Source organism: Heloderma suspectum, chromosome 4, assembly GCF_057233095.1.
Source record: "Heloderma suspectum isolate Gila_16-S chromosome 4, 16-S_ref, whole genome shotgun sequence".
Taxonomy (NCBI): domain Eukaryota; kingdom Metazoa; phylum Chordata; class Lepidosauria; order Squamata; family Helodermatidae; genus Heloderma; species Heloderma suspectum.
Window position 1 is genome coordinate 231,646,698 of NC_139461.1, and position 62,092 is coordinate 231,708,789.

General features: G+C 44.8%; 1 protein-coding gene across 2 annotated transcripts; it reads left to right on the top strand.

Moving 5' to 3' along the window:
- Nucleotides 1-523: 523 nt before the first annotated feature.
- On the top strand, nt 524-36,435 carry LOC146348202 (cytochrome P450 4A6-like). Of its 2 annotated transcripts, none has more exons than XM_084852576.1 (13): nt 524-825; nt 6,486-6,627; nt 9,657-9,701; nt 11,454-11,581; nt 12,128-12,258; nt 12,356-12,510; nt 14,533-14,639; nt 16,675-16,865; nt 23,925-24,058; nt 30,039-30,103; nt 30,355-30,437; nt 32,573-32,760; nt 35,303-36,435. In XM_084852576.1, the coding sequence occupies exons 1-12, from the start codon at nt 637-639 to the stop codon at nt 32,739-32,741; spliced, it is 1,539 nt and encodes a 512-aa protein (XP_084708702.1). In that variant the 5' UTR covers nt 524-636; the 3' UTR covers nt 32,742-32,760; nt 35,303-36,435. The 2 variants fall into 2 exon arrangements, with proteins under 2 accessions (XP_084708702.1, XP_084708701.1); XM_084852575.1 differs by having other exon boundaries at nt 35,299-36,432.
- Nucleotides 36,436-62,092: the final 25,657 nt, after the last annotated feature.

Genomic DNA, 62,092 nt, shown 5'->3' on the forward strand with positions numbered 1-62,092 from the left:
TATTGGTTGAGTAGCCCCTACCACTCAGACGATGTTCACTCCAACCTACCCACCCCACCCAGAAGTAAGTTATGTGAAGCCACCTAGAATAGTGTGATGTAGACCCTCGTGGAGCCCTGCCCAGACCAAAAGCAGGTCCTACAAAAATGTGGGTGAGCCACTCCTCCCTTCTCCTTCCATTGTCATGGAAACGGGGCCCTGGATGAATGTCTCTCTGCAATCCTATGCACGCTGTGATTAATTCCTATTGGATTCAGTGGGACTTACTTCTGAGTAAATATGCTCAGGAATGGTATCATCTTACCCATATAGGCTGCAAGGCTTAAATATTTGAATGACCCGAACGCTTAAAAGTTGGGGCGGGGGAGTTGTTTTGCACATTGCTTTTCACTCTGGTTTAATTAGTTAGGACATTAGTGAATAACCTTTGTCCCTCTGCAATGCATGCAGGGTAGATTTTTTTTTCTCCATTGTAATAGCAAATCCTTCTAGGTGAAAAGGCAAAACAGCACAGAACTGTTGCCTAAGAAGGAGGCGTGAGAGGCATGCTGAAGCAGGTATTGATTGCCAAAACTCTGTGCACAGAAATTGTAAACACACAAACACTGCTGGAAAGGGATCGGAGCCTGCAGCATCATGCCTTCCATGCTGGAGAGAATAGTAATCCTCTTTCTGCAACTTCTATACCTATTCATTGGGTTCATCTTCACGTGTGGGCTGCTGAAAGCCATTCAGTTGTACTGGAAGAGAAAGAAGCTCCTCAAGATTTTCAAGAGTTTCCCAGGCCCTCCAGGTCACTGGCTTTATGGCCACAGCAGCAGGCAGGTAAGGAGGGTGGCTTGGGGAATGGGGATCACTGAATTCCAGCCATTAGGAGCAAGAATCAAGCAGATAAGATGCAAAAGATGGCAGGACTTCAGCCTGGTAGGGTTTCCTCCCGTCCCCCCAGATGACAAGCTTCACCTGTCAAAATCCCCTCTTCTACACAGGTATTGGGGGGGGGGAATACAGGGGCCCTGCCCTCTTCTCCTCATGTGGAATATTCTGGAGTTATTTTAGGGGGCCCTTGTCCCAGCTGGGTTAAAAAGCAAGAGAATCGTGATTCTCAATGCAAGAGACAAGTGTGTCAAAATGATAATGGAGTGAGTAAGAGGTGAGTTCTGTGGTTGTCCACCAACCTCATTGTGTGGGAACATCACCCAGGCTAGATTTCATCAGATTTAATGAAAGCATATTTTCTTTGTCATCTTTTCCTCTGTGCTTCTGTTTCTGAAGTGTGTTTGTTTTCCACGTATATTTTGGGCTGAACTTCAGGAGCCATGGCCAGGTTGGTTTGTCATTTTTTAAAAAGCTTTTTCACAAATACATTGTGTAATATGGTAACAGCAGAATTAAGCAAATGCAAGCAAGGAAGAAGCAGAATGCTAGCTGAGCCTGGGAAAAAAGAAGGAGGCCATAATCAGCACCCCCCCCCAATAGGTGACCATTGCAATGTCCATTTCACCTGAGGCAAGGCAGTGCGCTTGATTAAACTAATGGATTGGGGGGGCCACTGCATACTAAGTGGTTTGCTTGCACCATGCTTTCTGCCATTGCGGAGGATGTGGAACAGACAAAGCAGCCTCAGCTGAGGACACAGTTAGGACACTGCTTCACCCTCACTGCACCTTCCTCCATCCAGGAAGAAGAAGCACCCTTGATACAAAGCACCAGCTGGGACTCCAGCCAGTGCTTCATGTTGGGGAATGATGACATCAGGGCATGGCCACACCCCCTTACATCATCTGACCCACAGAAGGCTGCGTGGGGGGCATCTGGTTCCCCCACCCCAACTCAGTTCCCTCCCCTGCCATGTGACAAGTTTTCCCAATCCTTGTTGTTTATTGACCTGTGTTCTTTGCTAACTCTGTATGTTATTTGCCAATGTTTCCCTCAGCACCTGGCGTCTTCTGTTGTTGTTTTTCATGCCCCTGCTTATACTCCTTCCAATTTTATAGCCTTTTTATTTGTATTTGTATTCATTAAAAATACAATAATAATTTTAAGCACAAGCAACTTTTCTTCTCTTTCAGAATCAATCAAACCTTGATTTTCAAAATGTTCATTCTTTCCTGACTTCTTTTATTTGAACATATCCAGTTAATTTTGGTGTAGCTGCCATTTTTTAAGCCCTACGTGACCATTATTTGATATTGGGAGCTGTAGTTTTACTTCAGTGGGGAGCTTATGTTAGTAAATTCCATATTAGATTGTAATCTCTCTCTCTCTCTCTCTCTCTCTCTCTCTCTCTCGCTCTCTGTACAGAATGGTATAATATGCAAACCGCTGCACTTCTAAGCCCCCTCCTCCATTCTTAGTTCTTGCCTGTCTCTTAATTCCTCTACCAGGGTCCTTACAAGCTCAACAGAAACATGCTTTTGTTTTATATCATTTTCGCAACAGTCAAAACTCCAAAACAGTGAAGACTTGGACTTTAAATAGGCAATTTCTGCTGTTCTTCATTCTTCACTGTGTAGTGCAGGGGTCCCCCAGTGTGGCGCCCATGGGCACCTCCAACAGCACCCACGAAGCTCTCCCTTCCCTGCCCCCTTCAAAAAAATAGGTTTAAGAAAACCCTTGGAAAATGTTAGGGCAGCTGCCTTTCTCTCCCTTTCTAGCCTCTAGCCTTGCTCTTTATCTACCCCTTTGCCTTGCTATTTCCCCCTCCCTCCCAGCATCTAGCCCTCGCTATTTTCCCCCACCTGTTTAGCTCACTTTCTCCCCACTCCGAGCTTCTAGTCTTGCTCTTTCTCTCTGCTCTACCCATTTGATAAAATCTTCGGTGTGCTTTCTGGGAATATCTATCAGTCACAAGCAACCCAATTTGTCAATGGGTTGGATTCAGAGTAGCACTTAGCAGAGTTTTGCTTGCAGAGGATGAAAGGGGTGGAGAGGCAAGCTTCAAGAATTCTGCCTGCCTCCTGAAGCCCCCTATGCCTCCTGGGAGGCAGTATGAGAGGGAATACAGGGGTGGGGGGAGAGAAAATCACTGCAGATTGCTTTCCCACCCCCTTCCTCCTCTGGGGACCCTCTGCTGGATCCTGATGCCCCCAATGAATGAAAGGAGCCCTTCCATTTGTGGAATGGCCAATCTGGATCCAAACCATTGTCACACTGACGTTTCAAAAATTTAACACCAGATAGCTTCTCCTCCAAGACAATAAACAAAACCTTTCCTGTTGAAGAAAATTAGTACATTTCTTTTGTATTTATTACATTTATATCCTGCCTTTTCCTCCAAGGAGCTAACGGCAGTGTACATGGACCTCCTCCTCTCCATTTTATCTTCACAACAACACTGTGAATGTCCAGGGCCTAGCTTCCTCACCTTAGGACAGGCTGACAGAGATGTAGATCCAGTGGCTTAGCTTTATTTAAATGCAAATCAGGTGACACAGATCACACTTCAGAAGTCACAGCAGTCAAGCTTAGACATAACAAATCAGTTAACTCAAGAGCTAATGGCCCATGTCTTAGATTAAGGAACAGTACAGAAGCAGGTCCATAGTCATAGTCAGAGACTTAACTCTGAGAACAACATTAGGGATTCAAAGCACTTAGAGATCCAGGTTCACGTTACAAGATTCAAAACAGGATATGGTTCACAATTCAAGAGGAGTCATGGCTAGAGCCTCAGGCAATATAGAGACATTCCCAAATGCAGGATCCCCATGCTCAGGAGGCCCAAGCTGACTTGGGTTTAAGGTACAAGAATAGTTTGTGGCATGGCAGAGTCCCCACTCATTGGAGTAGTTCCTTTTACATGATTGGCACATGGCAGTGATCCAATATGAACTATGTCAAGGATTCACAGAATAACCAGGCTAGTGAACCCCTGGCCAAATAGGGACATTCCCAGATTCAGGGTCCCTACACACAGGGGTCTCAAATAGGGCTGTGCACAGCCCCCCCAACCCAATTTGGAGGCTGATTTGGAGCATTGGATTGGGCCCTGATATGCCTTGGACCAATTCAGACCCAATCCAACCCGATTTGGACCCCGGATCTGAATCAAGATTCAGCAATGCAAATTAGTCCAATTTTACATTTTCCTATTGACTTGCATTGGAAAACAGAAATGGCTATAACTTTTTTTAGTTTTTATGATAAATGTAATTTGGAGATCTGGCAGACCCTATTGCGCTGATTGAACCTGCCAATTTTCAGACAGATAGGTCCAGTTGTTTTTGTGGTAGCCACAGGTAAAATTTGCTTTTTTCCCAGAAAATCTGTCAAAGCAAAGAACTATAATTTTATCATGCTTCCATATAAGTGCACAGAATTTGGGGACATGGTAGCCACTATGGAGGTGAAAGAACCTGCCAAACTTCAGACAGTTAGGTCCAGTGGCTTTTTTTGAGCCATGCATAAAATTTCCTTTTCTCAAAAACTAAACAAAGGCTAAAAAAAAACTTGTCAAGCCACAGAGGGGATTAGGGATCCTAATCAGAAGGTGTTCAGAAGATCCTAATCAAAAGATGGAGGTAGTTGGTTCATGGCAAACAATAATCCAGAGTCTATGAAAAGTCCAGCATTATATTTCATGGCAGGTTTTAATGATACAAAGTTCAAACAGACAAGGGTTCAAATTGGATAGAGAGTCCAAGGAAGGAAGTGTTTCAGCAGCTCATATGATAGGAAATCCAACCAGAATGGGTTTCAAACAGTAGAAACAGAGTGGCTGTTCCCTGACAGATAACATCACAAAGTCTTTGTTTACCAACAATTTCTAGTTTAGAGTTTCCATGTTACAAGATTCTCTGGAAGCATGAACAGTCAGACCAGGCAGAAAGTGTTTGGCAAGAAAGACCAGGTGAGGAAGGGTTCTAGGCAATAAAAGGAATTGATACAAGCAAAGCTCTCATGTGTGCATAAGCATATAAATAGTGGTGTGGCTTGTAGCCCATTATCAATTAGTCTTTCCTGACAAAGGATTTTAGCCCATCAGCTAGCATTGCAGTAAGACAGGGCATTTTTGCTCTGCCCTCTTGAGCTGACACTGAGAGCTGAGGCACCCCCCTAAATTGCTCTCCTTCGTTTATGCACAGTTCCCATAGATTTCCCAGGTAATAAATCAGAACCCAGCTCAAGGCCAGAGTTTCATCCCTTCTTTCTCCTGTAAGTAGCTGAGACGTTGGGCAGACCCGGCAGAGAAGGCTCCCATGGCTGCTAACTTCCCACAGCTGTACTGGACTTACATTATGCTTACTAAATCCGAAGGAAACTTTGGTTCGGAGGCTGCAAGGCCTACTGGGCTGGGGCAAATCCCAACAGTGAATTAAGTTAGGATGAGAGTTAGTAACTGGCCCAAAGTCACCCACTGAGCTTCATGGCTGAGTGAGGACTTAAACCTAGGGATGTACGAAAGTCACTTACCTGTAACGAAATTTGATTTGCGGTGGGGAGGAGGCGCTCCGTCCCTCCCCCCCAAATTCTGGCTGGGGGGGGAGGTGCTCCGTCCCTCCACCCCCGAATCCTGGCTGGCTGGACCGCAAATGGCGGGGGCCGTAGCTGCCGCCGTTTGTGTCCCTGCAGTCAGCCGTGATAGGCTACGTAAATGTTTACGTAGCCTATCACGGCTGAGTAAAAAAAAACAAAAAAACCCGTGCATACGCAAATGGCACGCCATTTGCGTTCCTTATTTTGGCACGTCTAGTCTACGTAAACATTTACGTAGACCATGGCGAAAATAAGGGGAACGCAAATAGCGTGCCATTTACGTATGCACGGTTTTTTTGGGTTTTTTTACTCAGCCGTGATAGGCTACATAAACATTTATGTAGCCTATCATGGCATTTTTTTAAAATCTAGCCGTGATAGGCTACGTAAATCTTTATGTAGCCTATGCCTATCACGTTTTGTTGTTGTTGTGTTTTTTTTACTGGAAATGGCGGTGGCGGCAGCCGGTCGAAGACTGGCCGCCACCGCCGCCACCAGGAGGATTCACCCAAGGTAAGTCCCATTCCGGGGGGGGGGGGGGAGACCGTTTCGCCACCAATTTCGGGGGTGCATTCGGCCTCCCTGAGATTCATGGCGAAATTCTCTGACATCCCTACTTAAACCTGGGTTTCCCCAGTCCTAGTCCAACACTCTAGCCACCCCACCACACTGGCTCTTATTACTTTTAGTAATGGTGCCTCTACTTTTCTTTAACAAGACACCACTTGGGAAAGGACAGAAATGAAAAAACTGGGAAGAATTATGATGTTGTATGATTACATCAAATAAGGCCTACCATACAAAAATAGGTCTTTAAAGACTACATCCAATTTTGAACACTATTCTTGTCTTTCATGTGGGCATCTTCTTGCAAAGCCATATTCACAAAAAAAGGTCAGTGATCCAAATGTTTATGGGGAGGGGGGAAAAACCTGTCCCACACGTTATTTACACACTCAGGAAGTGATTTCATAAATGTTTTCTCCTTCCACTCTCTATCACTGTAGGCACATCGAGGACAAGAATTAGGCAAGTCCTTGGAATGGGCAGAAAAATACCGCTATGCCTACCCTAGATGGTTTGGTGGCTTTATGGTTTCCTTACTCATTAGCCATCCAGATTATGCCAAAGCTGTGTTTGGTCATGGCGGTAAGCTTATTACATATCTGTGAGATTTTCCTTATTGATACTCTCATAGCACAAGCATCGACTCCTCTTCCAAGTTCCAGCAGGAGGCAGAGGGGGTTATGGTTCTAACTATCTCTTTTTTATCTGAGAGTAGGGTTGGCGGAGAATTTCTCCATGAATCTTCGGGAGGCCGAGTGCCAACACATTCAGCCCCCCGAAAGTGTTGGGAAAATTCTCCGCCGGCCCCCTGCCCCCCCCGGGATGGGACTTACCTTCGGCGAATGTCCCTCTCGGTGGCGGGTCCTGGCGGCGGTTCAGTGGGGGCGGGGGCTGGACTCCCGACCGGCTGCCGCCGCCATTGCAAAAAAAAAAAGTAAGGTAAAAAAAAAACCACACACCCGTGATAGGCTACGTAACGATTTACGTAGCCTATCACGGCTAGATTTCCAAAGTCAGCCGTGATAGGCTATGTAAATCGTCACGTAGCCATTCACGGGTGACTTTGAAAAAAAAAAAAAAGCGTGTACGCAAATGGCGGCAGCCCACGGGCGCCACCATTTGCGTTCCTTATTTGGACAGGGGTAGTCTATGTAAAGATTTACGTAGACTACGGCGAAAATAAGGGAACACTATTTGCGTTGCCCTTATTTTCGCCGTAGTCTACGTAAATCTTTACGTAGACTAGATGTGCCAAACTAAGAAACGCAAATGGCGGTCCCCATGGGAGCCGCCATTTGCGTACGCGCTTTTTTTTTTCAAAGTCACCCGTGATAGGCTATGTGATGATTTACATAGCCTATCACGGCTGACTTTGGAAATCTAGCCGTGATAGGCTACGTAAATCGTTGTGTAGCCTATCACGGGTGTGTGTGTGTGTGTTTTTACTTTTTTATTCGTGGCCGGGTAGACGAGACGCTCCTACCCGGCCTGAATTTCGCTGGTGAGGGATGGGGCGCCTCCCCCCCCGGCCTGAATTTTGGCCGGGCGAGGTAGGGCGCCTCCCCTCCCTCGCCTGAACTTCGGGGGGAGAACCGAAGCGCCTCCCCCCCACCGCGAAGCAAGCTGCGGGACGATGTAAGTCCCTTTCGTCCATCCCTATCTGAGAGCCAGTGATGAGCCTGGCTCATCAGTGAGACAACTTAAACTTGCATTTCTTCTAGATTGTTCTGTGATGCTTTTTCAACACTTAGCTACTGTAGTGCTGTGCTAAAAAATTCTTCCACATATTTTGACCGTTCTCATTCAATTTGATAGAAAAGAAATTCAAATAAATTCTCATGGATTGGGTCTGGGGTTCTTGTGCTTGTTGTGCTGATGAGGTGGCTGAGGCAATGGAGGCTGGTAGCTCTGATTTCGGTGGGGCTGTGAATCCATTCAGGGCTACAGTCAGAACCAGCCAGAACTCTAAAGGAGCTATCCAAGGTGCTGATCTGGAAAATAGCTTCAGCACCTTGGATAGCTTCTTTAGAGTTCTCGCTGGTTCTGACTGAAACCTTAAATGCATTCATGACCCCACCAAAATTTGAGCCACCAGCCTCCACTGGGCTGAGGAATGTGTATGTATGCCCTGCCCGTCATTGTACAATCATCTCTCCAGCAGTCTGTAGCCTCCTCAGCTTCCTGCATTTCAGCTAAAGTCCAGGGGAAGACAATTCCTCCCACATGGCTTTTCAGATCAAGAAGGGCAGGCAGCCTGGGAGGCTGTAGAGCCATGGAGAGATGCATAATAGAAAGAAAACACACACACACACAGCACACATGGCCACATCACAGTGATTAGGTAAGCTCAGAAACATGACCGAAATAAACTATAAAATGCTCTGAATATGAGGTGGAAAAATGGAAGCCTGTTTCATGGGGGAACAAAACATTCAGGAAATCGGAGGGCAGATTTTGGCACAGCACTAATTCCACCTCTTCCCTGGAGCTGGACACAACACTGTCCCACTCACACCTGCTATAAGGCTTGCAGGGAAGAAGCAGTATTATCAGCACCTGTGTTGGAGGCAAGATGTATCCACGGTCACCCCTCAGAAATCTAACAGCTGGAAGACCCTGGGGAAGCTACTGATTTTTTTCTTGTCTTACCCCCTCGCAAATAAAAGGCCACCTTCCAAATTTTTCTCCAACTGTTCTCCACCTTTTTTTTGTGTGTGGTGGTGGCCACCTTCCCTCTCCCCCTTTCCCGATGCCCAGGAATGAAACGAGATATGTGGCATTGCGGAGCATGCAAAATTGGGGGGCCATGCTGCCAACGCAGTTGCTGCCATTGCCATTTGCCATGGCAGTGCAAAAACAAATGCACACAAACTCTTAGGACAATGAAGAAAAAAGCTGAACACAGGAGGCCTGGAAAAATGTTAGTATGAACTGACTACTGACACAAGGAAAGATAGCTCACCGCATCCATTTCTGTGATTGCTGTGGCAGGGAAGTTTAGTGAAATTTTAGACAAGACTTACATCAAACTCTTGATGGGAAGTGGTAGAGCTCATCCTTTGCAAGCAGAAAGTTCAATCCCTGATATCTCCAGGCAGGGCTGGGAAAGTTGCCTATATGAAATTTTGGAAAGCTGCTACCAGACACCATACATAGACTGGCATGGACCAATGATGATGTGGAATATAGCTTCCTATATTCTTAGACTTTTCACTATTTGACAGGTAGAGGAATTCTAATTAAAAAAAGTAGCAGGTATAAGCTCTCTACAGCAGGCTATTCCTGATATAACAGTATATGGCAAGTTTACATTGACCCCACTCCTTTGCTATGAGACAGGATGTATAGACTGAAGTAAGAGCCACAACGTAATTAATGAACATATAGACCTGCAGTGGAACATAGCCAGAAGCTAAACACCTTCCAACTTAGTGAACTCAGTGAGGGGTTGATGAGGCCATCAGTGTCCAAGAGTAAGCCCCAATCACTAGCTATGACTGGTGATTATGGGATACCATTCTTCACCACTACAATACCACAGGGTGTGGCTTATCTTTGACTGGATCACTGAGCTTCTTTGTCTTAAGAATGTTTTCAATTTTATTTTTCAGACCCCAAGTCTATGTTCAACTATAGGTTCTTGGTCCCTTGGATTGGTAAGTAGAAAGATAAATTATCAACTCTGGTATATGCATTACAACCAGACTTTTGTAATATGTCAGGGGGCTCCTAGTGCTAACAGTTAAAAGGCATTGTGCAGCTGTTCCATCTTTTCCATCTTAATGGATTATTTTTTCTGGTAAGAAAAAAGACAAGAAGCAGTGGGAAAACATGGGAGGGCTACAAATGGAAGATGGTTTTTGTCTGGACCTTCTGTAAAAATTCTATGAATGGGGCAGTGCAATTGCACAATCAAAGCCTTGTCTGGAAATTCTGATGATCTTGGTTCAATCTCTGTCTCCTGACATTGTCCCCCATCAGTGTAGAGCTAAGACAAAGAACACTATCCATTCATCCCACTTTTTTGATCCACATGTTGGGGAGGTGGGGTTCCTCACAGTGTAGTGCCATTTTTAAAATATAAAGAACCTATACTGAAACTTGCCTTATTGATTCAAGGTCAATGATTCACAGTGCTGTTCACATTGTACAGTTCCAAATGGAATTCCATTCAGAAACTTTCTTTTATCTTGAGGGTGTTCTTAGGGCTCTTTGAGTTGAATGGTAGTCTAGAAATTTTAAATCAATATAACAAATCAGATGTGAAATTTGGAGGATCTTAAGTTTAAACCCAACAAACCCAACAAATGACAAACAATGTATTCCAGCCAAAAGTAAGTATTTTAAAGCCCCACTGGTTTCAACAGAAGTGCTGAGCACAAGATTTACTCTCTCCTGTTAAGTGAAGGGGACTTAAAAATGTTTGGCAAGATTGTGCCCCAGGCTTTTAGTTCTCATTTAGTCCTTTCATAGATGTATAAAAATCTGCAGACAGAGTCTGCAAAAGGCTGTAGGAGTGGTTCTTTGGCTCCCCCCCCCATACCTGCCTTTCTCTTGTGTCACTATTCCCACATCATAAAGTTCAATGGCTTCTCCTGGAATCTCTGCACATCTCCACAAGCCCTGATTCTGTACACATTTCAAAATCAGAAGTATCATAAATGTAATCATGGAAACCCTTCATGTTGCATAAACATTACACATGTGTATAAGTGTGATGTATGTATCAAACACAGATATACAAATCTGGATTTTCAGAAACAGACATTGATCTGATGCACACATAATGACAGCCCATGGGTTAAACAACCCATAGGCTGTTGGGGATGAGCAGGAAAGAATGCGTGTGCTGCCTCCCATGCACCTGCCATTTCCGCTTTTACTCAACATCCTATGATTGGCCCAGTTGTTGGTTGTTGAGCATGACATGTGAACCCTGAGTGCTAGGTTGTTTAGGCCCTAAACAACCCAGCACTCAGTGTTCACACATCACTCTCAACAACTTATGAATGGGCTGATCATAGGTTGTTGACTAAAAGCAGAAGTGGCAGGTGCATTGCAGGCCATAGCATGAGCATGTGAACCATCTCATTATGTGGCACACAGTATGAATAGCACTGATTTCTCATTCTGCTTCTAGAATAGTTCATTTGGGTTATAAAATTATGAACAACAGTAGATCCTCCGTTCAGGTCTTTGTCTATCGATTTATTTATCCGGCCCCTTGTCCCTGGACCATCCTTTCCCAGCGGCCTCCTCTCACCACTCATGGCAGTGTAATCTATCATGGACATGTATATATCTATAAATAAATGCTCATATAAGGAGGAGCCCCACCACCCAAATCCAGTGCCCCTTTGGGTGGGATATGAACTAAATAATCCATGGAATGGTTTTTGTGCCCACAGGAGAAGGGCTTCTGGTCCTAAGTGGGCCAAAGTGGTTTCAGCACCGCCGACTCTTAACCCCAGGGTTCCACTATGACATCTTGAAACCTTATGTAGCACTGATTGCAGATTCAACCAAAGTGATGCTGGTAAGTAGTACTGAGGGTGAGGCTGATGCTGAGGTTGCAATTGTTATTTCTCTCAGTTTTGGGGGAAAATAGTTAGGTGTAAGGTTGAATAAGGGACTGGTAAATGTTACAGTCTCCTAGTACTTAAATGCACCCGAACTTGCATGTCAGAGTCAACCTTCCCCAACCTGGTGCCCTCCAGAAATGTTGGACTACAACATCCATCATCCCCAGATATTAGTCAAACACATCTGGAGGGCACTAGGTTGGGGAAGACTAGTCAAAGTAATGAAATAACTTGCCATTTCTATCTGGACTAAGAGGAAAATGTTTAGCAAGAAACCACTGTTCTTCCCATCCAGCCTCTCTCTCCACACACACAGAGCAAATTGACATGATCTGCTAATGTTGTTCCTAAGCATAACAGTTGTTATTTATCACTCAATCAGCTTGTCTCTGACTGAAGTGTTCACGCGATAAGAAAGCTCTGATATCTGACTTGTGATAGCTATTCAATCATGCTAGTTTGGCTCTAGAATGTGAATTCACCTTTGTTTTCTGCGCCAGGATAAATGGGAGAAACTGATTGCTGAGGATGCCACCAAGTCTCTGGAGATGTTTGAACATGTCAGCTTGATGACTCTGGACAGCATCATGAAATGTGCATTCAGTTCCAAGAGCAGTGCCCAGACTAACAGGTTTATGTTGTTCAAAGTGTTTCTTTTAGCTATGCCCATTCTCATTTAAATGAAAGAGGGGATGATGATGAATATCTTGCTTGCCTTTTTTTTCCAGAGAGTTAGATCATTACATCAAAGCTGTTTATGACCTGACCTATCTGATATCTCAGAGAGTGCGTAACCCCTTCTATTGGAATGATCTCATTTATCGATGGAGTTCAGCCGGGCGTCGTTTCCTGGAAGCCTGCAGACTGGCACACCAACATACAGGCAACATCCCATATTCACTTTCGCCCCAACCCCCACTTCATTGACAGGACAACTAATAAATAGAAATGTTTGAAATATTCCTTTCTCTAGCCCTTTGAGAAGAAATTCGGAGAGTCATCATGTTAGTCTATAGTGAAAAAGAGAGAGAGGGGGAAAATACTGTAATGACCTGGGAAGTGAAAATATTGGGTTGGATCCAGATTGGCTGTTCTGTGAACAGAAGGGCTTCTTCCATTCACAGAACAGACTGAGACCTGGTAGAGGCTTCCCACTGGAGGATGGGGGCGGGGCACACAATGTTTGGCTGTTCTCCCTTCCCGCTGCAGTCCCCCATGCTGCCTCTCATACTACTCTGAGGAGATACACAGCCTTCTGGATGAGTTTTTCAGTGACTACAAGGGACTGCAGGAGGAAGGAGAGATTGGCAAAAATTGCATTCCCTATTTGCTTCAACATTAGCATATCTTCATCAATCTTAAGTCTAGATTCAACCCATTATATTAATGGGATGGGGATGAGGTATCCAAAGGGGCTTAAGCACATACCTATAACTCCCTCTGATTCAATAAGCTAAGGTGAAAATTATGTGTGTGTATGTATGTATGTACACACACACACACGTGTGCACACACACGCACGTGCACGCACATATCTCCAATGGAGGCTGGTGGCTCTGATGTCAGTGGGGCAGTAAATCTGCTCCAGGTTTCAGTCAGAACCAGTCAGAACTCTAAAGGAGCTACCCAAGGTGCTGAACCCTTTCCTTAAAACAGGTTCAGCACCTTGGATAGTTCCTTTAGAGTTCTGGCTGGTTCTGACTGAAACCCAGAGAGGACTCACCACCCATTGACATTGCAGCCACCAGCCTCCACTGTATATATCTCAAAACTGATAACCTTAGCGGCACAATTATCCGGGGTCATTTCTTGGAAGCTTGCAGATTGGCACATAAGCCAGAGCACTATGTTAATCACTGAAATGAGTTTTAGGCACTTGATTAGTGGACATACAAGAGGAGGCTGAGTACAAAAGGTTTAGTATCCATCGCAACAGCCCAGATTTTCCATTCCCAAATGACCATATGACTTGAGCTTGAAAGTATAACCATTTGACCAAGGTTAATAAACAAAATTTGTTTTGTTGAAATTGGAGCTGCAAAAAAGTTGTAACTACTTGTTCTGTTCATGATTTAATTCAGTGGTCACAATCTAAAAAACTCTTTAATAGTGGGCAATGGACTATCTTTCTTTTTTTCTAATAGCAACTTTTCACATTGTGTCAGAAACTGATTTTAAAGCTCCCCTGAGTTTTCAAACTGGTGTATTAAATAGTCTAGGTTCTTGATCCTGGTCACCACCATCCTATCAGAAATCCCAGAAGTTACAAACTTTTAGGTTAACATGGTGGATGGGTCACTCAGTGCCAGTGCCAGGTTCTGGGGGGCCCCATTCCCTGAGTGTGCCCAACTTGTCCTTCTTGGTGCATCTGTTGCTGCTGCCCATGTACTTACCTCTCTCCTTGGACCTAATTGGCACCAGCTACCAGAGAGAGAAGCCAAGACAATGGAGGTTACTGCTCCTTCTCCTTACTCCTCTCACTTCGCACTTGCTCACTTAGAGAGGCAACTGAGCAGACAGCAACAACAAAGAAGAGGAGGAGCAAGGCCAGGAGATTCCAATGTAATGGGTCCTCTAGTGGATCATGGGCTTTGGCAAACGTCTGAAGATGCCAACCAAGACCATTGCCACAGGCCCAGGGTCACTCCATATTTCTTGAGTGGCTTCTGACTTATTTGGAGCCCATCACTATTGGATGCAGGAAACTGTGCTACAAGAATCAGTGTTCTAACTTTTCCTCTGCCTTGTTGCTGCTCAGCTATAAAACAGCCCTAGCACTTTGCCAAACACCATATTCCTGATTTATGGTGGACAATGCAGCTGGTTCTTCTGATTGTTGGGGCAGGGAACATCGTCACTGTAGATTACTAAAGCCTCAATGACTTAACCCTAACATTCATTACAGGTAAAGTCATAGAAGAAAGAAAGAAAGCATTCCAGGAGGAAGCAGAACTTGAAAAAATTAAAAAGAAACGGTACTTGGACTTTTTGGATATACTTCTTTGTGCCAAGGTAGGAAACTTCAACCCTAATGCAACTGACACTTTTTGCTTTGTGCCATCATAAGACACATGTACAATACTAACATTAGCTATCCTACAATGTCATCATTTTTACTTTGTATGAAGTACAGCATGTATCAATGTGAAATTATTAACAGGGATGCTTCTGAATTTCTCCTCTTACCAAATTTCTTCCTGGGTTTTGGAGTTTCAAATAACCTGGTCTTGTTTCCAAAGTGGAACCAATTCATTAGGAATTCTCCATGGTACAATTTTTTTATTTCCAGTTTTGTATACAGAGGAGCTGTGCAATGCATGCACCATTTCCCACAGGTTTAAATTCCTTCATTTTCTCTATTTCTTTCTGCCCAATCTATATTACTGATATGCACATGGGCACTGATAAAACAGAAGAAAAAAACCACCTTGATGTGATTGTATGTACAACTGTATCAAAATATTATTTTTGTGCAATGTACAGGAGTGCATGTGTGCATCTGTAAAACACTGCACAAAAATAATCTTGATTCTGTCATATCTGTGATAACAGCAAGATTGCTTGGGGGGCAGTGTTTTATCAATGCACATCTGTGCATTAGTAAAGTACAGAAGAGGGAAGATGCAAATGAACTGAAGCAAATTAAGCATGCCCCAATTCTAGAATTGATTTTAGACATTCCCTTAGCTAAACCTGAATGCATGCCAGAGTGAGCCCAGGAATGGAACAGGGGCAATGTACTCATGCCTAATGATTAACTCTGACACTCTTAAAGAATTTTTTTAAATTAATTTTATCAACACTAAGTTCTTTACATTTTGAGGATTCTATATGGCCAGGGCACAATTTCTGTTCCCAGTCAATGATGACTAAGAACATAGGAGTATCTTTCACCCATTAAACAAGCCATGTGGAACCCGCTTCTCCACATGAAAAAGCAGGTTCTTTTGTCACACAATGCCTGCAGGGTAGATTTATGTAAATACTGCAAGCACTTAGGCTGTTGCATGTGTCTTTTCTATTCTACCTAACTGGCATTCCACTGGAAAGGAAGGTTCCAATTAGGTGGCAAAGATCCATGCCATTGGCTCTGCCAACATGCTTGTGATACTTACACACAACAGTTGCTTGGGATATCACCCAAGTAGAAGAGGCTCCCACAAGCTCAATGTGCATGGGAAGAACTGCATAGTCTCCCTGTCATCTGAAACTTTCTTGGTCTCAGAACACATACTCAGGTAGGAGCTGGGTTCTCAAAATGATAAGGAATAATTTAGGCTCCGATCTTCAATGAAATGTGCTTTCAGAGAAATGTGCCTTTCCACCACTTAGCACAGGCAGGCCTCCATCACTTTACTTTCTTCTCCCTCATAAGCTTCCTTTTTTTAATCCACCTTCTCAGATTAGTTTGTTCCCAGTTGCCATGCTGCCTTGGCACCTGTGGTCCCATTCTTCCAAAAATGTAGGGAAAGTTGGAACTAGTGGTATGTTAAATGGCTTGAATAGCAGGAGGATGAGTTCATATGCACAATAGCACCTGAACATGGAAGGTAACACTCCACAGAGTTCTCACTTTTTCATATTATGTCAAGATGACCAGTGTTTATTGTTGTCTCTCTCCTATTTCTTGAAAAACAAAGAAATCTACAATAAGAAATATCTCATCCCAAGCTCTAAAGCAAATGAGCAAATTTTAATCCCTGATAGACACTGCTTGTTGTTGTTTTTTTAGGATCAAACTAGAAGTGACAGCAGTAGTTCCAGGTTTTAAATTATGGAACAGGCCCAATGACATAGGAAGAGTTTATAGAAACATAGAAAGAGTGTCTGAGCTTAATAGCAAAGGAGTTTTGTGGCTGAAGAGTGCTGAACTTTTGCCGCCCCCGATCAGTGGCTATTCTTCTCAGGCATTTTCTTTTCAACTTGTGCCTTTGGTCCACCTGGATTAAGAAATGATAAGTAAATAGGGCTTTTTACAAATCTTTCTCATGTTTAGAGATGAACATCTTTTAATCTCTTAACAGCATGAATCTCCTTGTTTCATCAGGATGAAAATGGAGTTGGATTATCTGATGAAGAACTGCGTGCTGAGGTGGACACTTTCATGTTTGAAGGCCATGACACCACAGCCAGTGGGATCTCCTGGATCCTACATGCCATGGCTCAGAATCCAGAACACCAGCAACGGTGCAGGGAGGAAATAATGCACACTTTGGGGGAACGAGACACAGTTCAGTGGTGAGAGTTTTAACGTAGTGTCTTTGTAACTGGTTTTTCTTTAATTTTATGGAATACTTGAAGGGAAAAGATGCCTGTCAAGATGGAGAACAGCCATTCCAGCACTGGCCCCACAGGATAGCTCACTGCCAATACACCATCTGCCTCCTTTTACTCTCTTTCTGCCATCACTCACCCCTAGTTAACCAAAACTGAGGTGGGGGCAGTGAGTTTCCTCCTGTCTCTCATGGTGTTTTCTTTGGAGCAAGAAGACAACCAGCAAAGCTCCTCATGTCCACCGGCCAAGCAATTAACCCATCTTCCCTTCCATCTATCCATAATGTAATTGATAAAGGATAGTCCAAATGGTCCAGCAGATAGAAGGGACAAACTGACCCTTGAAGGTGGGTTTCTACTAGAGTTCAGCCCAAAAGTTCAGTTGAGTCATGTTTTTTTAGAATAAAAGAGGATAATGACAGATAGCAGAGAGTATGCACAATAACATAAGAAAATTCCTATACTAGGAAACAGGTCTACTTATAGCCATAACTGAATAATCTATCAGACCGAACAGACAGAGTCCTGGCTTTAGGCAATCATTCTCACATTGGTCAAAGATGGATAAAAAGGACAACCCAAACTGGGTACTTTGCCATATTTTATGCTGTTTAATTGTGTGGCCATGATGATGATGATGATGATTTATTACATTTCGATACTGCCCCATAGCAGAAGCTCTCTGGGTAGTTTACAAAAGTTAAAGCTAATTGACAGCTATGAAGAAATTGACCAGGCAGCCTCTGCTCATGTATACAGAGGATGCTCAAGGAAAAGTTTAAAATCTGTGCAGGAGTTTAACTTAGGAAGGTGAGAATTGGCAAGGATGTGGCTAATCCTCTCCTGTCAAACCACCTTGTGTAGCTAAAGGAGATACCGAATGGGATGTGACTGGAAGAAGTACCCCAGATGGATGCTGCTATTCGAGCCGTTATATGAAAGGTTTGAAATGCCAGGCTTGGCAAGTCCAAGGTTTGTCACAATACTTACTTTCTAATTCTAGGATTAGAAGATCAGTAATAGGGCAATCCCCCTTCATGGATCACTGCCTTGTTGTGGCGAAGGGGCTTGCGTAACTCAGTGAAGCCATAAGCTATGCCGTGCAGGGCCACCCAAGACGGACAGGTCATGGCAGAGAGTTCTGACAAAATGTGGTCCACTGGAGAAGGAAATGGCAACCCGCTCCAGGATTCTTGCCAAGAAAACCCCATGGAACGTATCACAAGGCTAAAAGAGATGACGCCGGAAGATGAGCCCCTCAGGTCGGAAGGTGTCCAATATCCTACTGGGGAAGAGCAGAGGGTATTTCCAAGTAGCGCCAGAAAGAGTGAAGCGGCTGGGCCAAACCCGAAAGGACACTCAGCTGTGGATGTGTCTGGTGGTGAAAAGAAAATCCGATGCTGTAAAGAACAATATTGTTTAGGAACCTGGAATGTCAGATCAATGAATCAAGGTAAGCTGGAGGTGGTCAAACATGAGATGGCAAGATTGAACATCGACATCTTGGGAATCAGCGAACTAAAATGGACAGGCATGGGCGAATTTAATTCAGGTGACCATCATATCAACTATTGTGGGAAAGAATCCCTTAGAAGAAATGGAGTAGCGCTCATAGTCAACAAAAGGGTGGGAAAAGCAGTACTGGGGTACAATCTTAAAAATGATAGAATGATCTCAGTACGAATCCAAGGCAAACCATTCAACATCACAGTAATTCAAGTCTATGCCCCAACCACTGAGGCCGAAGAAGCTGAGGTTGATCGGTTCTATGAAGACCTACAACACCTTCTAGAACTAACACCAAAAAAAGATGTCCTCTTCATCATAGGGGATTGGAATGCTAAAGTAGGAAGTCAAGAAATCACTGGGATAACAGGCAGGCATGGCCTTGGTGTACAAAATGAAGCAGGACAAAAGCTAATAGAGTTTTGCCAAGAGAACACGCTGATCATAGCAAACACTTTTTTCCAACAGCACAAGAGGCGACTCTACACATGGACGTCACCAGATGGTCAATATCGAAATCAGATTGATTATGTCCTTTGCAGCCAAAGATGGAGAAGCTCCATACAGTCAGTAAAAACAAGACCTGGAGCTGACTGTGGCTCAGATCATGAGCTGCTTCTTGCAAAATTTCGGCTTAAATTGAAGAACGTCGGGAAAACCACTAAACCGTTCAGGTATGACCTCAATCATATCCCTGATGAATATACAGTGGAGGTGAGGAATAGATTTCAGGGATTAGACCTGATAGACAGAGTGCCTGAGGAACTATGGACGGAGGTCCGTAACATTGTTCAGGAGGCAGCAACGAAATCCGTCCCAAAGAAAAAGAAATGCAAGAAAGCCAAGTGGCTGTCTGATGAGGCTTTACAAGTAGCTGAGGAAAGAAGGGAAGCGAAAAGCAAGGGAGAAAGGGGAAGATATACCCAACTGAATGCAGAGTTCCAGAGAATAGCAAGGAGAGACAAGAAGGCCTTCTTAAATGAACAATGCAAAGAAATCGAGGAAAACAACAGAATGGGAAAGACTAGAGATCTCTTCAAGAAAATTGGAGATCTCAAGGGAACGTTTTGTGCAAAGACGGGCATGATAAAGGACAAAGAAGGCAGGGACCTAACAGAAGCAGATGAGATTAAGAAGAGGTGGCAAGAATACACAGAAGAACTATACAGGAAAGATCTGAATGTCCCTGATAGCCATGATAGTGCGGTCACTGAACTTGAGCCGGACATCCTCGAGAGTGAAGTCAAGTGGGCCTTAGGAAGCATTAGTAACAACAAAGCTAGCGGAGATGACAGTATTCCAGCTGAGCTATTTAAAATCCTAAAAGATGATGCTGTTAAAGTGCTGCATTCAATATGCCAACAAATCTGGAACACTCAACAGTGGCCACAAGACTGGAAAAGGTCAGTTTACATTCTAATTCCAAAGAAGGGCAATGCCAAAGAGTGTTCAAACTACCGCACAATTGCGCTCATTTCACATGCCAGCAAGGTGATGCTCAAAATCCTACAAGCTAGGCTTCAGCAGTATGCGAACCGAGAACTACCGGAAGTACAAGCTGGGTTTAGAAGAGGCAGAGGAACTAGAGATCAAATCGCCAACATTCGCTGCATCATGGAGAAAGCAAGAGAATTCCAGAAAAAGGTCTATTTCTGCTTCATTGACTACGCTAAAGCCTTTGATTGTGTGGATCACAACCAACTGTGGCAAATTCTTCAAGTGATGGGAGTACCAGACCACCTTACCTGTCTGCTGAGAAACCTGTACGAGGGTCAAGAAGCAACAGTAAGAACCAGACATGGAACAACCGATTGGTTCAAAATTGGGAAAGGAGTACGACAAGGCTGCATATTGTCACCCTGCTTATTTAACTTATATGCAGAGTACATCATGAGAAATGCCGGGTTGGATGAATCACAGGTCGGAATTAAGATTGCCGGGAGAATTATCAACAACCTCCGATATGCAGACGATACCACCCTAATGGCAGAAAGCGAAGAGGATCTCAAGAGCCTCTTGTTGAGGGTGAAAGAGGAGAGTGCAAAAGCTGGTTTGAAACTCAACATTAAAAAAACTAAGATCATGTCATCTGGCCCTATCACTTCCTGGCATATAGAAGGGGAAGAAATGGAAGCAGTGACAGATTTTACTTTCTTGGGCTCCAAGATCACCGCAGACGGTGACTGTAGCCATGAAATTAAAAGACGCTTGCTCCTTGGGAGGAAAGCTATGGCAAACCTAGACAGCATAGTAAGAAGCAGAGACATCACCTTGCCGACAAAGGTCCGTCTAATCAAAGCTATGGTTTTCCCAGTAGTAATGTATGGCTGTGAGAGCTGGACTATAAGGAAGGCTGAGCGCCGAAGAATTGATGCTTTCGAACTGTGGTGCTGGAGAAGACTCTTACGAGTCCCCTGGACTGCAAGGAGGTCAAATCAGTCCATCCTAAAGGAAATCAACCCTGACTGCTCATTGGAAGGACAGATAATGAAGCTGAAGCTCCAATATTTTGGCCACCTAATGCGAAGAGAAAACTCCCTGGAAAAGACCCTGATGCTGGGAAAGACTGAAGGCAAAAGGAGAAGGGGACGGCAGAGGATGAGATGGCTAGATAGCATCACGGATGCAATGAATATGAACTTGAGCATGCTCCGGGAGAGAGCGGAGGACAGGAAGGCCTGGCGTGCTATGGTCCATGGGGTCACGAAGAGTCGGACACGACTGAACGACTGAACAATAGGGCAATCACAGATGCCACTTTGTCATTTCCCTTTCTCTCCTTTCCCCAATACAAATACTAGCAGTGAACCCTGACAGACTTCCTCTAATAGGATATAAAATCCTAAGTACTTCCAAGTCGAAACTGAAATGATGTGGGGAGTATTAATTTTTCCTCTGTTTCCATCAATCCAGTTTTTACAAGATGAATCAGCTGTACAACTCTGGGATCCTGCTGGTGTTTTCCCTACTGTCAAACCCTACTCAACATTTAGGAGAAAGTCTTCACATGCTTCCATGTGCGACTAAAAGTGTTCATGTTGGAAATGAATTGCACTATATACTTTTATCATATAAAATCAAAAGGTTATGTGCTCAAAATATAGGGTTGGATCTAGAGAAAGTCATTCACACTTTGAGATCAATGGGCACAAGTTAGTCATGACTAATGTAGGCCCCGTTGATTAAAAAAGGACTAAATTTGATTAAATTCCTCTGGATCCAACCCACAGCTTCCAAAACATCTAGAGACCTATTCAAGCATTTCATACCTATGGGTACAGAATGCGTGAAAGAGGTAGTGAGAATGTGTGGGCTGGCCCCATCCCTGGACGCCAATACACATACCAGCCACACACCCCTGCCACCACATGTTCAGTGTCAGTCTGAAGGGGCCCCTATGCAAGTACAGATGCATACACATAGGGCTCTTTCCACAGGGATGGGAGATCTATGTGTTTGCATCTGTACTTGCATAGGTCCCTGTTAAAAAACTGAGGTAAAACTGAGGTAAAAGTTTAACTTATCTTTTATTTCAACCACTGAAGGTCTGAAGGGGTTAACGGCAGGGGGAAAAAAGTATGCATTTTACTCAAGGCTTGTGCCTGAGGGGAGTTACATTGTAAATATGGTGTGCTGGCAAATTGGCAGTTACTGTTACCACTAAGAGGTGAAAATGAAACCAGGTTCTCTTGATTTATAAGGGAAGGTAGGAATGAAATTCGTACCACCTGACTGGGGAATAATTGGACGTTCTAAAGATGCCCATTGGTCAAAAGTTTACACAGAGATGGGGTGACAGAATGTTGGCCACCCCAAAGCTGATTGGCTGGAGGTTCCTGACTAGAATGAATATAAGGAGCTGTGGAGTGTCCGATAGGAGAGTCTGTCGGGAGGATTCTGACCAGAGAGTTGCTGGATGAGGTGTCTTTGTGAGAGGCTGGGGAGCCTGAAGAAGACATCAGCCAGGAGGAAGAGCAGCTACAAGACCAGGGGGCTAGGCTGAGAGCACATGAGGCAGAAACTCTGCAAGTCGTTTGCAAATGGGGAGAGGAAGACTCCTGGAGCAGCCTCTGGAGGAAAGAGCTGAAGGCTGAGTGACAGCTGCTGGTGGTGTTCTAGAGACTGAGCTGGACCACAGGGAGGACTTCAGGAGAAGTCTGGGGAACAGCATTGAAGGTTTCAGGTGGAAGTCAAACCCAACCAGGAAGAAGACCGCCTTAGTTCCAAGCCCTCATTGGTAGGAATGTGTGAATCCACTCCCATCCAGGTTCACTGGATGCCCGCCCAGCCCCTGCCCCTACTCGCTGGTCCCTGGACCATGCTCCCACCTGTCTTCAGTGAGCAGCCCACAGTCACCCCAGCAGCCTTTTGAAAAATAAAATGGCGATTGCAAAATGCACATATTTGTGTAGGTGTGAAAATGCGCATTTTGCAAATGTGTATATTTGCATATGCATGAAAATGCACACTTTTGCAAAAATGTGCATTTTCACACATGCAAAATGTGCATTTGCAAAAGGCGTATTTCCACATATGTGCATTCACAAAATGTGCATTTCTGCACATATGCAAATATGCACATTTTTGCGACTGTCATTTTATTTTTCAAAAAATGGTGGCTGCGGAGCTCAGTGAGGCCACCAGGTTGAGTGTGGGCTGCTCAATGAGTGCAGGCAGGAGGTGAGTGGGGGCAGGGGCATGGCAAGTGGGGCTTGAGGGTGCAGGCGGGGGGGAGGCGTTCTGCCAGATTCCCAGATGGAATCAGGCACCCATGCCATCCCTACTCATTGGTAGGCCTGTGAGTTAACTGGGGTAGAGCTTGATAGGGGAACTGGTTTAAGTTTGGTTAGGGATAGGAACTGGGGCTTCTAACACCCGATTGGTGGTAAAAGTAACAATATAGGAACCATATTTAAAATAGTAACAACATTCTTAAAATGATAAAATCCTCGCTTTCTTTTTAATCAAATACTATATATCTTTGTTTACTTTTCTGCAACCTCTTCTCTGTTTTGTCTCACACCTAATGACCAGCTACTTTAGGGGAAAAGCCATATGTTAAATAAAAGGGCTGTAGTTTAATGGTGGCAGTGGAAGTGAAGGGAGGGATTACCCAGTGGTGAGGGGTGATCCTCCACATTTGGGGATAGGAGTGGGTTTGCCATAGTGGACAAGTCTCTCCCACCCCAAGTCTCAGGTTCTCCACAGTACTGTTCAGATTGCAACTGAACATGCAGTGGCAGAGGCTAGTGCATGCATTATTGCTACTCCCTTGCATGTCCAGTACCTATGGGTACCAAATGCCTGAATAGGGCTTAGATCTTTTGGACATCAGCTCCATCACAGCAGTGATATCATAGGATATCTGTGATTGAGACCAAAAGAGCCAAAGTGTACCACATCTATTGACATATTTCACACTCCAATAGAACTTATTTTATGCCTACGTGCTGGTAGGTGCTATCATCACTGTGGAGAAAGGAGTTGCTTAAACATGGTTTAATTCAATTCTTTCAGGGATGACCTGGGAAAGATTCCTTACACCACCATGTGTATTAAGGAGAGCCTACGTCTTTACCCTCCAGTCCCTGCAGTGTCCCGACAGCTAAGCAAATCTATAACCTTTTGTGATGGACGCAGCTTGCCTGAAGGTTAGTTCAGACTGGTGCTTTTCTGTGGACCATGGTCTATCTTTTGTTAAAAGTAGTTATCCCTCCCCTTCATGGATCACTGCCTTGTTGTGGCGAAGGGGCTTGCGTAACTCAGTGAAGCCATAAGCTATGCCGTGCAGGGCCACCCAAGACGGACAGGTCACGGCACAGTTCTGACAAAATGTGGTCCACTGGAGAAGGAAATGGCAACCCGCTCCAGGATTCTTGCCAAGAAAACCCCATGGAACGTATCACAAGGCTAAAAGATATGATGCCAGAAGATGAGCCCCTCAGGTCGGAAGGTGTCCAATATACTACTGGGGAAGAGCAGAGGGTATTTCCAAGTAGCGCCAGAAAGAGTGAAGCGGCTGGGCCAAAGCCGAAAGGACACTCAGCTGTGGATGTGTCTGGTGGTGAAAAGAAAATCCGATGCTGTAAAGAACAATATTTTTTAGGAACCTGGAATGTAAGATCAATGAATCAAGGTAAGCTGGAGGTGGTCAAACATGAGTTGGCAAGATTGAACATCGACATCTTGGGAATCAGCGAACTAAAATGGACAGGCATGGGTGAATTTAATTCAGGTGACCATCATATCTACTACTGTGGGCAAGAATCCCTTAGAAGAAATGGAGTAGCACTCATAATCAACAAAAGAGTGGGAAAAGCAGTACTGGGGTACAATCTCAAAAATGATAGAATGATCTCAGTACGAATCCAAGGCAAACCATTCGACATCACAGTAATTCAAGTCTATGCCCCAACCACTGATGCCGAAGAAGCTGAGGTTGATCGGTTCTATGAAGACCTACAACACCTTCTAGAACTAACACCAAAAAAAGATGTCCTCTTCATCATAGGGGATTGGAATGCTAAAGTAGGAAGTCAAGAAATCACTGGGATAACAGGCTGGCATGACCTTGGTGTACAAAATGAAGCAGGACAAAAGCTAATAGAGTTTTGCCAAGAGAACGCGCGGATCATAGCAAACACTCTTTTCCAACAGCACAAGAGACGACTCTACACATGGACTAGGGATGGCGGAGAATTTCTCCCCGAAACTTCGGGGGGCTGAGCGCCAACGTGTTCGGCCCCCTGAACAAGTTTCGGGGAGAAATTCTCCGCACCCCCCCGCCCCCTGCACACCCCCCGGGACGGGACTTACCTTTGCCGAATGTCCCTCCTGGCGGCGGGTCCGGCCGGCGGTTCGGCGGGTGTTCGTGCGGGGCGGGAGCGGCACCTGGTCTTTCGACCAGCTGCCGCTGCCGCCATTCCAATAAAAGAAAAAAGAAAAAAAAACACCCCCGTGATAGGCTACGTGACGATTAACGTAGCCTATCATGGCTAGATTTGCAAAGTCAGCCATGATAGGCTACGTAAATCGTCACGTAGCCTATCATGGTTTTTTTTTTTTTTAAACTTTGGAGTTCGCAGCCGGGCGAGGCGGGAAGCCTCCTCCCCGGCCTGAATTTCGGCCAGGCGAGGCGGGAAGCCTCCCTCCCGGCCTGAATTTCGGCCGGGGCGAGGCGGGAATCCTCCCCCCCCAGCCTGAACTTCGCAGGGGGAGCAGCAAAGCACCTCCCCCCCACCGCGAACAAACTTCGATGACAGGTAAGTGACTTTCGTCCACCCCTAACATGGACATCACCAGATGGTCAATATCGAAATCAGATTGATTATGTCCTTTGCAGCCAAAGATGGAGAAGCTCTATACAGTCAGTCAAAACAAGACCTGGAGCTGACTGTGGCTCAGATCATGAGGTTCTTGTTGCAAAATTTCAGCTTAAATTGAAGAATGTAGGGGAAACCACTAAACCATTCACGTATGACCTCAATCATATCCCTGATGAATATACAGTGGAGGTGAGGAATAGATTTCAGGGATTAGACCTGATAGACAGAGTGCCTGAGGAACTATGGACGGAGGTCCGTAACATCGTTCAGGAGGCAGCAACTCAATCCATCCCAAAGAAAAAGCAATGCAAGAAAGCAAAGTGGCTGTCTGAGGAGGCTTTACAAGTAGCTGAGGAAAGAAGGGAAGCGAAAAGCAAGGGAGAAAGGGGAAGATATATCCAACTGAATGCAGAGTTCCAGAGAATAGCAAGGAGAGACAAGAAGGCCTTCTTAAATGAACAATGCAAACAAATCGAGGAAAACAACAGAATGGGAAAGACTAGAGTTCTCTTCAAGAAAATCGGAGATCTCAAGGGAACGTTTTGTGCAAAGACGGGCATGATAAAGGACAAAGAAGGCAGGGACCTAACAGAAGCAGATGAGATTAAAAAGAGGTGGAAAGAATACACAGAAGAACTATACAGGAAAGATCTGAATGTCCCTGATAGCCACGATAGTGCGGTCACTGAACTTGAGCTGGACATCCTCGAGAGTGAAGTCAAGTGGGCCTTAGGAAGCATTAGTAACAACAGAGCTAGTGGAGATGACAGTCTTCCAGCTGAGCTATTTAAAATCCTAAAAGATGATGCTGTTAAAGTGCATATTCAATATGCCAACAAATTTGGAACACTCAACAATGGCCGCAAGCCTGGAAAAGGTCAGTTTACATTCCAATTCCAAAGAAGGGCAATGCCAAAGAGTGTTCAAACTACCGCACAATTGCACTCATTTCACATGCCAGCAAGGTGATGCTCAAAATCCTACAAGCTAGGCTTCAGCAGTATGCGAACCGAGAACTACCGGAAGTACAAGCTGGGTTTCGAAGAGGCAGAGGAACTAGAGATCAAATCGCCAACATTCGCTGCATCATGGAGAAAGCACGAGAATTCCAGAAAAACGTCTATTTCTGCTTCATTGACTACGCTAAAGCCTTTGATTGTGTGGATCACAACCAACTGTGGCAAACTCTTAAAGTGATGGGAGTACCAGACCACCTTACCTGTCTCCTGAGAAACCTGTACGAGGGTCAAGAAGCAACAGTAAGAACCGGACATGGAACAACTGAGTGGTTCAAAATTGGGAAAGGAGTACGACAAGGCTGCATATTGTCACCCTGCTTATTTAACTTATATGCAGAGTACATCATGAGAAACGCCGGGTTGGATGAATCACAGGTCGGAATTAAGATTGCTGGGAGAATTATCAACAACCCCCGATATGCAGACGATACCACCCTAATGGCAGAAAGCGAAGAGGATCTAAAGACCCTCTTGTTGAGGGTGAAAGTGGAGAGTGCAAAAGCTGGTTTGAAACTCAACATTAAAAAAACTAAGATCATGTCATCTGTCCCCATCACTTCCTGGCATATGGAAGGGGAAGAAATGGAAGCAGTGACAGATTTTACTTTCTTGGGCTCCAAGATCACCGCAGACGGTGACTGTAGCCATGAAATCAAAAGACGCTTGCTCTTTGGGAGGAAAGCTACGGCCAACCTAGACAGCATAGTAAGAAGCAGAGACATCACCTTGCCGACAAAGGTCCGTCTAATCAAAGCTATGGTTTTCCCAGTAGTAATGTATGGCTGTGAGAGCTGGACTATAAGGAAGGCTGAGCGCCGAAGAATTGACGCTTTCGAACTGTGGTGCTGGAGAAGACTCTTACGAGTCCCCTGGACTGCAAGGAGGTCAAATCAGTCCATCCTAAAGGAAATCAACCCTGAGTGCTCATTGGAAGGACAGATACTGAAGCTGAAGCTGAAATATTTTGGCCACCAAATGCAAAGAGAAAACTCTCTGGAAAAGACCCTGATGCTGGGAAAGACTGAAGGCAAAAGGAGAAGGGGACGGCAGAGGATGAGATGGCTAGATAGCATCACCGATGCAATGAATATGAACTTGAGCACATTCCGGGGGATAGCGCAGGACAGGAAGGCCTGGCGTGCTATGGTCCATGGGGTCATGAAGAGTTGGACATGACTGAACAACAACAACAGTTATCCCTGCTCCACTTCTGTGATCCAGGAGGACTGGTAATGTAGTACAGGCATCCAGATCTTTATGAAAGATCAAAGAATTAGCTTCTGATGTTTTGATTGGATGCTATCAGCACCTTTTCTTTCTAAATGATTGTGTACACACTTCATTTAACACTGGGCGGTGGATATGCTGTGACAAGTCTGAACAAACTCTTAGGATGCAATCCTATGCATGTTTAGTTGTAGGATACTCTTCTGACAATTCCCAGCATTCCCCAACCAGCTTTTGTAGGACTTTTTCTGTCTAAACATGAATAGGATAGGCGTCCACCTCCAAATTCAGAGTCGACTGCCTATCCAATGCAGGGCAGGTGGAACGTGGAGGGGGTCATCTCCTCCGTGCTCCAGCTGCCCTGCATTTGGGGCTAGATGGCCAGTCTCAGCTGTCTAGCCGTGGGACTTTGGAGCAAGGTGGAGGGGAGGCTGGAGGACGCATAGGAAGCGTCATGCCGGTACTTCCACACTCCTCACACCCAGGAACGCCCCCCTTTTACCCTGCTCTGCACTGCTCTTCCAAGCATGGAGCCCGAGGATGATCTGCGCTGCCACCAAGGTGGCGGGGGAGGGGGCAAAGAGGTGGTTTTCTGGGAACCAACCATGGAGTGTGGGCCAAGGTCAGTTCCCGAAAACTGAACAATCCTATGGCCATCTAGCTGCTGTTTAGCAGCCATAGGACTGCGCCCTTAGACATTTAACTCTTACACTCCCTTCTTAAATACTTGGGAGGGTAGTGCAATAGTAACATTAGCACAATGCATAATCCCATCACTTGCAAAAGTGCCTTGGTACAACCTTTAGTACAGGACATCATTATCTTACATGAGCTGGGACAGAATGGGCCACTGGGTTTCCTTAATCTTTGAAATCATCTAAGTAACCATTATGACTTCAAATAGAGTCAGGCTTTTTTTTCTCCAGTCCCACTCTCACCCTCCACCAATCTGCTTTTTGTAACCTCTTGTCTGATGAAGACATCTATAGATCTTCAAAGCCTGCACATTTTTTGTGACCATTGAGTTGGCCAAATAAAGGTATTGTATTAATATGGATTTGGGAATTTATTAATGTGGTTGTTAAACTTCTACTTAGCACAATTTATTTAGCCCTATTGTTTTTCGTATCAGCCCTAAGGAAACAGAGAGAGAGAGAGAGAGAGAGAGAGAGAGAATGTGTGTGACATCAAGAGAGATAATCGAGTATTGCATCACACATGTAGAAGCAAAATACATCTTTAAAATTCGCTTTCAGCTTTTTTTCCCTTTAGTATGCTTTTGTCTGAGATTAGTGGAAATGGCATGTTCCTGAATCTTTACATTTTCTAAATTTGCAATATTCATCTTGTAAATACCCTGTTTAAAAAACATGTTTTTTGTTGTTGTTGTTGTTGTTTTAATCACCTAGCCCTGAGACTGGAGCTGCAGTCCTCATACAAACATGACTGGGAGTAAGCCAATGGCACTTAGGGCTAAAGTAGATGGTGTACACAAATGAAGGGAACAACTCCCCCCCCCCCCAAAGCAGCTTCAGGAGGTGGACATGTGAAGTGGAGATGTTGGAGTGGGAGGGGGTACTTAACACTTTTCCTGCCACACCTTCTCTACCCTAAGTTGCCTTCCAAACTTTCCATCTTCAGTTTTCAAATACATGTTTGTGAGGGTAAGAAGCATGCATTTGTACCCCAACAGGTAGGAAAGCAGCTGGGCAGAGTGCAATTTAGAGCATAGAAGCAGCAAGCAGGTTAAGTGTTAAGCACACATGTTGCTGCTTCTCTGCTTTATGTCGCCTTTCCCTAAGTGGCTTTACAGGGGGAGAGAGCTACTGCTGGGGTGGTGTACTATCTATTTGTGTATAGCATTAAATTTGGTCCTTGAATAGTTGAGACTAACATGTCCCATTGATTTCAATAGACTGTAAGTGCAACTCTTTAATTTGATCAGAGAGTTCCCCACCATTGTAACTCAGGGAAGGAAGACTGTTGCTATTTTAACTATGGGATAGATAATTACAGTCCTTGGATGTTGAGATTAATCTTGTTATCATTTTATTTTGAAGGTATCATGGTGACAATTCACATTTATTGTCTCCACCGAAACCCAAGTGTGTGGCAAGATCCAGAGGTAATTTGTAAGTAAAGGCAAAGTTACAGCTAGATTGAAAACATACCCTAGCCAGTGAATTGCAGCTAATCTGCATACTGTAATTAAAGTTGAAGTACATTCCACAGTGTAATAATTATAATAGCTCAGCTACTGGGTATGTTGTCCTTAAGGTCATACTTTAAAACAAAACAAAACATACCTATTGCTGCTGAAACAGCAATTTGGCAGCTAGAGATGCTAACAAAGACCTTTGTTTTCTCTAACTCTAGGTATTTGATCCCACAAGGTTCTCATCAGAGAAGTCCTCTCAGAGGCATTCTCATGCCTTTGTGCCTTTTGCAGCTGGACCAAGGTGGGTATGCAACTGATTAATTCTGATCAAAATCTGATTTCTCAGCATGAAGAAGGTAAGGTGAACTGGCTCTACGCATAGCTTACTGGAAGCAGGTGAGAGGTGGCTGATAAGCAAGAGGGAGGGGAGGGAGGGTTGCTTCAGCCTGGCTTATGGCTATGGCCAAGACTGTCATATGTAGATTTAATGCAGGGTGGGCAACTTGTGGTCCTCCAGATGTTTTGGCCTATAACTGCCATCATCCCTCACCACTGGAAATGTTGCCTAGCTGATGGGAAGTGTAGGCCAAAGCACATGGAAAGCCACAAGTTGCCTACCCTTGATTTAATGGATTCAGTAGGAAAAGGTTGCTTGAATCAATCTCTAGAAGAAGACTAAGTCCACAACTGCATTATCAGTAGCAACTATAGGGCAAAAGAGAGGGTGCTAGAAGTCAAGAAGCTGGTGGCACCTAGAAGCCCCTGAAAGCACTTATATTTAGGTCTGATCTACTTCATGATCACTTAAATGTCATCTACCACCACATAGTCCCCTATTTGTCCCCTATTTGTATTCAAGACACATCAACCCTGCAAGACCTCAGTTTGCATAGTAAACAGAGATAATAGCAGAACTAGAATAGGATATACTACCTGTATGAGCCAGTGTTGTGAAGTTGGCATGGGTTTTCCAGTGTCATGTTGTACAAACTTGGCCAGAGAGAAGTACCTTAACCAATGCACCAAAACAGCCCCCCCCCCACAAAACCTTAAACAGGTTTCTCCTAATTTGCCTCTTTCATGACTTATTTTAATATTGAGATCAATTCATATTTTGAACATTAAAAAGAGGTGAATTTGAAACTTATGCCATGCACAATTTGCAGTTTGAGTGTTTTCAGCTCTGGGAGATACACAGACAGCCCTTATTCACAATTGAGTTTGCTGCTATGTGGTGACAACCTAGTGGATCCAGGCCAGGAACTAGTAAGACTCAAAAGAGGAGGCTGTATACCTCATATCTTGCTCATAGGCCTTATTATGGGCACCTCCTTACTTAAAAGAAAACTGGACTTTTGGGATAATAAAACCAGTTAGAATATATATACCTCAGACACCTAGTATGCCAAGAAAATATCTTAGAATGTGGCATTTCATGGAATGTTACATGGTTTGCCTTCTGGACAAAACAGACTGTGGTTCATAGAATCATAGAATAGTAGGGTTGGAAGGGGCCTACAAGGCCATTGAGTCCAACCCCCTGCTCAATGCAGGAATCCAAGTCAGAGCGTCCCTGACAGATGGCTGTCCAGCCTCGTCTTGAACGCCTCCAGTGTGGGAGAGCCCTAGGTAATTGGTTCCATTGTCGTACTGCTCTAACAGTCAGGAAGTTTTTCCTGATGTTCAGCTGGAATCTGGCTTCCTGTAACTTGAGCCCATTATTCTGTGTCCTGCACTCTGGGATGATCGAGAAGAGATCCTGGCCTTCCTCTCTGTGACAACCTTTCAAGTACTTGAAGAGTGCTATTATATCTCCCCTCAGTCTTCTCTTCTCAAGGCTAAACATGCCCAGTTCTTTCAGTCTCTCTTCATAGGGCTTTGTTTCCAGTCCCCTGATCATCTTTGTTGCCCTCCTCTGAAGCCTCTCCAGGTTGTCTGCATCCTTCTTAAAATGTGGTGCCCAGAACTGGATACAGTACTCCAGATGAGGCCTAACCAGTGCTGAGTAGAGGGGAACTTGTATTTCCCAGGATTTGGAAGCTATGCTTCTATTAATGCAGCCCAAAATAGCATTTGCCTTTTTTGCAGCCACATCACATTGTTGGCTCATATTCAGCTTGTGATCGACGACAATTGTCAGAAGGACCACAAATGAGGATCCGAATACCATAATGATAAAGCAGCTGAGGACCAGTTCCTAAAACCAACTTACCCACCTTCTCCTCCCACAATATTTTGTATGTGAAGTCTCTCTTCTTCCCTTCCTATCCTTACCTGTAACTCAGGGCAAGAACCTCTCCCAACCATGGTAGTAAGATATTGGTATGCCAATGGGGACGAATCAGTTTCTAAACTAGAATAAGAGGAAATTCATATCTCTGTAAGATCAAGCATGATTCTCAAAAACCTCTCTTGGTCCATTCTCTCTTCCCTCAGGAATTGCATTGGACAGCAGTTTGCCATGAACGAGATGAAAGTGGCTCTTGCCCAAATCCTGCTCCGGTTTGAAATCTTGCCAGATGCAGCAAAGCTTCCTATTCCAGTGCTCCAGGTCGTCTTGAAGTCTGAGAATGGGATACACCTTTTGCTAAAGAAACGCAACTGAGTTAGAGCACAATCCCAAGGTACTAACGCTCTACAGACAGAGGGCTCCAATCCTGGAACCCTCCCTCTATCCCATGCTTTGTCAGCTGGAGGCAGGCAGAGTGGAAGGAGTGACAGAGGCTTTTATAGCCTCCCATTCCTCTGTTTTGTTTATTAAATCCCGACTTAGATTTCCCCTCCTGAGGTCACAGCTGCATCTATAGCCTCAAGAGAGGAAATCCACTATATTCTATGGTCCCCAGGGACCATAGGATTGCTCTGTTAGCATTGTTTGTTTTTAAAGTAAGGTGATTTCTGTACAACATCAAGCTCCAGGGGATAGCAATATCTCCATTCTCTGAAACTGGAAGGTTAGTCCTGCCCCCATCCTTTGACTATAAAAGCTCCACTTCTCCTCTAAGGAAGAGAAATGTCAGGCACCAGCCTTGCTGTAGGACCACTTGAGCTCACAGCTGGCTCCAGACTGTTGCTGGAGTAACATTCCAAGCTCCCCTTTTGCTGGTTTGCCATGCATCCAATTTTATTGTGTAATCAGCTTCACAATGAGCTCTCTGTGGTCCTGACCATCAGTGGCCAAGCTTGGACTCTTATCGTTCTTTGCCAATGGATGCTTTGCTGATGGCATGCCCATGTGGGTATCAACCTGGGTCAGCATAGAATCATAGAGCAGGAAGAGTTCTTACAGGTCATCTAGTCCAACCCTCTGTTCATGCAGGACACACTCTACTACAGCATCTCTGATTGGTGGCCATCCAGTCTCTACTTAAAAACTTGTATCAAAGGAGAGTTCATCACCTTCCACTGTTCTTCCACTGTGGAACAGCTTGTACAATCAGAAAGTTCTTCCTGTTAAGTCTAAAACCCTTTTCTTGTAATTTGGACCCACTGATTTGGGTCCTACCCTCTGGAGCAATAGAAAACAAATTCGCTCCTTCATCTGTGTGACAGTTTTTCAAATATTTAGAGATCGCAATCATATCACCTTTTAGGGCACAATCCAGCAAGATTAGGGATGTCAGAGAATTCCGCCACGGATCTCGGTGAGGCCGAATGCCAGTGCATTCAGCCCCCTGAACTCCGTGGCGGAACAGCCTGCCACCCCCCGCCCCCCGCAGATCCCCCCCAGGATGAGACTTACCTGGGGCGGATCCTCTGGGTGGCGGAAGCTCTGGCGGCGGCTTCGGCGGTGGCGGCAGCTGGTCTTCCGACTGGCTGCTGCCGCTGCCGCTGCCATTTTCAGTCTTGTTAAAAAACAACAACAAAAAAACCAACGTGATAGGCTACGTAAAGATTTACGTAGTTGGGTTTAAAAACAAAACAAAACACCGCGTATGCAAATGGCGGCGGCTATGGCCGCCAGCCCGCCACCATTTGTGTTCCTTATTTTTGGCCGTCTTAGTCTACATAAATATTTATGTAGACTATGACGGCGAAAATAAAGGGGAACGCAAATAGCGTAGCGGGCGCTATTTGCGTCCCTTTTTGATTCGCCGTTTTAGCCTATGTAAATATTTATGTAGGCTAAAACGGTGAATCAAAAAGGGACGCATATAGCGCCCGCTACGCTATTTGCGTTCCCCTTTATTTTCGCCGTCATAGTCTACGTAAATATTTACATAGACTAAGATGGCCAAAAATAAGGAATGGAAATGGCGGCAGCTGTAGCCGCCGCCATTTGCGTATGTGGTTTTTTCTTTTTTTTCTTTCCCAGAGCCCTCCACGGCCGGAAATCCGGCTCCGGATGGCTCTGGCCTGGGCCTGGCGGGCTGCTTCGCGGAGCTGCCGTGGAGCACAGCCGGCCGTGGAGGATTTCAGGGGGGGAGGGACGGATCGCCTCCCCTCCCATCGAGAATTCTGAGGGGAGGGACAGAACGCCTCCCCCCACCATCAACATAATCCGCGGAAAGGTAAGTGACTTTCGTACATCCCTAATTATAGGCGGCCACCTCCAAACTTGGAGGTGACCACCTATCAAAAGCAAGGCAGGAGAGGCACGGGGGGGGGGTGTTGTTCCCTCCACACCTCTGGTGCCCTGCTATTTTCTGCTAGACAGCTGTTTTCGGCTGTCTAGCCACGGGGAGGGGGGCGACCGGGAGAGGAGGCTGCTGTATGACACATTGGATGTGTCGCACAAATGCTCTCCACGTCCTGGAACGCCCCCAGCCCCGTCCCTTTTCAGTTGCTCGCACTCCTCTTCCAAATGTGGAGGATAGGGCTTCTCCGCACTGCCTTGGTGGCAGCGCAGATGTGGGGGGAGGTCAGTTTTCCAGGAACCGGCCTCCGAGTGCGCGCTCCGGGGTCAGTTCCCGGAAAAGAGCATATCCTATGGCCCTCTAGACAGTGTCTAGTGGGCCATAGGATTGCTCCCTCCATTATCTCTTTTCCAGACTGAACATACTCAACTCCTTTGACTTTTCCTTAGGACTTGATCTCCAGATTCTGTTGATTGACCTGGATCTCTTGGTACTTATTGACTATGATGTTATCTTGATACCACCTAGCACAGTTGTAGTAGGTAGGAGGCACTTCTTTGTAGTCAATCTACTCTTTACTGGCAGGCAGGTTCCAACATGTGATGCTGAGAGGATCCTGCTCCATCCCATCAGAGCTGCCAGACCAAGATTTTGATTCTGAATGATGATATGCTCCCCTTGAAGGATCAGATTCACAGCTTGTGTGTCCTCCTGGGCCTCGCTCTTCTGCTTGATGTTCATCTTGGCTAAGTGGCATCTTTGACTAGGAGTTCTTTTTTTCAGCTTTGTTTTGGTGTGCCGTACCTTCTACAGATTAGTAAGGACCTAGCCACTGTGATACATGCCCTGAAACCTCAGGTTTAGACAATGAAATGCAATCCATGTTGGTCCACTTTTGAAATGCATTCAGAATCTGTACCTGGTCTAGAATACAGTGGCAAAGTTATTAATGGTTACCCTTTAGAGCAATTATCCTCTCATATATGCCACTCTGAACCTGGGTGCTTCTGTCATCAGAGGATCAGCAGGTAGCCACCAGATCCAGGGCCTTCCTAAGGAATCCCTTCCCTAAGGGGGTCTTTACCTTCCCTTTCACGAAATCTTGTACAGCAGGGATGGGGAATCTGGGCCCTTCTGATGTTGTTGGACTCCAACTCCCATCAGCCTCACCCAAAATTGACAGTGGTTGGGGGTGATGGGGATTGTAGTCCAACAACATCGGAAGGATCACAGTTCCTCCTATCCCTGTTTTATAGTTTGGACCAGTGCCCATGGATTAATTAAAGCTCAGCTGGAGCTGCTTGTCTTTGAGGTTTTGTTACCCACAGACTCCATCTGTCTTTCTGCCTTTGATTCTTTTGACCAATGGACTTAAAAACACATTTTAATTGCGTAGTTATTGTATCTTAATTTCATTATTATTATAAGCTGCTTCGAGAGCCAATCTATTGAAAAATTGAATAAAAGCTTAATGGGTTGGATCCAGGATCTGCCTTCTGTTGACAGAAAAGCTCTGCTCATGGAAAATGCATCTGCCTGACTTTGGGGGATCCCCCTTCCCCAACAGCTTATCCTATTCAGCAGGGGCCCCCAACCATCCTTGTAGCATTGGGAGGGACTGCTATTGAGAGGAATAGGGGGATGTTTCATCAGCCCAGTTGCACACATTTAAATCTGGATCCTTCCCAAGTGATAAATAAAATATTGATGAGACACACCTCTTGTTGTTGTTGTTGTTGTTGTTGTTGTAGAAGTAGTAGTAAATAGAAATAGACCTATTCTAAAAACAAGTTTTCATTCATCTAAATTCTAAGTGAGGGGTGGGCAGTGTGTGGCCCTTCAGATGTTTTGGCCTACAACTCTCATCATCCCTCACCATTGGCTAAGCTGGCTAGGGCTGATGGGATTTCAGTAGACTTAAATGGAAACTGTAATGTCAGAGATCCAGGAGGGAAAAGTTTTTCAAAAACTACTTGGAGCTCCAAGTGGCCACTTTCTCAACAGTTCTTTTTAGATTCAGAAACAATGAACACAGCAATTGGTGAAGGTAAAGATTTCATTAAGCAGAAACAAACTAACAAAGCAAAAGAGCAAAACGCTACAGGGCAATGACTGCAGCAAGAAACGACAGAGCAAGATTATAAGGCATACGTATGTCCTTACAGTTGCTGGGACCCCCCGCCCCCCAAATGGCAATGGACAGACTGGGATGCAGCACCTTTTCCCGGGTTGGCCTGCACTGAGATCCCGCCCTGGGCGTGTCTCAGGGACTCATATATACTATTATGCTCATATTAATCCCACCTATATTCTGGCCATATTCCAATGACCTCAAGAATGTTTACACACTCTTGCAAAGTGAAAAGACAGCAAGTGGCCAGCATAGGTAGCTACATGACCATACTCCTGCCTGTACTATGTGGTAGACCTTGAAATCTACTGAAGTACTATCTAAAACTAAATAATAGCCTCTCAAGTTGTACCATCTGGGGCTGAATGGACTCAGCTCTGTCCACACTTGCTGGGCCCCCGCTGAACCACTGTTGGCCCTGCCTGCTGCTTGAGCTGCTGGATAGCTTGGTGACCACTGCAAGGCCACCTGTCCCCTTAGGGAGCCACCATTTTGCATAACAATGGTGGCTTGCTATTTTGCATGAAATATCTGTTATGCAACTGGAGGCCATAAAGCCACCATTTATACATGATTTACAGGTGGTAGTGGTGGTGGTTTGAGGGCCCCACTCCAACGGGCTGAGTGGACTCCAATGGACTCCATCCCTGTATCAGATGCCTGTGACATCCCTAGTACCATCTCAGACAGAGAGCTCTGGCTGAGAAATAATGAAAAGCAAGAAGCATCTCTGGCTACTTAAAGCAACAGGCCCAATTGGAAGTCTAGGCACAGAAAGGAGCAATTGTTGTTCACTACTAATTCCTTGAAATGACAATGATCTTCTGCATTTCCACTACACTGGCTACAGTGAACAGAGAGTGCCTTGTAATCTGTATTGTATTCCCATTGTAAGTAAGAAGGAACTATGAAGTTTTATTAACACAGCGTTACACTAATGGTGCTGTACCTTTAGGATCTCATGTAGGCATCTTTTCCCCAGTAATGTCCCTACCACACAGTCTACCAATAGATGCCTTTATTTCATTGTTAGCAGGTTTATGTTAAAAGATCACTTCTTTGTCCTTTCCATACCACTGCAACTCCAAAGCTCCCTTATCCAATGAGATTCTGAACTGTTTCCACTTAAAATTTAAAGCTGGCAATTCTAGATAAAGACAAATGAAACCCCACATGCACACAATGAACTGAACTTGGCTTCATTATGAAAGGGCAATAGTGGGATCTGCAACAAAATGTTGCAGTGTAGAGTGCTCCCTTTTCTGGATTCCAGCCATCCCCCAGTCAGTGCATCCTATGTTCTGTTTTGTGGGTGGATGGTGCCATTTTTGGTACATCAGCAATAGCTCTCACAGCCTGAACATCAGAAATAGGGTGGGAGTTGCACTAAAACATTGCAATGTGAAACACCCCTATCCACTTCAGTCAGTCAACCTTGCTTTTTCCCACATTATGCCATTCCATTCCCCTTCATCCATTTCCCATCCCAGCCTAATCATCAGTCTACATCATCTGACGCTCAGTATAAGGCAGCTTCCTTGTTTTTCGTAGCTTTGTCTAATTCCCTTTTAAAGCAATCTAAGGCTATAGCCACCACATGTTGTGGTAGTGAGTTCCATCAATGTATTAACTGCTGTGTGAAGAACTATTTTCTTTTGCCTATCCTGCCAGACAATGACACTGGGTGACCACAAGTTCCAGTGTACTGACAAGGCAAGACCTCTCTATCCACTTTCCCACATCATACGTAAATATAGAACCCACCAACACAGGAGTGGGGAACTTGTGGCCCTCCAGATGTTGTTGGACTACAACTCCCATTATCCCCGACCATTGGTCACGCTGGCTGGGTCTATTGAGAGAAACTAAACTGTGTGAAGGAAACAATCTGTAATTCAGTTCTAGTTTGGTACTTAATCAACGTTGTTGCTATGCATTACATGCTCATGGCATATCAGAGGAGTTTCTTCCGTTTCAGATGGACCCCACAGACCATGTGACAAGGTGAAGCACAGGAATCTAAGGCTGTGCTGGGTCTGGTTTCAGTTTGAACTGGAGCAAAGTCAAGCCAAGAGCCACTTTAATCTCCATCATGGCAAACTATCGAACATCTTAGAACCTATAAATCTCTTTCTATCATCCCATTGGGCCTTGAGATCAGCACAACCATAGCCATCTCTGAAAGGTTGTCTCTCTCTTTAAGTTGTCAGATGAAGAGACATGAAGTGAATATGTGCCTTTTGTCATCCTTGATTGACCACTATATACACAACTTCAAAACCAGGAAATGTGTCTAAATATGCCAGACTTTAAGTGTTTTTTTTAAAGTATATTTAAAACCAAACAAATTACTTTTCTGAGATCATTCAGAGAAAAAAGTAAAAAAAAAAAAAACACCAAAGGGATATCTTATGTTACAATATTCCTGTGCTCCCTAATAATAGCAAGATTAGGAACTCCATCTTTAAACACATATTTTTATACACACATTGAAAACAGTAAATCCTAAGAAACATAAAAACAGAAGATTAAAAAGACTTCCACATATGCACCAAAAGTATTCCCCAAACTTCACAGTTTCAAAGAAGACTCTTATAGTGGATCTAACAGGTGATAGAATTTCTCCTACAGAAATTAAACTGCTGTCTAAAGGCCTTAACTTCTTCTCTACACCTAGAGAACATAGGGATGGCGGAGAATTCCACCACGGATTCCAGTGAGGCCGAATGCACTGGCATTCGGCCTCCTGGAATCCGTGGCGGAACGGCCTCCTGCTCCCCCGACCGCCCTGCGGAACCACCCGGGACGAAGCTTACCTGGGGTGGATGCGGCAGATGTGGCAGCAGATGCGGCGGCAGATGCGGCGGTGGTGCAGCAGCGGCGGCATGGTGGCGGAAGGTGCGGCGGGGGTGGCGGAAGGTGCGATGGTGGTGGAAGGTGCAGTGGTGGAAGGTGTGGCGGCAGGGGCAGCAGGGGCGGCGGAAGGTGCGGCAGCAGAGGGTGCGGCGGCAGAAGGTGCGGCGGCGATGGTGGCAGCAGAAGGTGCGGCGGTGGGGGCGGCTGGGGCAGCGGGGGCAGGGGCGGCGGCGGTGGCGAGAGCGGCAGTGGGGGCGGGGGCGGCGGCGGCTGGTCTCCTTGGGGCGGCGGCGGCTGGTCTGGGCGCAGCGTATGCAAATGGCGGCGGCCGCTGCCATTTGCATTCGCTATTTTTAGCCGTTCTAGCCTATGTAAATATTTATGTAGGCTAGAACGGCGAAAAATAGCGAACGCAAATGGCAGCCGCCATAGCTGCCACCATTTGCATACGCGTTTTTTTTTACTTTGCTGTGATAGGCTACGTAAATATTTATGTAGCCTATCATGGCTGACTGCAGGGACGCAAACGGTGGTGGCTATGGCCGCCGCCATTTGCGTCCCTGCTGCCCAGTGGCCGGATGTCCGGCTGAAGGCGAAGCCGGCTGGCGGCTCCGCGGAATCCCTGCGGAGCAGAGCCGGCCGGGCAGGACACCGGAGGGAGGGATGGAGCGCCTCTCCCCCCGTCGAGGATTTTGGGGGGAGGGATGGAGTGCCTCCCCCCCACCGCGAAGCAGATCCACGAAACGGTAAGTGACTTTCGTACATCCCTAAGAGAACATGACCTGGCCCAAATGAATGCTGATGTTAAGGCCTTTGAGAGAAGATGCAGGTTAAAAGAATATTTCTATAATGATAACAAAACTCATATTTTGAACCATAACATAATTTTCTCTCACAGTTTCTGCCCAAAAAACCTGGACTCCAAACCCAAATAGAAATCCAGTATTAGAAACCTTCCTTAAATCAGTTTAAAAAAGAAATGATGAACACAAACCTGGATGTGTCTTTACAATCTAACAAGAGAAGAAAGAGAGGCCCTCAACCACCTTTGAATTAGAACAGACACAGTCATAAAACCAGCTGATAAAGGAGGAGCTGCTGTTGTGATGAAGACTGAGGATTGTATTTCTGAAGGTCTGACACCACTAAACGATAGCAATACATACAAACTTCTTGATCATATCACACCTAAATTTAAAAAAATGGCAATGTATTCCGTAAATTCCTGCATGAAAACTTACTGGACAGAGAAAGCTTTTAATTAACTCCACCCCTACAGCAGAAAGGCTTTACGTGCTACGAAACATTAATTAAAAACAAGAACCCAGGACAACCTATTGTTTCATGCAGCAATACTGTCACTGAAAGAATTTCACTATATAGTGACTCCATAATTCAACCACTAGTCCATAAACTTCCTTCATATATTAAAGACACTATAGATTTCCTTATGAAGATTAAGAAACTAAATCAGGCACATTGATTTAACAATGATACCATAATCACAACCTTTGATGCTACTTCTTTATATACCAACGTACCCCGCAAAGATAGCCTCTCTTTGTGTTGCTATGTAATACCACCCATTATAGGTGATAATATGAATGAGGGGCCCAGTGTTGAACAAGTTGCCGAGTCCTGACATAATTGCTTGTCCATGTCAGTAAATGCAAGGATTAACAATCACCTCAGCATAACTGGATGTGCAAATAAGCCTTTAAATAACACGACCTTGGCCCAGCAGCAAAAGGCAGGAAAGCATAGGGATGGCGCAAAGCTGAATTCCCTGGGGGAAATCTCATGGCTTCAAAGACCTGAAAGTGAAAATGCAAAGTATGAATGTCTGAATTGATGCAGAAATGGTTCCTGGGGCCAATTCACACATCTGCTAGATTCATGACAGCCCCTTGAAACTCCTGCATGTGTCAGCTCCTAGGCTGTGGGCAGCTGACTGTGCATCCACCACCACTCGCACATTTCATTACACATACCACCCAAACTGCACTTTTCAAGCACTTCTTGATACATGCATAAAACTGACTCTTGTCTTGGATGTGGTGAGTACATGGTGTTAGCTGGTGGGGAATCCTCTATCACCACTCCAGGCTGTAGTCTCCAAAGGCTATTTTTCATTATTAAAAATGTCAACAGGAAATAACTCTTATGTAGGTACAATTAGTCTCGTTCCCTCAGGAAACTTTGGTGAGGAATTTTGTCAACGCCTAAGTAAACAATATCTACTTGATTCCCGCAATCTCCATGATTGTTGACAATCCCAAAGAACTTAAAGCACTCTAAAAGATTAATGAGGGAGCACTTAATTTTGCAGAAATCATGTTGATTCAGCAGCAAGAGCCCTTCCATATGTTTAATAATTTTATCTTTAATAGTGCTTTCTACCAATTTAGCTGGAACAGATATTAGGCCTACCAGAAAGTAATTTCTTAGACCTCCCTGGAATCCCTTTTTAAAAACTGGCATTACATTAGTCACTTTCCAGTCTTCTGCTAAAGAGGACCATCTTAGGGACATCTTACATATTTTTGTTAGAAAATCAGCAGTTTACAGTACCCTCCAAGAGCCAACTCACGACACAGACAACGAGGATTCTTTCCAAGACTTTATTCCTTTATTCCTTTATGACTCTTTCAGATACTAATCTCTAGCGACAAAGCAAGGAACAGCACTGGGGAAAGATAGCAGAGTAGCCTAAGCTCCAGGTAAGGCAGTTGGTCCCCATTTGAAGGAGAACCACGGGAAGACCCTGAACTTATGGGCTAGGGAGAGATCCTCCCTCTTTCCCTTGGGTCCTCGGGACGCGACCGTTGTTTGCGCGCCAAACGAGCGCTACGCCTCCTTTCCACGCCCTCCATCTGTTGTCGCTCCCTGCATCTGCGTTGAGCATCCAGCAAGCCCCCCCTCCAGCGCTCTCTCACTGCCAGGGTCACTATCTCTCCCAGGAATGCTGGCAGGAAGAATCTCTGCCAGCTGCTGTGCTTGTGAGAGATGAGTGAGCTCCTCTCCCACGGATTGCTGTTCCTCCTCAGAATCAGAACTGCTCTGGGGCTCTATGGACTCAGTCTCCACCCTGACAGGAACGTACCTGTTTGGAGGTGGCCTAATCTACAGGCCTTGTAGAATTTATGCCCTAGACAGCTAAACCTGTAAATGAGATCATTGTGGCATAGAGGCACCTTCACTCTCTGATAAACCAGGAAAATGAGGTCAAAGATGGCTTTAACATAGGAATTATCCCTTCAAGACGGAAAGAAGAAATAGATAATTTTTAGGGAAAAGCAAACAAGTGCCTTAAGCAAGATCAGTGCCTTAAAAGGGCTAATTTTACAAAATACATTCAAGGTTGCTAGAAAGACAAGTTCTCTGCTCTGAGCTGACCCTAGCTTGTGGGAAAGCAGATACAGACTGGCAGTCAGGAAATCTGTGATGTTCTTTTGAGGATATTTTTCACTGTGTACCTACAGAGTTGCACAGCTATTGATTACCACACAATTTAAGCCTGCATTCCTGCACAGCTGCCAAGGTACACATGCAAAAAAGCAACCTGAAATGACAGCAAAACATCCTACTTCTCCTGCAATCGCAGCATACCATTTGCTCACATTATGAATACAAATATGATACGATACTTTATGAGTGGCTGGATGGGGAGGAATAAGCTGAAGCTGAACCCTGACAAGACCAAGTTACTTTTGGTGGGAGACAAGAGGAGCTGGGGGATGTTGACCTGGTGTTGAATGGGGTACGGCTACCCTTGAAAGACCAGGTCTGCAGCCTGGGGGTCATCAGCTCCATCTGATACGGTGGCTGCGCCCCTTCCTTCCCGACCATCTGCTCCCATCGGTAGTACATGCCCTGGTCTCCTCTCGTTTAGACTACTGTAATGTGCTCTACGTGGGGTTACCCTTGAAGACAGTTCGGAAGCTGCAGCTGGTACAGAACGCAGCGGCTCGCCTGATTAAAGGCAGCCGCCGGCAAGATCACATCACTCCAGTGCTGAAGGAGTTGCACTGGTTACCAGTTGTTCTCCAGGCCAAATTCAAGGTGTTGTTTTTGACCTTTAAAACCCTATATGATTCCGGCTCAGCCTATCTTAAGGAGCGCCTCCAGCAACACCAGACAGGCCGCTTAACAAGATCAGCCTCGGATGGCCTTCTCTCTGTCCCATCAGCCAGGACAGCTAGACTGGTGAGGACGAGAGAGAGGGCCTTTTCTGTGGTGGCCCCCACTCTGTGGAACTCCCTCCCTAGGGAACTCCGCCATGCCCCCTCTTTAATGAGCATCCGTCGTCGTGCATTAAAAACATGGTTGTTCAGGCAGGCATTTGGAGTGGGTTAGGGTATTTTAGAAAACGTTTTTATTGTAGAATTTTATTGTTTTAAACTGTTTTATTATATGCTGTACATCGCCCAGAGTGGCTTGGTGACCAGCCAGATGGGCGATTAATAAATTTAATAACAAATAAATACAAATAAATTTATTGCTTAAAGCCATAGGCCACCACAATGTACACTAAAGAGAGAGAGAGAGAGAGAAAGAAAAAAAAAAACAGTACAGTCACATATTTGTATATACATAAATTCATACATCCAACAGAATCATCCCTAGTAGGCTGTTTGGGCTTTGACATGTATTTTCCTTGCTGCCAAGGCAAATTTTGCTACCTGGGCAGTGGTGAAAGCATCAGTGCCAGAAAGAAGGACACATATCTGTTCTAAAGGTGTTATATTTAGGAGGCTCTGGGAAATAATGGCAAGACATTTATGCCTAGGATGGCCATAGAGAGGGCATCTTAGTAAGTAATGAGAGACATCCTCAACCTCCCCAGACCCACAGATACAGAGTCTCTGATGGACTGGGGTATTGTCAAATCTTCCCTCCAAGAAGGCAGAAGGCATGCATTGTAGACGCAATGCTGTAAATGATTTCCATAAGTGAGGCACAGTCAGAGTTGTGAAGTGACTCTCCAGACCAAATGACGTCTTATATAATGGGTACCAGCAAGAATAAGGCATTTGTGAGATTGTAACCAAATCCATCCACTTAGAATAAAGATAATTTTTTTCTTTAAGCCTCTGCTTTACTCTATCAGAAGGAAAAGAAGGAAAGGACTCAGTATCAATTCCATAAGCTTGCAACATAGGTTTGGTCAAGTTTACCCAAGACTTTTGGGATGGGGTCTGAAGTTGCTCTTGAAAGCATTTTTTTGGAAGGTGGGAATCGCTCATATGGGTCAACTTGAGCCAATACAAAGCTAGAGCAGCGTAAATAGATGTTTTAACTGAAATCAATCCTACTTCTGCCCTTAGAAGGGCCCCAGGTGTACTCCAGGGGAGAGTTAAGAGAGATCTCATAAAGGAGTTCTGAACCACCTCAAAAATAGAGGCATTCATGTATCCCCATACCTCAGCCCCATACGTCAGTTGTGAAACTACCTTCTTCTGAAATATCTCAACTGCAGGGGCAACCAAACTTCCCCCTTGTGATCAAGAGAACTGAAGGAGAGATGGAGTAGACTGGGATGATTGCAGCTTAATTACATCTAGATGTTGTCTCCACGAAAGTCAGGCGTTGAAATTAAGGCCCAAATATCTAAAGTTGTTCATTTGTTCAACGGATTCATTGTCCAGCTTCCATATATGTGTTTTCCTTTATTCCCAAATACTACAATTTTAGTCTTAGCATAGTTAATAGACAAATGCTCTCTTGTGTAAAATGTACTCAACTTTCTCAAGAGCCTTTGCATACCAATTAATGTAGTGGAAATCATTGCGATATCATCCGCATATAGGAGGACTGAGAGTTTAACATCCTGAATAGAAGCTGGGAAGCATTCCAAATCACTCAGTTCTAGTACAATGATATTAATATAAAAATTAAAAAGAAAAGGGGCCAATAAACATTCCTCTCTCAAAGATACCATCTTGGGGGTTGCTGGAAATAAATTTATTTCTTCTTGCAGTATCCCATTCCAACACAGTCTTTTTTTTCTCCCTGGGTTATTAAATTATTTGCAGAAGCGAAAATGAGGGGAACTTTTCCAGTTGGTAACGAAAGACACATCTGAATTGGCATGTGATCACTCTCTGGTCTAGTAAGGACTTTAAAATTGTTGAAAAAGAATAGAGCTGATTGTGAGAGGATCATAAAATCTATCACACTCCTGCTCCTTGGGCCAATATATGTATATAAGTTCGAATCTGGGTCTATATCTGTCCCATTACATATATATAAGTGAAACTTAACAACAAGAGCAAAGAGGAATTGACCAGCTTTATTAAGCCCCAAAAGGGTAGGAAAAGCAGTACTGGGGTACAATCTCAAAAATGATAGAATGATCTCAGTACGAATCCAAGGCAAACCATTCAACATCACAGTAATTCAAGTCTATGCCCCAACCACTGATGCCGAAGAAGCTGAGGTTGATTGGTTCTATGAAGACCTACAACACCTTCTAGAACTAACACCAAAAAAAGATGTCCTCTTCATCATAGGGGATTGGAATGCTAAAGCAGGAAGTCAAGAAATCACCGGGATAACAGGCAGGCATGGCCTTGGTGTACAAAATGAAGCAGGACAAAAGCTAATAGAGTTTTGCCAAGAGAACACGCTGATCATAGCAAACACTCTTTTCCAACAGCACAAGAGACGACTCTACACATGGACATCACCAGATGGTCAATATCGAAATCAGATTGATTATGTCCTTTGCAGCCAAAGATGGAGAAGCTCTATACAGTCAGTAAAAACAAGACCTGGAGCTGACTGTGGCTCAGATCATGAGCTGCTTCTTGCAAAATTTCGGCTTAAATGGAAGAATGTAGGGAAAACCACTAAACCATTCAGGTATGACCTAAATCATATCCCTTATGAATATACAGTGGAGGTGAGGAATAGATTTCAGGGATTAGACCTGATAGACAGAGTGCCTGAGGAACTATGGACGGAGGTCCGTAACATTGTTCAGGAGGCAGCAACTCAATCCATCCCAAAGAAAAAGAAATGCAAGAAAGCCAAGTGGCTGTCTGATGAGGCTTTACAAGTAGCTGAGGAAAGAAGGGAAGCGAAAAGCAAGGGAGAAAGGGGAAGATATACCCAACTGAATGCAGAGTTCCAGAGAATAGCAAGGAGAGACAAGAAGGCCTTCTTAAATGAACAATGCAAAGAAATTGAGGAAAACAACAGAATGGGAAAGACTAGAGATCTCTTCAAGAAAATCGGAGATCTCAAGGGAACGTTTTGTGCAAAGACGGGCATGATAAAGGACAAAGAAGGCAGGGACCTAACAGAAGCAGATGAGATTAGGAAGAGGTGGAAAGAATACACAGAAGAACTATACAGGAAAGATCTGAATGTCCCTGATAGCCATGATAGTGCGGTCACTGAACTTGAGCCGGACATCCTCGAGAGTGAAGTCAAGTGGGCCTTAGGAAGCATTAGTAACAACAAAGCTAGTGGAGATGACAGTATTCCAGCTGAGCTATTTAAAATCCTAAAAGATGATGCTGTTAAAGTGCTGCACTCAATATGCCAACAAATTTGGAACACTCAACAATGGCCACAAGCCTGGAAAAGGTCAGTTTACATTCCAATTCCAAAGAAGGGCAACGCCAAAGAGTGTTCAAACTACCGCACAATTGCACTCATTTCACATGCCAGCAAGGTGATGCTCAAAATCCTACAAGCTAGGCTTCAGCAGTAGGCGAACCGAGAACTACCGGAAGTACAAGCTGGGTTTCGAAGAGGCAGAGGAACTAGAGATCAAATCGCCAACATTCGCTGCATCATGGAGAAAGCACGAGAATTCCAGAAAAACATCTATTTCTGCTTCATTGACTACGCTAAAGCCTTTGATTGTGTGGATCACAACAAACTGTGGCAAATTCTTCAAGTGATGGGAGTACCAGACCACCTTACCTGTCTCTTGAGAAACCTGTAGGAGGGTCAAGAAGCAACAGTAAGAACCAGACATGGAACAACCGAGTGGTTCAAAATTGGGAAAGGAGTACGACAAGGCTGCATATTGTCACCCTGCTTATTTAACTTATATGCAGAGTACATCATGAGAAACGCCGGGCTGGATGAATCACAGGTCGAAATTAAGATTGCTGAGAGAATTATCAACAACCTCCGATATGCAGACGATACCACCCTAATGGCAGAAAGCGAAGAGGATCTCAAGAGCCTCTTGTTGAGGGTGAAAGAGGAGAGTGCAAAAGCTGGTTTGAAACTCAACATTAAAAATACGAAGATCATGGCATCTGGCCCCATCACTTCTTGGCATATAGAAGGGGAAGAAATGGAAGCAGTGACAGATTTTACTTTCTTGGGCTCCAAGATCACCGCAGACGGTGACTGTAGCCATGAAATTAAAAGACGCTTGCTCTTTGGGAGGAAAGCTACGGCAAACCTAGACAGCATAGTAAGAAGCAGAGACATCACCTTGCCGACAAAGGTCCGTCTAATCAAAGCTATGGTTTTCCCAGTAGTAATGTATGGCTGTGAGAGCTGGACTATAAGGAAGGCTGAGCGCCAAAGAATTGATGCTTTCGAACTGTGGTGCTGGAGAAGACTCTTACGAGTCCCCTGGACTGCAAGGAGGTCAAATCAGTCAATCCTAAAGGAAATCAACCCTGACTGTTCATTGGAAGGACAGATACTGAAGCTGAAGCTGAAATATTTTGGCCACCTAATGCGAAGAGAAAACTCTCTGGAAAAGACCCTGATGCTGGGAAAGACTGAAGGCAAAAGGAGAAGGGGATGGCAGAGGATGAGATGGCTAGACAGCATCACCGATGCAATGAATATGAACTTGAGCACACTCCGGGAGAGAGCGCAGGACAGGAAGGCCTGGCGTGCTATGTTCCATGGGGTCACGAAGAGTCGGACACGACTGAATGACTGAAAACAACAAAATTAAGCCCCAAATCCTTAGATTTTCTAGTAGGGAAAGAAGCTAGATCATCTGGAGTAAGTCCCATTTTCTCACTGATTTTACAGTTGTTTTGTCCTATTCTAGCATTCATATCACCTGCTATCAAGATTTTGGGGTCAGCCTGTATTTCAAATAGGGTGGAGAGGGTCCGATCAAGTTCATTCCATATGGAGGTATCTTTATACTTTGAATACAAATAATAAAACACATGTGACCTTTCAAATTCCTCCTACTTCTCCTGCAATTACAATATCAATATGTGGCACTTCATTGCATTATAAACATAGTGGATGCTACACAGTATTCATTAACATGTGCCCAGAAAGCAGCAATTGGGTTTGGAAAAAAATACCAGCATAGCAATTCCACACAAGCGAAAGGGTCTCAAGCATAGATCCTACCAGAAAACCAAAAGCATTCACTGTGCATACCCTGTCAATTACCACTGTACTACTTCTTCAACTAATCAAAATCCAGAAAGTGTACCTCACGGGAATGTGACAGCATTCCTCACTGACCTATTCAACTGGCAGTTGCTCTGGAAACTGAACATCATTTCATGATGCTGTCAAGGGTCATCAAGCTGACATATTTGTACATCTCCACTGATACTTCTGTGTTGTCTTGGACCAGCTTCTCCCATTTATCGTTATAACACCATTTAAAGACAGGAATGTAAAAAATCAGATTCCCAGAGAATCCTGTTGGCCATCAAAAGACGTTTGGGTAAAGACTGGCAACCATGTCCTTTTGGTTTTCCGACTCTCTAGTTCTATGCTATTCAGATTCCTCTTTTCGCTAGATTAAATAGGACAAGGAACTCTCCATCTGGAAGCCTCCCTAGTCTCCTCTCATAGAGATGTTCTCCATGACTGCAGTCATTCTAGGTGGTCTTTTATTGTTTTTGTTGTCCCCTTGACCCACTTCCTCTCCTGTTTCACACAAGCTGTGTTGCTCTCCATAGTTTTCCCTGTATAGTAATTTCCCTACTGGCACTGTTTTCACTGCTTTACTAGAATACGTGATACTAGCAATGGCATTTCCTACCAGCATGACTTCGACTGACTCAGCCACGGGAGTCACGTAAGACTTCAGAATCTCATAACGGGATCCTGGAGTGAGCAGCTTCCAGTGCTGCCACCACTTTGGCCCATTTGGGGCTATCAATCCCTTTCCTGTGAGTGGGGAAAAATGGGAAACAGAAGTCATGAAAAGACAATGGATGGGTCCTGTGGTTGGCAGTTTAAAGGCATGTCACTGACCCAGATCAGGATGTGATGACAAGTGCATAATGCAATAATTCATTTTGCAAACAGAGCCATAGAAGTGCTAGTTGTACAGATATCTGACCCCTGTCAGGGGCACTGGCCATTTAATAGTTCATAGAGATTTGCTGGGATCAGATGAAACTGTACCCTTACATGAAGTTTTTACAACTGAGTGCACAAACTGAGTGCACAACCCCCCCCCCCCCACAAACCTGTATTCTCTTCTGAAACTGGTAGTGTCTGATGGCTAGTTTTCATTTGTTTAAAATGTCAGATGCTTGTTTGCAAGAATCCCCACATATCATCTAGTTTGGCTCTTTGCATTTAGGGTAAACATTTTCCTGAATGGACACGTGGGGAACAAACTCAATGCATGTAAAAAGCAGACACAGGGAAGCCTAAACATCTTCCAAAATGTGCGTGCGTGCGTGCGTGTGTATGTGTGTGTATGGGAACTGTTTCCCAAATTAGCAGAGACAAAAATCACCTCCCCAAAGATGCCCTTTGCATTTCATGGGAAGCTTGCATCAGACTGCTAAAATTCATGTGTAAAATACATCAGGATAGAGTGCTTGCCACCAGGGTCATCTCCAGAGAGTGGCATAATTGGGTATTCACCAGGACCCCAAAAGGATCTATCAACCTAACATTGCTACTACTTCCAGTTTGTGCAGAGTATCTAAGAAGTTCAGATTTTATTTTATTTATTTATTCCATTTCTGTATCACCCATTGCCCAAAGCTCAGCCTGAGATGATTTTCAGGGTCCAGGGGCCCATCTATGCCTAGCTTTTACTCTAGGGCAGGGGCGAGTCAAGGTCCCTTGTGATAGATGACAAAGTTGCCACTTCGCTGCCATCTATGGCTTTCGTCCAGAAAATGCAGCGTTCCAAGGAGTCATTTTGCTGCAATGTTTTTCATTTGCTGCGGGTTTCCCCACACTTCTGAGCCATCTATCCCTTCCCCAAAATGATTTCGCATTTTGCAGTGGGCATGTTGTAGGCGTGCGTAGTGTCTGCGTAACTCTGTGACACCCCTTTACTCCCCCCATCCCTTCACAGCTGCGTAGTTACAGAGGCACAGAGGGGCGTTTTCATTTATTTAATCACACTTCCGTACATATTTGCAGCTTCATATCTTCGCAATGGTTGCTTTTGGACTCAGCACCCAAGGGTCGGGGGAGAGGTCTTGGGGGAGGAATAACATCGCTCCAGCCACCATTTCAGAGCAGTGGCTGGGCACGTACTGCTCACGCTTGTGAGTGTGAATCATCATGAGAGTCTCACAAACTGACAAACTGAGAGTCTCATCTGACAAACTGATGGTGCGGAAATGAAGGAGCACAAAACACCCACTTTTTACCTAAAAAAGGACAGAAAGGCACAGCAGAGCCCTCCAAATACAAAACAGCCACTGAAGTGTTACACCCCGACACTCATGGGGCTGCACAGCTGTACATTTCAGTATAATGGAAAAAAAAAGGGGGGGCATGGAGAGTCTGTAAGGGAAGTGTGAAGTACATCGTGAGTGTATCGCAGGGCTTGCTGATTTGAAGCCAAATTGCTGCGCGGTTGCGATGGGGTGGGGGGTCAAAGTGGTGCCATGTAGATGGGGCCCAAGTTCCACCTCTTGCAGAGTAGGGCCCTCCACTGAGGGTGCCATACCATGCTTCTCACATAGCGTGCTACAGTGATTGACAGACAAGAGCAGGACTGGCATGCATTCCTCTATTTGCTCCAACACGCATCTTGTGAACTCATGTACTACAACATAACCTCACTAGTGGGCCAAATTCTATTTAATATTAAGATATAAACTTCAGCCTCTCCTTAGCATAACTTGTTCCTGAGTAGAGCCAATTGTGTACACTGTATGTGCAAGAGCTATTAAAAAATAAACATTGATTATTTACTTATGCTGCCTCTATCATGTCTGCAGAGTGCTGTCCCAGGCGGCTGTTCCAAGTGGTCCGGAGCCTGGTCAGTCCAGTTGCTCTGGAACCGCTGGAGCATTCTAAGGCCTCCTGTGAGGCCTTGGCAAGGCACTTTGTGGATAAAATTGATCAGATCAGGAGTGTTATTCCATGCGCCGTGGATACAGTTAGCAAGCAAGAGGCGGTCTGTTGCAAACCGGTTTTGTGGGATCGGTTCCAGCTTCTTCCTGATGAAGTGGACAAGGTGCTTTCATCTGTAAAGCTAACCACCTGCTTACTTGATCCTTGCCCATCTTGGCTCATTATGAGCTGCAGAGAGAGATTGGGTGAGGGGATCAGGGTGGTGGTGAACGCCACCCTTGAGGAGGGAGTGATGCCATCAACCCTCAAGGAGGCAGTGATAAGACTGCTCTTAAGAAAGCCCTCCTTGGATCCTCAACTCCTGAACAACTTTCGCCCAGTTTCAAATCTGCCATTTAGGGGCTAGGTGACTGAGTGGGTGGTGGTGATGCAGTTGAAGGCACACATGGAAGAAGCCAGTTATCTAGATCCATTTCAATCTGGCTTCAAGCCTGGGAATGGGACAGAAACGGCCTTGGTCGCCTTGGTGGATGATATGAGGAGGGCTTTGGATAGGGGTGAATGCTTCTTCCTTGTTCTCCTCGATCTCTCAGTGGCTTTTGATACCATTGACCACAGTATCCTCCTGGATCACCTGGAGGGGTTGGGCATTGGAGACACCATATTACGGTGGTTCTGGTCCTTCCTCTCTGGTAGGTACCAGAGGGTAGCACTGGAAGAGGAGGTTTCGGACCCATGGCTGCTCACTTGTGGGGTGCGACAGGGTTCCATCCTCTCCCCGATGCTATTTAACATCTGTGTGAAGCCACAGGGGGCTATCATCAGGAGGTTTGGGGTGTGGTGTCATCAGTATGCGGATGACATGCAGCTCTACCGCTCGTTCAAATCTTCACCAAGGTTGGCCATAGCATCCCTGTCTAAATGTCTGGAGATGGTGAGTGGCTGGATGGCGAGGAATAAGCTGAAGCTGAACCCTGACAAGACTAAGGTACTTTTGGTGGGAGACAAGAGGAGGCTGGGGGATGTTGACCTGGTGTTGAATGGGGTACGGCTACCCTTGAAAGACCAGGTCCGCAGCCTGGGGGTCATTTTGGACTCCCAGCTGTCCATGGAGGCTCAGGTGTCAGCCGTGAGCCAGACAGCGCTGTACCAACTCCATCTGATACGGCGGCTGCACCCCTACCTTCCCGACCATCTGCTCCCATCGGTAGTATATACCCTGGTCTCCTCTCATCTAGACTACCGCAATGCGCTCTCCGTGGGGTTAGACGCTCTACGTCCTTGAAGACAGTTCGGAAGCGGCAGCCGGTGCAAAATGTGGCAGCTCGCCTGATTAAAGGCAGCCATCGGAGTGATCACATCACTCCGGTGCTGAAGGAGTTGCACTGGTTATCAGTTGTTTTCTGGGCCAAATTCAAGGTGTTGTTTTTGACCTTTAAAACCCTATATGGTTCCAGCCCAGCCTATCTCAAGGAGTGCCTCCAGCAACACCAGACAGGCCGCTCAACAAGATCAGCCTTGGATGGCCTTCTCTCTGTCTCATCAGCCAGGACAGCTAGGCTGGTAAGGACGAGGGAGAGGGCCTTCTCTGTGGTGACCCCCATTCTGTGGAACTCCCTTCCTAAGGAACTCCGCCATGCCCCCCTTTAATGAGCTTCCACCATGCATTAAAAATGTGGTTGTTCAGGCAGGCATTTGGGGTGGGTTAGGGTATTTTTAAAAATACAATGTTTTAATGTGAAATTTTATTGTTTTAAACTGTTATACTGTTGTACATCGCCCAGAGAAGATGGGTGACCGGCCAGATGGGCAATTAAGAAAGTTAATAAATAAATGAATGAATAAATATTAAAGTCAGAATTGTACTTGAGACTACACATACAGGACTTTCCTACAGAAATCTTACTAAGTATAGAACAAGGAATTGAAAGTTAAAAATGGATGCCAATCCATGAAACTTCATAGTTGTAAATTATAAGGCATTTAGGATCTGTGTAGCATAACTAACATTACACTTGGCACATTTTCTTTACAGTACCCTATGAAAGCTCTCAGCATTCATTTCAAGCCAACTTAAGTGAAAGAAAATAGAATAGCATCACTTGCATATAAGTGTATGGGGATGTTAACTATAGCCAGTTTGGCGTAGGGATGTCAGAGAATTCCGCCACGGATCTTGGTGAGGCTGAATGCCAGTGCATTCGGCCCCCCAAAATCTGTGGCGGAACAGCCTGCCACCCCCCCGTCCCCCTGCGGATCCCCCCCAGGACTAGACTTACCTGGGGCGGATCCTCTGGGCAGCTGCGGTGGCGGCGGTGGCTGGTCTTCCGACCAGCTGCCGCCACCGCCATTTGCAGTCTTGTCGTGTGTGTGTGTTGTTTTTTTACAGAGACGTGATAGGCTTCGTAAAGACCTATGTAGCCTATCACACCCCGGTTAAAAAAAAAAAACGCGTACGCAAATACGTAAGTCTTTACGTATTTAAAATACTTTAAAAGTATTTAAATCTTTACGTAGGCTAAAACAGCGAATCAAAAAGGGACGCAAATAGCGCCCACTACACTATTTGCATTCCCCTTTATTTTCACTGTAATAGTGTACGTAAATATTTACGTTGACTAAGACGGTGAAAAATAAGGGATGCAAATGGCGGCGGCCATAGCCGCCGCCATTTGCGTACGCGTTTTTTTGTTTTTTGTTTTTACCCAGAGCCCTCCGCGGCCAGAAATCTGGAAAGTTCAGAGGCAGCCGCCTATCCTGATAGGATTGCACCCTAAATAAAGTAATCATTGATCAATGGAAGAGGAATACAGCTTAGCCCATAGCTTATCCCTTGGAATCAAATAAAAAGTGGATTTTAGATCTGTAAAAGCAGCATATAAACTCTTGCTGAGAGATCTTATATATTTTTCTGATAAATGGCTTAAGACCAGGCAATGGTCAAGTGTTGACCTACCTCTTCTAAAGCCAGCCTGCTCATCTCCTAAGATATTTTCATCCTCAATCCAGGTGGCAAGTTTCTTATTAAGGTAACAGGCATATAATTTACCCACAACTGAAAGTAGACTGATGGGGCAATAATTAGGACTATTTCTATCTCCTTTCTTATAAATAGGAATTATAATAGTGTGAGACCAGTTATTGGGTAGTTGAGCAGTCCTATTAATTTAATAAATAGGGCTGCTAATAAAGGTGCCCACTGTGATATTAACTTTCAAGTGTTTGGGCATAACTAAATCTGGCCCTGGAGCCTTTCCAGGTTTTATCTGAGAAATTAGTATCTTTATTTCAGCTTGGAGCACAGGAGCCCAATCTGAAAGGTCAGAGAAAAAAGGAGGAAAAAAAATGAATCCATTGAAACTGGCTTTCTGGGCTCCCTAAAAACTGTGGAAAAATATGATTCCCAAACCTGAGCAGGAATTTTGCTTGTTATTGAGCCTGAAAGATTGCCTAATGCATCTGTAACTATTGACCAAAAGCATTTAGTATCCTTTTCCAAAGAAGAATTTATCAGAATACTCCATTTCCTTCGCATAGCTTCTTTCTTTTTTCTGGACTATCAGATATTTATAATGCCTTTTAAGATGATCATAGAATCATAGAATCATAGAATAGTAGGGTTGGAAGGGGCCTACAAGGCCATCGAGTCCTACCCCCTGCTCAATGCAGGAATCCAAGTCAGAGCATCCCTGACAAATGGCTGTCCAGCCTCGTCTTGAAGGCCTCCAGTGTGGGAGAGCCCACCACCTCCCCAGGTAATTGGTTCCATTGTCGTATTGCTCTGACAGTCAGGAAGTTTCTCCTGATGTTCAGCCGGAAACTGGCTTCCTGTAACTTGAGCCCATTATTCCATGTCCTGCACTCTGGGATGATCAAGAAGAGATCCTGGCCTTCTCTGTGACAACCTTTCAAGTACTTGAAGAGTGCTATCATATCTCCCCTCAGTCTTCTCTTCTCAAGGCTAAACATGCCCAGTTCTTTCAGTCTCTCTTCATAGGGCTTTGTTTCCAGTCCCCTGATCATCTTTGTTGCCCTCCTCTGAACCCTCTCCAGTTTGTCTGCATCCTTCTTAAAGTGTGGTGCCCAGAACTGGACACAGTACTCCAGATGAGGCCTAACCAGTGCTGAGTAGAGGGGAACTAGTACTTCCCGGGATTTGGAAGCGATGCTTCTATGAATGCAGCCCAAAATAGCATTTGCCTTTTTTGCAGCCACATCACATTGTTGGCTCATATTCAGCTTGTGATCGACAACAATTCCAAGATCCTTCTCGCTTGTAGTGTGGTTGAGCCATGTATCCCCCATCTTGTAACTGTGCATTTGGTTTCTTTTTCCTAGGTGCAGAACTTGGCATTTGTCCCTATTAAATGTCATTCTGTTGTTTTCTGCCCAGCGCTCCAGTCTATCCAGATCACTTTGAATTTAGTTTCTGTCTTCCAAAGTATTAGCTATCCCGCCCAATTTTGTGTCATCTGCAAATTTGATCAGCATTCTCTGCACCTCCTCCTCCAAGTCATTAATAAAAACGTTGAAGAGCACTGGGCCCAGGACTGAGCCCTGTGGTACCCCACTCGTTACCTCTCCCCAGATTGAGAAGGTCCCATTGATAAGCACTCTTTGAGTCCGATTCTGTAGCCAACTGTGGATCCACTGGATTGTTGTTTCATCTAGCCCACTTTGAGCTAGTTTGCTCATCAGGAGATCATGGGGCACTTTGTCGAAAGCTTTGCTGAAGTTGAGGTATATGATGTCTACAGCATTCCCACGGTCTACAAGGGAGGTTACTTGATCAAAATATGAGATCAGATTTGTCTGGCAGGACTTATTTTTGACAAATCCATGTTGGCTTCGAGTAATCACGGCACTGTTGTCAAGGTGCTTCCAGATGGATTGCTTTATGATCTGCTCCAGAATTTTCCCAGGGATTGATGTCAGACTGACTGGTCTGTAGTTCCCAGGTTCCTCCTTTTTACCCTTTTTGAAGATAGGGACGTTAGCCCTCCTCCAGTCATCTGGCACTTCCCCCGTCCTCAATGATAATATGATATATGATATATTAAACATATGATATGTTTAATATCATATGTTTAATATGATAATATGATATATTAAACATGATAATATGTTTGAGGTAATACTTTACAATTATCTGTTCTATACTGTCCTTAAACATTTTTTTTGCTTCAAAACATTCCTTATCGAACCATGTTGACATACCCTTAAAGTTCCTAGACTTTACCTGAATTGCCCTCAGTGTCATATCTAAACCAGAAAGAAGTTGGGTATAATAATCCAGAGCAGCTCATACATCATGAGCTTCAATAATAGCATTTTTAAGCCTCATACCCTCTAGGGAATTGAAGAAGGCAATAATCTTAACATTTACACCTTCAGACTAAAAAAGTTTCCTGTGCCTAAGTACCAAGACTGAATCAGCTAACTGGTAATTAACCCATACCTCAGTTCTGAGAGGGACTGAAAAAATAAGAGAGGCATACGATTGCTTTCAAGTATCAACCACCAAGAAACTATTAATAAGGGCAAGAAGAGCATCAGAGACCTTTGCACAATCAACTGCACTGCTTTCTTTCCCTGAGGTGTATGTATATTCACCACATTTTTCAAAAAGGGGATTCCCATTAAGAATTATAAGAGCAAGTCAGCCAGCCATCTGAGCTAAACATATAATGGCCAAATTTACCCCAGAGTCCTTGTAGCACCTATCATTGTTAAATATACAATCCTCGAATTTGGTCAACTCACAAAACTGAGATGAGAACAAGATATCATTGCTAGCTCCAATTTGTGCACTGAAATCCCCCATCACAACTACAGATGCTGAGGGAAATTGCAAGTCAAAATCTACTATGTAGTTTTCTAAGTTCTCCCATTCTTATTTGATTCGATCTATTGTAGAAATGGGAGGAGTATAAATATTAACAAATAGGAAGCTCAATGAACCAAAATTAATTAGACAGGCTTCTGCAATATGACCACAATGCGGAAGACACTTAGTGGCAACCTGAAGGGACGTAGAGATCAAAATGCCTAACCCTGCCCTTCGTTTTCCGCTTCCAGTTGGGGCAACAGCTGTTAAATCGGTAATAAAATAACCATAAAGGTCTAATTTTGCAGTACACCATGTCTCTTGAAGGAGAATAACATCAAACCTCTTCATAAAATCAATTACATCAGTATCCGTGGATTTACCATTCCAGCCAGCTATATTCCACAAAAGAATTTTAAACTGGAGATTATTTTTATTTATTTATTTATTTATTTATTTATTTATTTTATTTCATTTCTATACTGCCCAATAGCCGGAGCTGTCTTTATTCAGATTATTCATGGGTGACAATTCTAAATTATCAAAGGTCAAAGAAACAGAATAGGGTCTAGACAATTTAGCAGTCCTACTCTGCTCTCCCTGAATCCTAGGTTGTCAATCAGCTGCATGGATCTGATCTAATTCTCCTCCTTTATCAGCAAACTCTGCTCTGCTTCTCAAAGGTGGCTGTCTAATTGTACTAGCATTAGCTGTTGATTGTCTAATTAATATGGGATCTTGCTCACCCAATTCACTTGATTCTAAGAACCTTCTTTGCAGCCACTCGCTATCCATCATGGGATTAGGCACAAAAGAAGTGGAACTATATTTTTTCATGGGAGGGGGAGGGATCCCTAATCCCCCCATTACATGCTGTTTCAATCCAGTCATCGATGTTATAATTATTCCTTTGCTTTAACCATGTCTGTTCAGTCTTTCTATCGGCCATGGCCATAATAGCTGTTAGATACAGGTCCAAGCCTAAAGATTTTCCTGAAGTCAGACCTTTCCCTTCCTGGAGGCTGAGCAAAGTTTCTCTCAGACTTGCTAGTCTATCTGTTCTTTCAACTTGCATCTCAGGGGACAGGGGGAGAATGGGAAATGTCTTCAAAAGAGTCTTCTCCTCAAAAGTAAAATTTCCATTAAATACTATACCTGATTGTGCTATATTGGGGTCCTTTGAAATTAAAACATGTTTATTCTGAGAGTTATGGGCTAAAGAAATATTAGAGTCATCCAGGTCAATACATTTGCCCATCATATTGTCACTTAGGCCTTGGACATTCTTTACATCTGGCCTGGGGGATTTCTAGCCAATGACATGGGAGGGGCTATTTCTTTTTTAAAAATGGAGAAACTACTAGCCCCATACTAAAAAAAACCCTCATTCCTTATAGAATAAATCTTCTTAGCTATTTGCCAGTCTATAAAGGAAACAACAACTCACACAAGCATGCATATATATATACACACACACACACACACACACACACACACACACACTATTGGCTATAGTAAAAAACCCCATAAGCAACTGGGCCTAAAATATACATCAGATGGCACTTATGGTCTAACTGAGTTAGCAAGCTTTTTGGCTTTGGATAATCAATAAGGGCTAGTTTATGCTTCATCAATACCCGCTTCCAACCTTTGCTATACATTCTATGATCATTCTGACAGGTCCAAAGATCTGAATTAACAATCAAGTCTACCCTCTTACAAGTGAGGTCAGAATCTATATTCAGAGCAAATCCCCAGGGCACCTGAGTACCTGTCTCCCCAGTCTCTCCATTCAAGGAGAGTGAAAAAGAATCAGTAGAACTATTGCGTGACAACTTCTGCTTCTCAGAATGAAACCTCTCTTCATCCAGTTTCAATACTTTCTCTGGTTTCTTTCTCATGTAGTAATTTACCATTTATTCCTAGGGCTGTGCATGGACCCCCCCATCCACTTCAGACCTTCTGAATCGATCTCAACTTGCTTTGGACCAATTTGGATCTGAAAGAAGATTCGGATATCCGAATTATTCAGATTTTACGTTTTCCATTTAAGTTGTATTGGAAAACAGAAATTACCACAACGTTTTCAGTTTTTATGATAAAGACATGAAATTTGGAGATCTGGCAGACCCTATGGAGGTGATTGAACCTGCCAAATTTCAGACAGTTTGGCCCAGTAGTTTTTGTGCTAGGCACAGGTAAATTTAACTTTTTTCAATAAAATCTCTCAGAGCAAAGAGCTATAACTATTCAGTTTCCACAGAAGTACATGAAATCTGAGCATCTGGCAGCCCCAATGGAGGTGACTGAACTTGCCAAATCTTGGATAGTTTGGCCTAGCTGTTTTTGTGCTAGGCAAAGATAAAATGTGCTTTTCTCAAAAACTCAAACCAAAGGTAATTTCTATCAGCACCCAGGGAACTTAGGTGTTTAAGATGACAATTAGGAGATCACTCACTACCCCTAATCTCTGGTGTGGGTAGACTGAATCAGTAGCTATTTCACCCAGGCCCCAGGCAGGCTGGGCAGAGAGGCAGGCTGGCAGGCAAGACTGGTACAGCAGAGAGGAGGAGAGGCAGCTAAGGGCAATGGGTGCTGCTGGGTGCAAGTATGCCTTAGGCCCATGGCATTCAGCCACTAAGCCCTGCTACTTCACCCTGGCACAAGGTGGGCTGGCAGGCAGGCTGGCAGAGAGGCAGGCAGGCAAGTAGGCTGGCAGAGAGGAGGAGAGGCAGCTACAGGCAATGGATGCAGCAGAGAGCAAGTAAGCATTAGGCTTGTGACATTCAGTCACCAAACCCTGCTACTCCATCCTGGGACCATGTGGGCAGGCTGGCAAAGAGGCAGGTTGGCAGACAGAGAGGCGGAGAGAGAGGGACACCCATGGGTGCAGCAGGGTGCAAATATGCAACAGGCTTGTGGCATAGAAACTACCAAGCCCATCTACTTCATCCAGGCAATGAGCACAGGGCAGGCAGGCAGGCAGGCAGGCAGGGGCTGGTGCAGGAGGTGGGTAGCAGCAGCAAGGAGGGCCCTGAGCAGGCCCTGGGCATGGGGCAGGCAGTGGACCCTCTCCACTGTCCGGTGGTGTCAGGAGCGCCCTTGCTGCCTTCTGAAATCCTCAAGTAGCCAGAATCAACACACAGACGATAGGGCTCTTTTCCAAGGCTTTATTTCCATTCAACCTAATGATGCTTATAGATGCTAATTGAAGGAGCCTAATGAGGGAAACCTAAGAGAGCTGCCTACTTGGGGTTTCTAGCCTTAGTGAATCAGTTGATCTCCATTTGGAGGTAAAGGTGGGAAGCCTCTGAACTTAAGGGCTGGGAGGTGAAAGTTCACCCCTTTCCCATGGGGCATCGGGGTGCAGCTGTTGAAGTCACGCCAAGCGGGCTGAGTGCCTCCTCTCGGCGCCCGCCTTCTCCCGCTTGTCCCTGTGCCGGTGCCTAGTGTCCCGAAGCTCCAGTTGTCCCTCCCCCTGCCTGCCAGGGTTGATACCACTCTCAGGAATGTGATCAGGGAGGGGCTCTCCCTCCAGCGGCGCCTCTGAACAGCGCGCGGTTTCCTGTCCTGCGGTTTCTATCTCCTCCTCAGAATCAGAACTGCTTTGGGGATCTATGGGCTCCGATCCAACCCTGACAGGTGTGCACAGTCTGCATAGCACCTGTGATGGCACCATGCTTACACCTTGCATGGCAGACCATCCCCTCAGTTCAAAGTGAAGGCAAGCACCGCTCTCAAAATGCAGTTGAAGTAATACAACAATGTACCGATTGAAAGCAGAAATGCACCCGTGCAAGATGGCCACACTGAAAATAATGACAACAACAATTCATAGTTGTCCCGACTGAGGCTGGAAGCAAACAAAGCAGCACTGCCAGGTGGGCAAATGTACATTTGCAGACCCATGTCATGCCAATGCCAATGTTTGTGGCATTAGAGGAAGACATAGAGATGCTACAGCATCCCCTTATATTCAGAGTTACAGTCCTGGACTGCAAGGACAATACTGAAATAATTATATTGATGATGATGCTTTGACAGGAGGAATTATAGAGATACAGAGATACTAGGAGCATTGCCTGGATTCATTTAGAGTTGAGTTACTACACTGAAAGCACAGCCAAATTATACTACTACTACTACCACCATCAACACCACCAAATAAGGAGAAATAGCAGGGTGACTGTGCTGCTCACTCATCCAAGGGCTTGAGGGTGGGCCAGCAGTGGCAGGTTGACTTTGACGAAGGCCAGCTGCTCTACTAATTCAGCATCCAAGCAGGAGTGGAGGGGTGTCACCACATCACCCACCATTGAGAACAGCCTCTT

Coding starts and splice junctions, on each gene's coding strand:
- LOC146348202 (XM_084852576.1), top strand. CDS start 637: ATGCCTTCCATGCTGGAGAGAATAGTAATCCTCTTTCTGCAACTTCTA. Junction 12,259..12,355: donor AGCAGTGCCCAGACTAACAG/GTTTATGTTGTT, acceptor TTTTTTTTCCAG/AGAGTTAGATCATTACATCA. Junction 30,104..30,354: donor GTGTGTGGCAAGATCCAGAG/GTAATTTGTAAG, acceptor CTCTAACTCTAG/GTATTTGATCCCACAAGGTT.